At 43.2% G+C, this 54,475-nt stretch overlaps 2 protein-coding genes across 2 annotated transcripts; both read right to left on the reverse strand.

Annotated features, from left to right (window-relative positions):
• Nucleotides 1-11,952: 11,952 nt before the first annotated feature.
• On the reverse strand, nt 11,953-13,071 carry LOC115414901 (5-hydroxytryptamine receptor 1E-like). The gene has a single exon (XM_030128262.1). It carries the CDS (start codon nt 13,069-13,071, stop codon nt 11,953-11,955), a length of 1,119 nt encoding a protein of 372 aa, XP_029984122.1.
• A 13,459-nt stretch (nt 13,072-26,530) lies between these two features.
• LOC115415538 (TRIO and F-actin-binding protein-like) lies at nt 26,531-51,172 on the reverse strand. The gene is made up of 5 exons (XM_030129130.1): nt 51,152-51,172; nt 50,716-51,033; nt 29,614-29,866; nt 27,186-28,968; nt 26,531-26,642 (listed from the first exon to the last, which is right to left on the reverse strand). Exons 1-5 carry the CDS (start codon nt 51,170-51,172, stop codon nt 26,531-26,533), a joined length of 2,487 nt encoding a protein of 828 aa, XP_029984990.1.
• Nucleotides 51,173-54,475: the final 3,303 nt, after the last annotated feature.

Genomic DNA, 54,475 nt, shown 5'->3' on the forward strand with positions numbered 1-54,475 from the left:
TCTAGGATGTAGGAGGAGGGCACCCAGGAACACTCTTCAGGGCCATATCCTTCCCAGTCCACCAAATATTGGAATCCTCTCCCCCGACGACGGGCCGCTAGGAGCCGGCGAACAGTGTAGGCTGGATCCCCATCAATGAGCCGGGGTGGTGGTCGTGGCTGGGTGGGAGGGACTAACCGGCTGTCTTTAGCCGGCTCAACTTGACTGACGTGGAAGGTCGGGTGGATTCTCATAGTCCTAGGTAGCTTCAGGCGAACAGAGACAGGATTAATAATTTTTGAAATAGGAAACAGGCCCACGAACCTGGGTGCCAGCTTACGGCTCTCCACCCTCAAAGGGAGATGCCGGGTCGACAGCCACACACGCTGGTCACGCTGGTAGACTGGAGCTGGAGTCCTGTGCCGGTCCACAGCAGCCTTGTAGATTCCTGAGGCCCTTAACAGAGCTTGTCTGGCGCAAATCCAGGTCCTCTTGCACCTCCTTATCAGAGCCAGAGCTGAGGGGACGCTGGTGTCCTTCTCCAGGGCCGGAAACAGAGGAGGCTGATATCCAAAAACTACATGGAATGGAGACAGACCAGAGGAAGCACAGGGTAACGAATTATGGGGGTATTCCACCCAAATCAGCTGGCGGCACCATGATGCAGGATTGTGAGAGGCCAGAACTCTCAAACCGGCCTCCAGCACCTGATTAAGCCGCTCAGTCTGACCATTAGACTGGGGGTGGTAGCCCGAGGACAGACTGACTGAAGCCCCGATGAGGGAGCAAAAAGCACGGCAAAAATGTGCGATAAACTGAGAGCCTCTATCGGACACCACATCCTTAGGGAACCCATAAAGTCGACAGACATGGTACAAAACCGCCTCTGCCGTTTCTTTGGCAGAGGGGAGCTTTGGTAAGGGCACAAAATGAACCATCTTAGAGAACCGGTCAATAATGGTTAAAACTGTGTTATTACCATCTGACGGGGGCAGCCCCGTCACAAAATCCAGAGAAATATCCGACCAGGGTCTGCTAGGGACAGGCAGCGGACGTAACTGACCAGCTGGGGGTTTATTTGAAGTCTTGCAAGCTGCACAGGTGGGACAGGCCGCCACGTATTCTGCCACTTCCTTCTCCATGGCAGGCCACCAAAAACGCTGCTTAATCATGAACATGGTCCGCTGAACCCCCGGGTGACAAGCCCACCTGGATGTGTGGGCCCAGTGGATGACCTGCGGACGGAGGTTAACTGGGACAAGCAGGCGGTCTGGTGGAACATCAGCTGGAATATCACAGTCTCTTAGCAAGGTTATAATAGTTTTGGATTTTTAATTATAGTTTAGTTTTAATTAGTTTTGACTTTTTTTTCTCTTATTCAGTTAGTTTTAATTAGTTTTTAGAGCAGGTTTGTTAGTTTTTATTAGTTATCGTTTTTTTCTGAATGCTTAGTTTTAGTTTAGTTTAGTTTAGTTTTAGTATTAGTTTTAGTTATTTCATATATTTTATCTTCCTCATCATCCTATTCAAAGAAATTAGTGAGGCACGGATATGGGTTACCCTGGACACTTTATTTGGGGGTCGGGTTAGGGCGGCTCATGGACTGAGCAGAGACACAATGTACCGTACAATGTATAAATTCCCTATAGCAGGTTGAGGGGGGGTGCAATCCCTACACAACGTCACTGACGTGAAACAATGCGAAGATGTGCAAAACATGAGAGGAGATGCACAAAGCAGCCAGCAGTTAAACCAGATAGAAACATATATAACCAGCTAACCAGCAGTTAAAGCAGATAGGAACCTATTATAAACCAGCTAACCAGCAGTTATAGCAGACAGAAACATATATAAACCAGCTAACCAGCAGTTAAAGCAGATAGGAACCTATTATAAACCAGCTAACCAGCAGTTAAACCAGATAGAAACATATATAAACCAGCTAACCAGCAGTTAAAGCAGATAGGAACATATTATAAACCAGCTAACCAGCAGTTAAACCAGATAGAAACATATATAACCAGCTAACCAGCAGTTAAAGCAGACAGAAACATATATAAACCACTTATAAACATATATAACCCAGTTCCTCATCAGTAAACCACACCTTAGCAGATCTCTCATCTCTTAATCATCTCCAGTTCCATTATTAGCTAACTTTGCTTCAGTTCAGTTCAGCTAGCTGTAGCTAGTAACATCAAACGTTTCTTAACATTCTAACAGATTCCATACCTCTGTAATTGGATTAGTTTTCATCCTCCTCTTCTCTCCTCTTCTAAACTGTGCAGTTCAGGGCTTGGAAGGCCTTTTCATGGTGATAAACTCTCCAGTTTTAACCTGGATGCTAGTTCAACACTGACTGTCATTTAGCTCTGCTCTGTCTGTCACTCACGCGCACACACACGGTACGCCAAAAAAAAAAAAAAAAAACCCGACCCATGTATCACTCCAGTAAACCCCACACAGGACTGTGCTGCTGTGTCCCAGCTTTAGTCTGTATGTTCCAGGTAGAGTGGGGACCAGAAGACCACTGGAAACCACCAGTGACCGGACATGACAGACTGTGTAGTGTCGTATGGTGTCACCAGCTCAAACTGCTGGAGCGAAATAAATTAATTTCATATCAATCCGACATTGACAAAGACGAAAACGAAGGGAATTGTATCCATAATTTTTATACGTTTTAGTTAGTTTTGTAAGCTTACGATACAGTTTCAGTTAGTTATCCTTTTTTTCTTTTAATTAGAGTTTTTATTAATTTCAGTTAACGAAAATGTTTTTTCAATTTTAGTTTTCGTCATTTCGTTCGTTTTCGTTAACGATAATAACCTTGTCTCTTAGAGCATCTATGACTGAACTCTCAATTCCCCAGCGGACAGCACCCACCACACATGACTCAGGTAAGATAGTTTCTGGTTCAGAATCAGCCTTATCAGGCATGAAAACCCTCGACAGAGCTTCTGGTTTGCCATTTTTGGAACCGGGTCGATATGAGAGAGATAGAACTTAAAACGTGTGAAAAAAAGAGCCCACCTGGCCTGACAGGAGTTGAGTCTCTTGGCAGAACGCAGATATTCGTGGTTTTTATGGTCAGTCCAGATCAGAAATGGGATCTCCATCCCCTCGAGCCAATGCCGCCATTCCTCCAGGGCCACCTTGATGGCCAACAGTTCTCTGTTGCCGATGTCATAATTCCTCTCGGCCTTAGACAGCCTCCTCGAGAGGAAGGCGCATGGGTGGAGCTTGTTGTCCTTAGGGTTAGGGTTAGAACACTGAGAAATGACCGCTCCAACCCCCAAATCAGAGGCATCCACCTCCACCACAAACTGAAGAGCGGGGTCAGGGACAGACATGATGGGAGCCGACGTGAAGGCCTTCTTAAGGCTTACGAATGCCGCCTCTGCTTCAGGGCTCCATCTGAAAACAGACTTGGAAGAGGTGAGAGCACGCAGAGGGGCAGCCACACTGCTAAAGCCCCGAATGAACTTTCTATAAAGGTTTGCAAAGCCCAGGAATCTTTGGACCTCCTTGCGGGAAGTGGGTGTGGGCCAATCCCTAACGGCACTGACCTTATCCGGGTCCATTTGGACACTCCCCTCGGCGATGATGAAACCCAGGAAGGAAACAGACGGGCGGTGGAACTCACACTTCTCAGCCTTAACATAAAGTTGGTTCTGGAGGAGCCTCTGTAGAACCTGGCGAACGTGCTGGACATGCGACACTTCGTCCAGGGAAAAAATCAAAATGTCATCAAGATAGACAAAGACAAAAACATTGAGCATATCCCGCAGAACATCATTAACAAGAGCTTGGAACACAGCGGGGGCGTTAGTCAGATGGAATGGCATAACCAGATACTCGTAGTGTCCACTGGGGGTGTTAAAGACTGTCTTCCATTCGTCCCCCTCTCTGATTCTAACCAGATGATAAGCATTACGAAGGTCTAGCTTGGTGAATATCTTGGCTCCGTGTAACAATTCAAAAGCAGAGGACATCAGTGGCAACAGGTATCTATTGCGAATAGTAATATCATTAAGGCCTCTGTAGTCAATACAGGGACGGAGGGTCTTATCCTTTTTGTCCACGAAGAAGAATCCGGCCCCAGCCGGTGAAGAAGAGGGCTGGATTAACCCTGCCGCCAGAGATTCATCCATATATTTCTTCATCACAGCAGTCTCCGGACCGGTCAGGGAATACAACCTCCCCTTAGGAGGACAGGTGCCAGGACGAAGGTCGATTGCACAATCATAAGGTCTGTGTGGGGGCAAGGCAGTGGCACGAGATTTATTAAAGACTTGCTTCAGGTCGTCATAGCATTCTGGTACCTTATTAAGAGCTGGAAACTCCGTCTCCTGCTCCTCTGGTGTATTGACAGGTGCCACAGTGACCTGGACGGGTTCAGATGGAGGGTCAGGTTCCCGGACCCCCCCACAGCAGGAAACACACCCCTCTCCCCAGGATTGGACCTCCCCTGTCTTCCAGTTTATACATGGGCTGTGGAGCAGGAGCCAGGGGTGACCTAGTATGAGAGGGTGAGAGTCAGAGTGATAGATATGAAAACTGATTTCTTCTGAGTGACCATCCAAAAACCGGACAGTGACTGGTTGAGTCCGTTGGGTCACTCGACAGATGACATGGTTGTCCAGAGCCCTCGCCTCCAGGGGCCGCTGGACCGGGAGCAGGCTGAGATGGAGCTGTTTAGCTAATCCTTCATCCATTAAGTTAGTGTCTGAGCCGGAGTCTATCAGGACGGGAAGCTGCAGAGACACAGAGTTAGTGCACAGACAGACCAGAGGCTGCAACCGAGAGACGCTGGACACACACAACGTTCTACTCAGCAGTGACTCCTCACCTGCCACCGTTCTTGATTTCAAAGGGCAGTTGATGACTCGGTGCCCCTCCTGACCACAGTCTAGACATAGGCCCGCCACCAGATGGCGTTGATGTTCCTCCGCCAACAGACGTGTCCGACCTTACTGCATCGGCTCCTCCTTTGAGCCTCCACCGGATTCTGGTACTGGGAGAAGGGGCTCAACGTGTGACTTACTCACGACAGCAGAAGAGGACTGGCGGACCCACGACGGTTCAGGCTGCCAAATAGCCATTTGGTCTGAGACCCGGATTGCTGCCGCGACGACGTCATCTAGCGAGTGGAGTTCCTGACGAAGTGCCATTTCACGTCCAATGATGCGGTTCAGTCCGTTCTAGAACGCAGTGATCAGCGCCTGTTCGTTCCATCCAGACTCCACTGCCAAAGAATGAAACTCCCTGACGTACTGCCTGATGGGGCGCTCTCCCTGCCTCAGCCTCATGAGTCTTTGGCCGGCCTGTTGCCCACGGACAGGATGATCATAAATTCTTTTTAACTCAGACATCAGACTTGAGGCTGACTGAACGATGGGGGACCCTTGTTCATAGGCCGCATTGAAATAACTTAGAGGAGGCCCCTCTAACAGACTAGTCACATAAGCCAGCTTAGCAGACTCACTAGAAAAACGGCGTGGCTGAGAATCAAAAATAAGTTGTATCTGGGTACAAAAATTTCTGCACGTATCAGGGTTACCTGAGTACTTAGATGGAGGCGGAATGTTAGGTTCCTCCAGGGTCTCCCAAGTGAACCTGTGGTGGTGGGTTCGACTGGCGGGACCGGAGCAGAAGCCTGGTTACAGGTGAGCTGAAACACCTGTGAGAACAGCTGAGTCATTTTATCCATCAGAGTGCAGAATCTGTTCATGTCCCCCCAGACGTTGCCCCTGGGACCGGACAGCCTCCCGGACCTGGTCTAGGTCTGCTGGGTTCATATTATTGGCCAGTTTGTACTGTAACGGGCTCAGTACAAAGCCTGAACCCAAATGCAAGAACAGCAGACTGACGAAAGGTTGAGAGTGTTTATTAAACACAATCACAGAGAATAGGGCACAACACAGAATAATTAACACGTCTGTGAAGGCGTGGGTCTTTGGACTCGTCGTCCGGGCTGTGAACAGGGTCAGCGGGCGGTCAGCACAGCCGAGCCGAGGTAATCCCGACAGCAACCCGACTAGGGCAGAACAAAGGGATGTCAAAAAACAGACCAGGTCAAACACGGGAAAGCAAAACAGAAGGCAACGGGACATGAGGAGCAGGCTTTACTCATGGTCAGTAATCCAGGCAGAGGTCAAAACACACAGGTAACGTTGGAGGCTGAGGTATCACAGGGGAAAGGCAGAATCAGAGTCGGATGAACGAACCAGGTCACAACAGACGAGCAGGCAGAACAGAAACAGGCAGAATCAGTGGTCGGTAGACAAAACGGGTCACAACGGGCAGACAGGCTGACAGGATCCAAGAAACACTGGTGAATAAGCACGAGTGTAGCAAAGAAACTGGCAAAGACAGAAGGGAAGACACAGGGTTTAAATACACAAGAGGAGGGAAGACAATCAGACACAGGTGGAACACATCAGGGTGGAGTCAGGTAATCAGACACAGGTGGAACACATCAGGGTGGAGTCAGGTAATCAGACACAGGTGGAACACATCAGGGTGGAGTCAGGTAATCAGACACAGGTGGAACACATCAGGGTGGAGTCAGGTAATCAGACACAGGTGGAACACATCAGGGTGGAGTCAGGTAATCAGACACAGGTGGAACACATCAGGGTGGAGTCAGGTAATCAGACACAGGTGGAACACATCAGGGTGGAGTCAGGTAATCAGACACAGGCGGAACACATCAGGGTGGAGTCAGGTATTCAGACACAGGCGGAACACATCAGGGTGGAGTCAGGTAATCAGACACAGGTGGAACACATCAGGGTGGAGTCAGGTAATCAGACACAGGCGGAACACATCAGGGTGGAGTCAGGTAATCAGACACAGGCGGAACACATCAGGGTGGAGTCAGGTAATCAGACACAGGTGGAACAATCAAGGAGGGGAAGTAAAGACACCAGACACGACACATGAGGGAAACTGAACAAAATAAAACAGGAAATGACAGACAACAGAAAAGACAGACGAGACAGACAAAATCCAGACACCATCTGGGAGCCGACACGACAAGGGGGGGTTCATCCACCCCTCCCCCTCCAACGGATCGCACCCTGGATTTACAAACTATACTGTGACAAAAAAAAGTGAATAACCTAAACAAATCTGAAAAACATGAACTGTCCTCACATCATGTTGTTAATGTTTCAAGTGTTTGCTCATGTTTATCCATGTTTTTGTTCTTATTGCTTAATTTGATCATATTTGTTGGCCTTTTTTTGTGTTTTTTTGTTTGTTTTGGTCATGTATCTCAAATTTTTGTTCCTAAGGTCCTGCCGTTCATGTTTCACATGGGCCTTTATGGGTGAAATCACATGTTGGTTTTTAAACTGCTGTGTTTGCACAAGGGTTTGGTGTTTTAGGTCATTATTTTACAGGCGACAATAGTTCGACTGGTGTGTTGCTGCATTAACCACAGCTCGTCCAGAAAGGGTTTTATCCACTGAACAGAAGCTCTGATATATTATTAACACATGCATTTTAATTATTATTTATTATTTAAAGGTGGACCACTGTTGTATTTATTAGAGGATCTGCATAAAATAAATGAGACAACAATGACTCATGGAAAGAAAATGACTGACGTAGTATTTGTAACAGACGGTCAGTGTATGTTTACTGGTGTCGGACCGTGGTCATCAACACTGACCAATGAGTCCAACACAAAACACACTCCAACTAAACACACAAACACACTGAAGTCTGACACATCATTAGCCTCAGAACATAACTGTCCAACTCAGTGTTTTTCAACCTTGGGGTCACGACTAAAGGTGTGTATTGGCAAGAATCTAGTGATACGATACAAATCACAATACTAGGATCACAATACGATATATCATGATACTGTTAAAAAGGCAAATTTTTGTTTCTTTGTTTCTTTAAAATGATTATTTCCTTGAAAAATTGAATTCCAGCACAAATCTGCACAAATACGGAACACATTTGTATTTGATCCCAACAGGATCTAATGTTCTATCAGCAAATGTTCAAACTGTGTTCAAACTGAAATTCTGTTTTACACACATTCCAGTTTCAGATCCTGTTCAAATGTTCAGATTCTATTAGTTCACAACTAACATCAGAACAGGATTTGAGTTCAATCCAACAAAGGAACCAACATTATTTAACAAAAGACTGTGAAAGAATAATAAATAAAATATAAACAAAAAAGAAAAACAAAAAACAAAAATGAACCTCCACCATATCTGCATCTGAATAAATACCTAAAATATCCATACAGTACTTTTTAATATCGATACAGTATATGTGAAATGAAATATCGCGATGTATAGCAGAACCCATATTTTCTAACAGCCCTAGTCACAACCCCACGTGGGGTCACTTGGGACTCAAATAGGGTCACCTGAAATTTCTAGCAATTGATAGAAATTTTTAAAAATATCACTGATAAAAAATATTTTTTAATGATTCAATATATATGTCATTATAATTAAAACACCACACGTATTTCCTAATACAAATCCAGTTCAAATAAAATGTAGGATATAAAATCTGAGAGGGCATATCTGGATTGACCCGATCATGTGACCGCATGTGTTAATACGCTTCACCCTGCCTGGACAGTCAGAAAACCAGACCAAACACAGTATATGTATGTATATTATACATTATATAGACTAAATGTCCTCTAAAATTAACATTTATTTGCAACATAGTATAGAAAACTATTACAGGATCAAAAACAAATTAATTAATTTTGGCAAAAAAAGTCTCTGTTTTGAATGTCTGGGGATGTCAGAAATTTGTGATGTTAAAATGAAGTCATGAACCAAACAAGGTTGGAACCACTGGACTAACTCATACACAAATAGACAAAAGTATTGGGACACGTCTATATTATGGGATAGATATCTTATTGATTATTAATCTTGATGTTTGTGTGTCCGATCCTCCTGGACAGGACATCTGACAGCTGGAGATATGATGTGTCCACAGATTTATGTCCACAGAGTTGAGAAACCTCCATATTTGACTGTAGCTGAATGGTAGATGTTTGTTCCTCAGTCAGATGTGACGACGGTAGATGGATCCATGAGGAGAACAGTAGTCTTTACAGTCAGAGCAGGACAAAGATTACAGACACTTACAGGAAGAACAGAGACAATCAGAGACATGGAAGAGTTAGGACTCACCTGATTCACACTTCACACGCTCAGTTTAGTCCTTAGTCCACATGGGCAGTTGTAGTTCTGGGAGGCAGACACATCCACATTTGTGAGGGAAAACATCATTTTGTGGTCAGAAAGTAATTATTTTTGCATAAATTACTTTTGTGATGACATAGCTTGCTTTGTAGTTGGGCTCATTAAAGGTTTGTCATGTTGATTATGTGTCTGTTTAGGGACCTTTCATTCCGGTTATTTGTGGTACTGCTTTAGCTTCCAGCTGTCAGTCAGGCTAACTCATCACTAATGCGCTCAGGGACAGTTGGAACACACTGACTTGGGGTCGATCGTAACACTTTCTAAAATGTTCCAACCTACTCCAAGCTAAAATTCAATTGTTTTATCAGGATTTCATGACCATGGGAACCCTGACAGTGTTTTTTTTTTTTTTTTTTTTTTTTTTATTTTTAATATGTCTAGGTCCTGGAAGAGAAAGACTGACGGGGGTGGGGGGGGGCTCTGGACCTTCTGAAGTGGGCACTGATGTAAAGGTCCATGGGAAGTCAGTCAGATCTGTTGGCATATGCCATGTCACTATACAGATTCTGCAAAGGGAGGAAGAAGTTAGAAGATCAGGGCTCCAGTGAACTTCCACCAGTAGGTTCAACTCTGCAACAAAGGAGTTCACTGACCAACGACAACAGATTCTGACCGAGTATCTGACAGGTTCTGCTAAGACAGACTATGGACTGAGTCCCACAGAGATAGCACAGAAGAATCAGGCTGAATTTATGGAAGTTAGACTGGTGGTAATATATATATTAAATATATACTGAATAGAAAAATACTTAACATTGTTTATATGAGTAACATCACAGGGGAGAGAACTTGCATGTCAGTTTGCAGTAAAATATGGCTGAAAACCTCCAGAGTCATGGGATGAGACTTGAACTGCTGGTCCAGATCAGTTTTCCAGCTTTAGGAAATGAAATCCAACTCTTCCCATGAGTCAGTCTATATCTGAAGTCATTGTCATGACCCTGATTTTATAATGTTACATTTTACCCCAAAGTATGTTCCAACTGACCCGGACTATGGGGTCAGCTGGAACATTTCACTCCTTGTGTTTGAGATGAAGTCATGCATTTTCTATTTGTGTTGCACAGACATGTCCTAGGTCATTTATTAACAGACACTTGAAGCTCGTTTACATAGAAGTTTGAAGACACTGCGTTAAAAGAGCTCAAAGTTAGAGGCAGAAATGTCCAAAATGTTACAACTGTCCCTGGTCTCCCCTACTCAGTATTGGTGGTATTGGTACTCAAATGTAAGTACTTGTACTTGTACTCGGTATGGAAAAAAGTGGTATCGGTGCGTCCCTAGACATTAGTCATTATTGTTTTGGATCCCAGACCCGTTAGAAAAGAAACACCTGAATTCAACATGTCCGCAGACTTTTGTCCATTTGTGCCTGAGTTAGACAGTTATGAAGATGAGGATGAAGATGTTCAGCCGCTGAACAGCCCAGTTCCAACCAGATGGACGGCAGCAGAAACAGATGAACCCTTTCTCTTTGGTTCTTTGTCTGTTGGTTCAGTTCTATGCGTGCTCCTTTCTCTTCAGTAGCTTTTGAAAAGCCAACTTAAAGTCGTCATTAAAACTGGTGTAAAGCAGGGGGTTGATGAGGGAGTTCATGTAACCCAGCCACGGGAGGAGGTCCAACAGCAGCTGAGGAGCCTGCAGGAGTCCAAGGCCCACCAGGAGCTCCTTCAAAAAGAACGGCAACCAGCAAATAATGAACGCCCCAAGATCAGACCCAGGATCCTGGCGGCTTTTCTCTCCCGTGAAGTGCATATCTGGTTTTTCTGGGTAAATTTTGGGTGGTTTTTGGGTGGTTTTAGGGGGAATTTTGGGTGGTTTTGGGGGTAATTTTTGGGTTGTTTTTGGGTGGTTTTGGGGGTAATTTTTGGGTGGTTTTGGGGGTAATTTTTGGGTGGTTTTTGGGTAATTATTAAGTGGTTTTGGGTGCTTTTGGAGGTAATTTATTTGTGGGTTTTGGGTAATTATTAAGTGGTTTTTGGGTGGTTTTGGAGGTAATTTATTTGTGGGTTTTGGGTAATTATTAAGTGGTTTTTGGGTGGTTTTGGGGGTAATTTTTGGGTAATAATTAAATGTTTTTTGGGTGGTTTTAGGGGTAATTTTTGGGTGGTTTTTGGGTAATTATTAAGTGGTTTTTGGGTGGTTTTGGGGGTAATTTTTGGGTAATAATTAAATGTTTTTTGGGTGGTTTTAGGGGTAATTTTTGGGTGGTTTTTGGGTAATTATTAAGTGGTTTTTGGGTACTTTTGGAGGTGATTTTTTGGTGTCTTTTGGGTAATTATTAAGTGGTTTTTGGGGCAATTTTTGGGTAATTATTAAATGTTTTTTGGGTGGTTTTAGGGGTAATTTTTGGGTGGTTTTGGAGGTAATTTTTTGTGGTTTTTGGGTAATTATTAAGTGGTTTTTAGGTGGTTTTGGAGGTAATTTTTGGGTGTCTTTTGGGTAATTTTAAGTGGTTTTTGGGTGATCTTTAGTTTCACTTTCACTGCAGCCCCCCCCAAACTGGGTCCAGCGTCATTTGTTATTATTTGTACATACTGTATATATTTTCTGTGCAGAGATGGAAATATAAAAGACAGTTAATGCAAACACACCCGTTTGTACTCTTATTCCCTCACCCAATGAGAATTGATAAGAGAATCGGATCGATAACCAAAATCGATAATGGAATCGGAATTGTTAGATTTTTATCAATTCCCATCCCTATTCAGTTCTATGCGTGCTCCTTTCTCTTCAGTAGCTTTTTAAAAGCCAACTTAAAGTCGTCATTAAAACTGGTGTAAAGCAGGGGGTTGATGAGGGAGTTAATGTAACCCAGCCACGTGAGGAGGTCCGACAGCAGCTGAGGAGCCTGCAGGAGTCCAAGGCCCACCAGGAGCTCCTTCAAAAAGAACGGCAACCAGCAAATAATGAACGCCCCCAAGATCAGACCCAGGATCCTGGCGGCTTTTCTCTCCCGTGAAGTGCATATCTGTTTTTTCGCATCCTGCCCGTCCACGTCTGCATCAAAGGTCGGGATGCAGACGCTGGCGCCGAGCGTGGGATCGGAGTTGGACAAATCGGACACGCAGAATGTGTGGGAGACTCGGCAGTGGTCTACGGAGGTCTGACTGCCCAGGCTGCGACTGCTCAGGTGTCGAGACGAACCCCGTTTCTGGTACAGGGTCTTGGCGGCGCTGTAGATCTTATAGTAGAGGATAAGAATGACGACCATGGGGACGTAAAAGGCCCCCAGAGTGGAGTAGATGGTGTAGCCCAGGTGGTCGTGTTCGATGATGCACTGCTGCAGGCTCCGTCTTCCGGACCTCCGCCTCCAGAATAACGGTGGGATCGATATGAAAACGGAGATGACCCACACTACCCCCACCATGGCGGCGGCACGGCGGCCCGACCTCTTGCGTGCGTACTCGATGGCCTTCGTGATGGCCCAGTAGCGGTCCAAAGCGATGACGCAGAGGTGCAGGATGGAGCAGGTGCAGCAGGTCATGTCTACGCTCAGCCACACCTCACACACCACCTGACCCAGCGCCCACGTCTCCATGGTGATGTAGAGGATGCTGATGGGCATCACCAGCACCGCCACCAGGAAGTCGGTGACCGCCAGAGAACAGATGAGGTAGTTGGCAGGTAGGTGGAGCTTCTTGGTGGTGCAGATGGCGACTATGACGCCGCTATTGATGAGCGCGGTGAGGAGGGTGAGGAGGCCCAGGACCACCGCCACCACAGCCGTCACGTCGGTGAAGGGCGCCATCTGCAGGGTACTGGGACGGGGACCGGTGCAGTTGGTGGTGATGTTGGGTCCTGTGGTACTGTCGCCTGGGTAACGATCCATCGCTGTCTCTGGCCCCTCCCCCCTGGAATCACACCCCAGGGAGATAGTGGCTCAAGGGTCAAAGGTCATTCTGCAACAGATAAAATACACAAGAGCACATGAGGAAGGAAGATCTAGGGATCCTCTGTGGATCACCTGAGAGTTACTTATTTGTGAATGGTGACCCTTTTTTTTCTGTTTTTGTAAAGTGTCAAATATAGACACTGATCTCATGAAAGGGTGTTGTATGTCACACCGGTTCTTATGGCATGTGATGTGATATACATACGCATTTTTGTGTGTTATTCAACGCCATTTGATCACGTGTCAACTTACGCCAAGATCCTACATAACCCTAACCCTCAGTGCGTGGTATTTGACGTAGGGCTGCACAATACTGGAAAAAACTGATGATTTTTTTTGCTTAATTCAAGATTTTTTGGCTTGAATTAAGTAAAAAAAACTCTTGAATTAAGCAAGAAAAAAAAAAATCTGCCAACAGAACAAGTGAAAACTAGAAAAGCACTCGAAAACCTCGCAGACCTCTGCCACGGCAGATCAGTCCGTGCCCCCACCCCACCCCCCCACCCCCATCAGCACCAAAATGTAATCAGTCGTTCCTTGTGCCAGTATCAACATTTCCTGAAAATGTCATGAAAATCCGTCCATAACTTTTTGAGTTATCTTGCTAACAAACAGACAAACAAACCTTGGCGAAGGTGAAAATCAGTTCTTCTATCTCACTGAAAAGTTCCTCTTTAGGTGATTCTGTCTGATTTTAAGTGTGATGAGATATTTGGACTAGAAATGCGACAAATACACTTGGTCAGATTTAGATTTCTTACAGTGTACAGTCAAATGTAAAATAACTTTAACATTAATCCTGTCTGTGTTTCTCTGTATCAGACCCATGTTCATGTTCATGGTGTTAGTGCATCGGTATGAGGATCAGTTTGACCTAAAGTCTGTCCACAGTTCCAGATGTCACTGACTGAAGCCGTCAGCTCAAACCACTGACACGGTGGACTGAGGTGTTCCCTGAATCACAGATAGGTGGGCCAGACCAGTGGCATTCTGGGAAAACAGGAGGAGAACAACACACTGGACAGAAGCTATGACCTGAGACCAACCCTGGACCAGGTCCGTCTGACATCATCTGGCACCAGGTCCGTCTGACATCATCTGGCACCAGGTCCGTCTGACATCATCTGGCACCAGGACCACATCCAGCACCACAGAGGCTTCAGGAGCTGAGAACGACCTGTCTAAAACAGCACTAACGATGACCAAGGGCTGAGTGGGCTCATACAGATGCACATTTAAGGCAGAAGAAAGGGCTTTGTCATTTTGAATCTGAGCTCCGTGTGCCTTCATTACAGTCCAGTCTGTTGGCTGAAATGTGGAAAAAAGCCTGAACTCTAGAAACTCAGAAGCAAAACAAGTGGACTTCACTTTGTCTTCTGTACTTTGTAGCAGAATTTGTGTCAGCAGATCATTAGCAAAGTGTAAACATCACCTCCTCCACCATCTTCCTTCACAGATCGTCACATGTTAAAGGTAAATAAGTTAATAAAACAGTTTTTCTAATTGGTATATTCTTCCTAACTACACTTTTTCTGTTTTAAAAACCTTTAAAAAGGTGGTGGTTTGGGTGTTTTTGGGTGGATTTTATATTTGGGTGGGGGTTTTTTTTGTGTGTGTTTTTGAATAGATTTAGAGAGGGGGTTTTTGGGTGATTCTTGGGTGTTTTTTGGGTGGATTTGGGGTGTATATGGGGTGTTCCTGGGTGGATTTGGGGTGTTTTGGGGTGTTTTGGGGTGGATTTGGGGTGTTTATGGGGTGTTCCTGGGTGGATTTGGGGTGTATATGGGGTGTTCCTGGGTGGATTTGGGGTGTTTTGGGGTGTTTTGGGGTGGATTTGGGGTGTTTATGGGGTGTTCCTGGGTGGATTTGGGGTGTTTATGGGGTGTTCCTGGGTGGATTTGGGGTGTTTATGGGGTGTTCCTGGGTGGATTTGGGGTGTTTATGGGGTGTTCCTGGGTGGATTTGGGGTGTTTATGGGGTGGATTTGGGGTGTTTATGGGGTGTTCCTGGGTGGATTTGGGGTGTTTATGGGGTGTTCCTGGGTGGATTTGGGGTGTTTTGGGGTGGATTTGGGGTGTTTATGGGGTGTTCCTGGGTGGATTTGGGGTGTTTATGGGGTGTTCCTGGGTGGATTTGGGGTGTTTTGGGGTGGATTTGGGGTGTTTATGGGGTGTTCCTGGGTGGATTTGGGGTGTTTATGGGGTGTTCCTGGGTGGATTTGGGGTGTTTATGGGGTGTTCCTGGGTGGATTTGGGGTGCTTTTTGGGTAGTTTTTGGGTGTTTTTTTTTTTGCAATTTTCTGTGCTGTCTCCATACGACACTTTTTGCTCCGTCACTTGTGTTCACTTGTGGTTTCCAGTCGTCTTCTGGTCCCCACTCTACCTGGAAACATGGAGACTAAAGCAGCAGAGTCCTGTCTGGGATTGATTTGAATACGACGACAGAGAAGAAGAGAAAAGAGACCACTGAACTACAACTAAACTACAACTGAACTACAACTAAGCATTTAGAAAAAAACTAAAACTAATAAAAACTATCAAACCTGCTCTAAAAATGAATTAAAACGAACTGAATTAGAGAAAAAAAAGTCAAAACTAAATAAATCTAAACTAGAATGAAAAATCCAAAACTATTAGAACCTTGGTCCAGTGTCCTGTCCATCTGTCCATCTGTCCAGCAGAGCTCTGACTGTAAGGACAGGTGCACCCCCCCCTCCAGGACAGACTGAGGCTCATCCCATGTGACAGCCCCCGCTCCATAAACCACACATCCACAGACCTGTAACCGTGTTAGTGGACAGTGTGAAAAGGTCTGTGGTGAGAAGCACCGTGCATGTAGGATGTGAAAAGAACATGTGACACGTCCACGTTTACGGCCTGAGGACGACGTGTTCACACAGAAGACACCGGGTGGAGGGAGGGGTCGAAACACTGTGAAGGTCAAAGTGTCACATTAAAGCCGTGTTTGGAAGCGGACGGACAAAGCTCTGAGGGCCGGCGATGCCTTCAAGGACAGTACGACAACCCCACAGGCTGTTTTCCACTTACTGCACATACATGTGGAAGTGAACAAAAGCCAACACCGACAGCCGTCGAAACACCACTGGAAGACTTTGGATTAAACTGTGCATTTAATAAGACACGTTTAATGTTCAGAACATTTGACAAAAAGTCATAAAATACTTTTAAAACCATCCGTAAATAATAAACTGTGTCCACTGTTTGTGTAGTGAAGGTTTAGTTTAGTTTAGTTTAGTTTAGTTTAGTTTAGTTTAGTTTTATTTAGGTTAGTTTAGTTTAGTTTAGTTTTATTTAGGTTAGTTTAGTTTAGTTTAGTTTAATTTAGTTTTATTTAGTTTAGTTTAGTTTTATTTAGGTTAGTTTAGTTTAGTTTTATTTAGTTTAGTTTAGTTTAGTTTTATTTAGTTTAGTTTAGTTTTATTTAGTTTAGTTTAGTTTTATTTAGATTAGTTTAGTTTAGTTTTATTTAGGTTAGTTTAGTTTAGTTTTATTTAGTTTAGTTTAGTTTAGTTTTATTTAGTTTAGTTTAGTTTAGTTTAGTTTTATTTAGGTTAGTTTAGTTTTATTTAGCTTAGTTTAGTTTTATTTAGGTTAGTTTAGTTTAGTTTTATTTAGTTTAGTTTAGTTTTATTTAGGTTAGTTTAGTTTAGTTTTATTTAGTTTAGTTTAGTTTAGTTTAGTTTTATTTAGTTTAGTTTAGTTTTATTTAGGTTAGTTTAGTTTTATTTAGGTTAGTTTAGTTTAGTTTTATTTAGTTTAGTTTTATTTAGTTTAGTTTGGTTTTATTTAGGTTAGTTTAGTTTAGTTTTATTTAGTTTAGTTTACTTTAGTTTTATTTAGGTTAGTTTAGTTTAGTTTTATTTAGTTTAGTTTAGTTTCATTTAGTTTAGTTTAGTTTAGTTTTATTTAGGTTAGTTTAGTTTAGTTTTATTTAGTTTAGTTTAGTTTTATTTAGTTTAGTTTTATTTACGTTAGTTTAGTTTTATTTAATTTAGTTTTATTTAGTTTAGTTTAGTTTTATTTAGTTTAGTTTACTTTAGTTTTATTTAGGTTAGTTTAGTTTAGTTTTATTTAGTTTAGTTTAGTTTCATTTAGTTTAGTTTAGTTTAGTTTTATTTAGGTTAGTTTAGTTTAGTTTTATTTAGTTTAGTTTAGTTTTATTTAATTTAGTTTTATTTAGGTTAGTTTAGTTTAGTTTAGTTTCATTTAGTTTTATTTAGTTTAGTTTTATTTAGGTTAGTTTAGTTTTATTTAGTTTAGTTTAGTTTAGTTTTATTTAGTTTAGTTTTATTTAGTTTAGTTTAGTTTAGTTTTATTTAGGTTAGTTTAGTTTAGTTTTATTTAGTTTAGTTTTATTTAGGTTAGTTTAGTTTAGTTTTATTTAGGTTAGTTTAGTTTAGTTTTATTTAGTTTAGTTTTATTTAGGTTAGTTTTGTTTAGTTTTATTTAGGTTAGTTTAGTTTAGTTTTATTTAGTTTAGTTTTATTTAGGTTAGTTTAGTTTAGTTTTATTTAGGTTAGTTTAGTTTAGTTTTATTTAGTTTAGTTTTATTTAGGTTAGTTTAGTTTAGTTTTATTTAGGTTAGTTTAGTTTAGTTTTATTTAGTTTAGTTTTATTTAGGTTAGTTTTGTTTAGTTTTATTTAGGTTAGTTTAGTTTAGTTTTATTTAGTTAGTTGCAGCACCAAACAGTTTTAGAAGGTATTAATCACTTATTGTCAGTTCACTAATATAGGCTGTAGACAAGTCATTAATGATTACATCACCACAATAGCTTCAGGTTTAGTTAGCGAGCACTAGCACACTACCTAGACTAGTTATGGTCAGAGACTAGTCAGATCTAGTCTTCAACCAGCTCCAGTTATAGTCTATCAAACAGGTGTTGGGTGGATTAGTTCAGTCAACAGTTGGTAACGTTAGTCTGGTGGTCTGATAAACGGAGATAGATGAAAACTTTATAATTATGACGATAGTGTCTAATAACTAGCTAAAGGGCTAAAGTAATCACAACATGTAGGTTATTTTAAGCTAGGTTTACATCCTGTTCCCGGTGGCCACAGCAGACCCATTTGGCCCAAACGTACTGCGCTGTGAGACTTTGGCCATTTTTTTTCTCATATTCCAGTTTTGTTCTGTAATCGGTCCTACGTTGGGTCCAAACAGGGCCACCATGGACCCCAGAACAGAATGTAAACCTAGCTTTAAAAGCCTGGGCCGGCATCCGAAGCCTCAGCAATGCTGCTCTGCGTTCTCCTCAGTTACACAGCGTGCACACGCCTCGATACTAACGTGATCAAGACCCGACGGATCCACTGACGAATTCTTTGCCAAGTCTTTAAGAATAGATTTGGATCGATTTAGTCGATTCGATGTTGCAACACTATGTGTAAAAGTTCCAATGTACTTGAATGTGTACAAATGGAATATCTATCTATCTATCTATCTATTGTTCTATCTATCTATCTATCTATCTATCTATTGTTCTATCTATCTATCTATCTATCTATCTATCTATCTATCTATCTATCTATCGTTCTATCTATCATTCTATCGTTCTATCTATCTATCTGATCCAGACCACTTTCATATGTGGTCCTAAATCTGATCCAGATCTGATATTTTCCAATGTGACTTCAGTCTGAATGTCCAGGTCGCATTTATCTGACCTGGACGTCACTGAAATGCGACAAACGTCGGAGCGGAGGAAAACCATATTTCCTTCTGTAAACACAGTGTGTGTCTGCGTGGTCTGGTATTCCATCAGGACCTCTTTAGTGCATGTGGGTCACTTCAGGACCTCTTTAGTGCATGTGGGTCACTTCAGGACCTCTTTAGTCCATGTGGGTCACTTCAGGGTCACATTCAGTTCAGACTCTAAACTGATAGAAGTCGCATTTAATGTGAATATGAACTGACACAGGAAAAAAAACAGACTTCACCCAAAAATCCAAACTGTTCATGTAGACCTGCTGTGTGTTTTCGGCCATATTATGGTTTCTGTAACTTTACGCTCCTAACACTGCAAAAATACGACTTATGCTAATATGCTACGAGGCTAATGATGCGGCAAATGAAAAGAATAGATGAGAAAAGCCAGTGTGTTCAGATCAGTCCCATAAATAGACTGTGGATGATGAGGTGTTGTGGAGATGACAGGATGAGAGTGGACGGACACAGTGAGATGATGGTTAGAAGGTTCATGTTCAGTTCACATCCAGTGAACTGTTCTGACAGGCAGGTGCTGTATGTGTGGCACTCCCACTTCGTAGAAGAGTACAAGCTGAAGGCAGCGTGGATCAGAGGAGGACAAACAGAAATGTGCCAGATCCAAACAGACAGGTGAGAAATCACACAGGATGGAGAGTCCCCAGAGGATAGACCCTGATGTTCAAAGAGCGGAGAAACAAACGCCAATAATCTATACAGTAAAGAAATAAATGAGCCTGTCACAACTGCACAGAAACAGAAACACGCTCCTGTAAGGGTGTCTTATGGGTCCATCTACTGATCTACTGGACCAGGTTTGGAACACTTCTAATTAACCCTTTCATGCATGAATTATGAGAACCTTAATGAGTCCAAACACAGTCACGTCCCATCAGAGCGAATTTTAATTGATTTCCATTCCAACATTTATTTCACTATACAGTAGCTCCTTGTATTGGATGATCCCTTATGGTCCAACTAAAGCAAAAATGAATTCAAAAGTAAAAACGTGGGTGAAATTTTCTCTAAAATGTCCCGTCAGAGAGATTTTGAATACCATGTTTTGACCCTAATCAAGTTTTTTTTTTTTTTTTTTTTTCCTGAGTGTTTTTATTCTTCTTTAGGCCTGAAAAAAACAATGTGGTTGAAGAATTTTTTATGACCCTGTTTTTCATGGAGTTGCAAAAATGTCCACTCAGCTGGACAGCATGTGTTTAATTTTTGAAGCAAAGAAACATGTATATACTGTGTGAAAACTGTGAAATAAATGTTTTTAATGCAGTTAATCTGATGTTTTGTCACATTTAAACATACTGTAATATGAGTTATTACTCACTTTATGGAGATAATATCCAAAAAAAAACCAAAACCCTGCAGTCTAATAGCAATAACAAGCAACTGATTTCCATTCAGACATGTCAGTGCAGATCAGGTTTATCTAGAACAGTTCAGTTACAGTAACAGTCTGAATGTCAGTGGATTATTATGGGATGGTGCATAAGCGTCCACTGTGTCGGCTGATATGGAACTAAAACAACAAAACCCATGAATATAGAAGAGAACAGCTGGAGAAGAACTGACCACAGGAGTGACCACTGGAGTGACCACAGGAGTGACCACTGTGCATGAAGGGTTAAGGATGACTCATGACTCACATCCAGTTCTCTGATTTAGGTTTAGCGTCAGTTAGCATTAGCATTAGCATTAGGTTAACCAGACTTCTGACTAAACGGCTGATGTACCGCTGATCCTGTTCCAGCAGGGAACCGACTAAACAGTGAATATTTGTGTCATATTCAGAGCGTTGGTTTGTTCAGATCCACTGTGACCGCTGTGCTCCTTTAGTTTCCTTTAATCCTGCAAATGTTTCTTCTTCTTTTCTGGTATTTCTTTAGGCTTGTGTCTTCCATTTGGCTCTGACAGCTTTTACTCAAACCTCGCTGGTTTCGTGTCGACGATTCAAAGTCCGTCAGAATTTCCTCCTCCACATAAACGCTCCAAAGAGCCTGGACCTCGTCGTCCGTCCGCTTGTCGTAGCTTCTCCTTTGGTCCATTTTCCGAATTATCGCAATACAAAGCTTGTGGAAATTAAATGAATGAATTAAATAGTGGATGGTGAATGGAAACGCTGCTAGTGTAGTCCACCAATCAGTGTTCTGCAGCACACAGCCCCGCCCCTAAGAGTTCCTGGTAATCTGGAAAGTACTACCTCCGACCAGGAACTGCTTCAGGGTCAGTTCAGGGCCGAGGGAAAGTATTTACCCAGGTCATTTTCAGTGGAAACGCACTGGGGCTTTTGAAAGTTCAGGGTAATGCTCAAAGTTCCTGCAAAAGTTCCTGCAGTGGAAAAGGGCCTGTTAGGTGTGTATGTGTGTGTGTGTGTGTGTGTGTGTGTGTGTGTGTGTGTGTGTGTGTGTGGGCTTTGTATTTGTTCAGCAGTAATGGACTCTATGCACAGCTCCTCTACTTCCTGACCTTCATGTGGCTCCTTTAGTTCCTGTCTTTCATTATTGGACACACTGATTAACCCAGGTGTGTCTGCTGCTTCATGTTGTGACTGCTGATTAATCAGACACACCTGGATTAATCAGTGTGTCCAATAATGAAAGACAGGAAATAAAGGAGCCACAGGAAGGTCAGGAAGTAGTGGAGCTGTGCATAGAGCTCATTGTGTTTATTCTCTTTTCCACAAAAAAAACATCTTGTTCTGACAAGAACCCTTTCATGTTATAGACACCTTCAGAGTCTACAGCAGGGTTCTAAACTCCTGTTCTTTCAGGTTCCACATTCAGTCTGATCTGATCTGCAGTGGACCCAACCAGTCAAATAAGAACAGAAGAACCCAGAAATAATGACAACTGACAATTTGTCTTTTTTTTAGTGCAAAAAAACATTAAATTATGAAAATACTTACTTTTATAAATTATCCAAACAAAAAAGATGTGAATAACCTGAAAAAACTGAAATTTCTTCAGTAAAATCAGTGTAATTTTCTCAGTCTTCTTCCTCCACTTCTCATTAGTCCATGTGCATTCTGGATCAGATCTCCAAAGACACTAAACACTGAGGAACAGGAAGGAAAGAGTTCAAACTGGACTGAATTTAATACAGACATTTCAGGTTGGGCACATTTTAGTGGTACAAGAGAGTTTGGAAATGGAAAGCTTTTCAGAATTTAATGGGTTTTTTTTGCACTAAAACAAAGAAAAAAGTTGTCATTATTTACAGACATAACGTAATATTATTTTTTCCATCAAACCCAGTAGTAAATCTGCAGTCCTTCTGTTGTGTGGGTTCTTCTGCTGTTCTTATTGGACTGTAGATCAGATTGGTCTGGATGTGGAACCACAAGTAAAATGAGTGCAAATTCATCCCAGGGGCCGGATTGGAACCCTAACCCTGACCCTAACCCTGACCCTAACTGTCCTTGATAATGCAGACCGGATGGACAGAACAGGTAGATGACAGATAGGATGGTTGTACAGACAGTTCTATGTTCTTCTATATTATCAGCGGACCCCAGGGGGACATTTCCTGTTCCGCGTGTATTCGGTGTCTCTTCTGGACCTGGGCGTCTGTCGTCTGCCCTTTAAACCTGTGATCTATGACACCTGTGCTTAACGTCTAAAAATAACCAGGTTTAATAGACGTGGACGTACTGCAGATGTGTTCAAATTCACAGAAGCCTGTAATGTTATTTCATCCTCCTAATAGTCTTAATTTTATTCATGTCCTCTTTATGGAAACACAGTAAACACTATAATAAATATCACAGACACAATAATATGGTTGAAGTAATATGGGTTACATAGCAGTATTTCAGTCTGTTCTATTCTATTCTATTCTATTCTATTCTATTCTATTCTATTCTATTCTATTCTATTATCTACACGACAGTTTGTCCCACTGTCGGCCCACACAAGTTCAGAATGACATGAGTCCATAGCAAGGTTATTATCATTAACGAAAACTAACAAAATGACGAAAACTAGAATTGTAAAAACAGTTTTGTTAACTGAAATAAATAAAAACTATAATTAAAAGAAAAAAATGACAACTAACTGAAACTGTACTGTGTGTTTACTAAACTAACTAAAACGGATAAAAATTCTGGATCAAATTCCCTTGGTTTTGGTCTTTGTCAATGTCAGATTGATGTTCAATGGATTTCTTTGTCTCTCTCAGTTTTCTGTGCTGTCTCCATACGACACTTTTTGCTCCGTCACTTGTGTTCACTTGTGGTTTCCAGTCGTCTTCTGGTCCCCACTCTACCTGGAAACATGGAGACTAAAGCAGCAGAGTCCTGTCTGGGATTGATTTGAATAGGAGCACAGAGAAGAAGAGAAAAGAGATGAAAAAACTGAAACTAAACTACAACTAAGCATTTAGAAAAAAATGAAAACTAATAAAAACTATCAAACCTGCTCTAAAAACGAATTAAAACAAACTGAATTAGAGAAAAAAAAGTCAAAACTAAATAAACTAAACTAGAACGAAAAATCCAAAACTATTAGAACCTTGGTCCATAGTTCAATGGTTCCAACCTTTTTTTTTTTTTTTTTTTTTACTCCTGACTCCATTTAACGTCACTAATTTCTGGGGACCCCTGACCTTCAAAATGGAGACTTTTTTTTTTTTTTTTTGCTAAAATTAATTTGTTTTTCTCCTGTAATAGTTTTCTATCTTCCGTTTCAAATACAGGTTAATTTCAGAGGACATTTAGTCTATATAATTGTACAGGACTAAACATAAGGACCAGGGCAGAGGTGGTAAAATTAGGAAAAATGATAATTTAATAAAGTTAGAAAAAGTTAACACAAGCTCCAAAAAATGTCAGTTAACAAAATGAACAAAGATGGGCCCAACTGAGGTCAACTAAACCAAACTGCAACAGAACAAAAACTACGGTGGCCCAGAGGTGCAACAGCCCAAAAAAATTATCCACTATAAGAAAAAAAAGAGAACAGCTACACTACAAGAACAACAGCAGCTGTAAGTTTGAATTCACTAGTAGAAGGCTCATCTTCCTGACAGCCCCTGAAGGCAGCATTAGTGTGTGAACATTTGGAACCAGTCCACTCTGCTGTTCCTGGAGGAACTGGGAAAGGACAAACGGTGTCATCTTAGACCATGTGTTCATGTTTGGTACAGGTCTGTACGGCTGAACCCGTCCACACTTTTATTCAGCCTTCAGATTCAGTCCAGCTTCAAGAAAAACTCAACACTTTGAAAAACATTCAGGGATCTTGTGACTCGACTGTTGAAGGAAAACGGAAAAAAAATCATCAAAAAAAGAACTGAAAAAGGATCCAACTGTCCAGGACCGACTCACTGACATGTTCCACAGTCACATTCAGTGACCCGTCAGTCCTGGTGGTCCGCCTTTATCCTGGTCTGTCCTCAGTCCTGGTGGTCCACCTTTGTCCTGGTCTGTCCTCAGTCCTGGTGGTCCACCTTTATCCTGGTCTGTCCTCAGTCCTGGTGGTCCGCCTTTGTCCTGGTCTGTCCTCAGTCCTGGTGGTCCACCTTTGTCCTGGTCTGTCCTCAGTCCTGGTGGTCCACCTTTATCCTGGTCTGTCCTCAGTCCTGGTGGTCCGCCTTTGTCCTGGTCTGTCCTCAGTCCTGGTGGTCCGCCTTTGTCCTGGTCTGTCCTCAGTCCTGGTGGTCCGCCTTTGTCCTGGTCTGTCCTCAGTCCTGGTGGTCCACCTTTATCCTGGTCTGTCCTCAGTCCTGGTGGTCCACCTTTATCCTGGTCTGTCCTCAGTCCTGGTGGTCCACCTTTGTCCTGGTCTGTCCTCAGTCCTGGTGGTCCACCTTTATCCTGGTCTGTCCTCAGTCCTGGTGGTCCACCTTTATCCTGGTCTGTCCTCAGTCTTGGTAGTCCGCCTTTGTCCTGGTCTGTCCTCAGTCCTGGTGGTCCACTTTTGTCCTGGTCTGTCCTCAGTCCTGGTGGTCCGCCTTTGTCCTGGTCTGTCCTCAGTCCTGGTGGTCCGCCTTTGTCCTGGTCTGTCCTCAGTCCTGGTGGTCCGCCTTTATCCTGGTCTGTCCTCAGTCCTGGTGGTCCGCCTTTGTCCTGGTCTGTCCTCAGTCCTGGTGGTCCACCTTTGTCCTGGTCTGTCCTCAGTCCTGGTGGTCCACCTTTATCCTGGTCTGTCCTCAGTCCTGGTGGTCCACCTTTATCCTGGTCTGTCCTCAGTCCTGGTGGTCCGCCTTTGTCCTGGTCTGTCCTCAGTCCTGGTGGTCCACTTTTGTCCTGGTCTGTCCTCAGTCCTGGTGGTCCGCCTTTGTCCTGGTCTGTCCTCAGTCCTGGTGGTCCGCCTTTGTCCTGGTCTGTCCTCAGTCCTGGTGGTCCACCTTTGTCCTGGTTCTGTCCCTCAGGTCCAGTCAGTGTCCTGGTTCTGTCCTCTGTAGACTGGTACCCTGTCCCCCTGTGGACACAGTACTGTGGACAGAACCAGCACACATGGGCCTATCCGGGTCCAGGACCAGGACAGGGATCTTTTGTATTTTCTAATAGTTTTGCGTCCATACTCATTTCCACAAACAATTCACAATCAACTGTTCACCTCATACTCCAACCAACGTTCAAAGTTCAAATAAAAAGTGACAGTTCTAGTACACACTGATGTCAGATGAATTTAGAACGATAGAACGATAGATAGAACGATAGATAGAACGATAGATAGATAGATAGATAGATAGATAGATAGATAGATAGATAGAAGGATAGATAGAACGATAGAACGATAGATAGATAGATAGATAGAACGATAGAACGATAGAACGATAGATAGATAGATAGATAGATAGATAGAACGATAGAACGATAGAACGATAGATAGATAGATAGATAGATAGATAGATAGATAGATAGATAGATAGATAGATAGATAGATAGATAGAATGATAGATACTTTATTGATCCAGAGGTACATTCCAGTGTTCCTCAGTTTCCATGCAGCATAAGAAGACCAAACCCACCCAGAGCAGAACCCACCGGTGGGTCAGTACCACTCACACATTCAGGTTCGTATATTTACTGTAAACGACACCTGCTAAAGAACCAGCTGGAAAAGTGCTTCCTGTACTAAACTGTAAATACAGACTGTGATTGTTCGTCCACACTTCAGGGCAGTGTTGTAAAGTGTAGCAGATATCTGAGTGTTCTACAGTGGTTGGAAAAAGTGGGTGTGGTCCAACTACATAAGGTGTTTGGACATTTTAAAGTCTCACTGGGTCAGTCCTAATGTGGTCATGACTGAGACCCAGACCCCCTGACCACTCAGTGATCAGCTGTCCAGTCTGATGTCCGGGGGGATGACCGTTCCTGGGTGTGTTAGTGGAGCAGGTCAGAGCCGGCGGACACCTGGGGCTGGACACACTGTCCTGTGCAGAGGATGTCCAGAATGGACAGAACCTGACCGGTCAAACATCAGCAGCACTTTCCTGCAGATGCTGAAGGACCCCAGTCTCCTCAGGAAGTACAGGCCACTTGGTCCTGTCCTGCAGATGTTGTCTGTGTTATGTGACCGGTCCAGTTTATTGTCCAGCTGCAGTCCCAGGTACTTGGAGGTCCAGTCCACCTCCATGTCCGTGACCCCGATGGAAAAGGGCTGGAGATGGGGTCTGTCTCTCCTGAAATCCACCACCATCTCCTTGGTCTTGGAGGTGTTCAGCTGCAGGTGTTTTTTTGCTGCACCATCCCACAGAGTCCTCCACCAGGCCCCTGTGCTCCCCCTCCTGTCCGCCCAGTGTCATCCCAGTACTTCTGCATGGGACTCGTACTGGAAGTCAGATAGAGTGTGAACAGAACAGGGCACAGTACAGCGCCCTGTGGCGCCCCCATGCTGCTGACCAGTGTCTGATGTGCAGCCTCCCAGTCTGATGAACTGGGGTCTCTGTCAGACTGAATCATAATAATCATGAACCCACCATTATTTCTGTGATAATAATCGAAACACCAAAACCTCTCATCATTACATCTGTATTTACTGTCACAGACGAGAGAAGCAACCAGGAAACAAACATCTGTGTTATAAGAACCTAGTGGTCTGTGTGTGTGTGTGTGTGTGTGTGTGTGTCCGTACACAGCTGACTGCTACAGTTTGTCATACTTCTGTATTCTTCCTCAGTGAACAAACTAGTGAAAACGTTCAGCTGATCGGACCAATACTTTGTCAGATATTAGTCATTTTACTCCATTACACTTACAATCACATTTCTATGTCCAGAACACTTTGGCGGTGACTGGTGGACAAACGAGGTACAACATGAACGAATACGCAACAGAAGAAAAACCAGCACATCTAGAACCTGTGGATCCACACCAGCAACGCATGAAGAAGCTGCAGTCGGACAAACGGAGTCCCAGTAAAGGATGAGTGAGCAGCAGAGGAGCAGAGGTAGGAGGGTTATCAGAGGTACGAGGGTTATCAGAGGTACGAGGGTTAGCAGAGGTACGAGGGTTATCAGAGGTACGAGGGTTAGCAGAGGTACGAGGGTTATCAGAGGTACGAGGGTTAGCAGAGGTAGGAGGGTTAGCAGAGGTAGGAGGGTTATCAGAGGTACGAGGGTTATCAGAGGTAGGAGGGTTAGCAGAGGTAGGAGGGTTAGCAGAGGTACGAGGGTTATCAGAGGTACGAGGGTTAGCAGAGGTAGGAGGGTTAGCAGAGGTAGGAGGGTTATCAGAGGTACGAGGGTTATCAGAGGTACGAGGGTTATCAGAGGTAGGAGGGTTAGCAGAGGTACGAGGGTTAGCAGAGGTACGAGGGTTACCAGAGGTAGGAGGGTTATCAGAGGTACGAGGGTTAGCAGAGGTAGGAGGGTTAGCAGAGGTAGGAGGGTTAGCAGAGGTACGAGGGTTAGCAGAGGTACGAGGGTTAGCAGAGGTAGGAGGGTTAGCAGAGGTACGAGGGTTAGCAGAGGTACGAGGGTTAGCAGAGGTAGGAGGGTTATCAGAGGTACGAGGGTTATCAGAGGAACGAGGGTTAGCAGAGGTACGAGGGTTAGCAGAGGTACGAGGGTTATCAGAGGTACGAGGGTTAGCAGAGGTACGAGGGTTATCAGAGGTACGAGGGTTAGCAGAGGTAGGAGGGTTAGCAGAGGTAGGAGGGTTATCAGAGGTACGAGGGTTATCAGAGGTAGGAGGGTTATCAGAGGTAGGAGGGTTATCAGAGGTACGAGGGTTATCAGAGGTACGAGGGTTAGCAGAGGTAGGAGGGTTAGCAGAGGTACGAGGGTTATCAGAGGTACGAGGGTTAGCAGAGGTACGAGGGTTAGCAGAGGTAGGAGGGTTATCAGAGGTACGAGGGTTATCAGAGGTACGAGGGTTAGCAGAGGTAGGAGGGTTAGCAGAGGTAGGAGGGTTATCAGAGGTACGAGGGTTATCAGAGGTACGAGGGTTATCAGAGGTAGGAGGGTTAGCAGAGGTAGGAGGGTTAGCAGAGGTAGGAGGGTTATCAGAGGTACGAGGGTTAGCAGAGGTACGAGGGTTAGCAGAGGTAGGAGGGTTAGCAGAGGTAGGAGGGTTATCAGAGGTACGAGGGTTAGCAGAGGTACGAGGGTTAGCAGAGGTAGGAGGGTTAGCAGAGGTACGAGGGTTAGCAGAGGTACGAGGGTTAGCAGAGGTACGAGGGTTAGCAGAGGTAGGAGGGTTAGCAGAGGTAGGAGGGTTAGCAGAGGTAGGAGGGTTATCAGAGGTACGAGGGTTAGCAGAGGTAGGAGGGTTAGCAGAGGTAGGAGGGTTAGCAGAGGTACGAGGGTTAGCAGAGGTACGAGGGTTAGCAGAGGTAGGAGGGTTAGCAGAGGTACGAGGGTTATCAGAGGTACGAGGGTTATCAGAGGTACGAGGGTTATCAGAGGTACGAGGGTTATCAGAGGTACGAGGGTTATCAGAGGTACGAGGGTTATCAGAGGTACGAGGGTTAGCAGAGGTAGGAGGGTTAGCAGAGGTAGGAGGGTTAGCAGAGGTACGAGGGTTAGCAGAGGTACGAGGGTTAGCAGAGGTAGGAGGGTTAGCAGAGGTAGGAGGGTTAGCAGAGGTAGGAGGGTTAGCAGAGGTACGAGGGTTATCAGAGGTACGAGGGTTATCAGAGGTAGGAGGGTTATCATCTGTACAAACAGTGAAGGTGTTCTTTCTTCTTTTTTTTTTTTTCTTTTTTTTTTTTTTTAAGTTTTTTTCAGTGCAGGTGTTTTGTTTGTTTGTTTGTTTTCAGTGCAGGTGTTTGTTTGTTTGTTTGTTTTCAGTGCAGGTGTTTGTTTGTTTTCAGTGCAGGTGTTTGTTTGTTTGTTTGTTTGTTTGTTTGTTTTCAGTGCAGGTGTTTGTTTGTTTGTTTGTTTGTTTGTTTGTTTGTTTGTTTGTTTTCAGTGCAGGTGTTTGTTTGTTTGTTTGTTTTCAGTGCAGGTGTTTGTTTGTTTTCAGTGCAGGTGTTTGTTTGTTTGTTTGTTTGTTTGTTTGTTTTCAGTGCAGGTGTTTGTTTGTTTGTTTGTTTGTTTGTTTGTTTGTTTGTTTGTTTTCAGTGCAGGTGTTTGTTTGTTTGTTTGTTTTCAGTGCAGGTGTTTGTTTGTTTGTTTGTTTTCAGTGCAGGTGTGTTGGTCTGTTTGCTGTGTGTTGTTGATGGAAGCAGTAAAACACAACAGGTTTTTATGAATGACACTGAACGGCACACGCACGCACGCACACACGCACGCACACACCTGTAGCCAGTCCACCCATCCTTCACACCCACGCGCCCCACTGGTGCTGCCTTCACTGACCTGTGCTCACCGGTCCTCCTGGTTCGTTCCTGCCGGTGCACAGTGTCCCCTCCCCGGGCTGTGGTGTGTCCGTGCCCCTGCTGCATGTGTGTCCTTCACTGCACCGACAGGAAAACCACTCCACAACACCGGCGTCCGCGTGAGTGGACGGTGCGCGTGTCCAGGACAGAAGCAGAGGACCACCCACGGTGACAGTGACTGCTGCTGTGGACGGACCCACCGGGGCTGGCGTCACTGATGAGGCGTTCAAGGACTGTCGGAAACGGTAGCGAAGTGGAGGGAAGATGGAAGAATAACATTAGCTAATTAATGTCCATAATTACTGTGTTTAATTAATGTCCTGTCTGATGCACGTGCACTTTTGAACTTCGGTGATAACAGCTGAAACAGAAGGATCAGTTTTATCTGTGAATATATGTCAGTTTTATCTGTGAATATATGTCAGTTTTATCTGTGAATATATGTCAGTTTTATCTTAGTCATAAGTTTCCACCACAGCTGTTCAGTGTCAGACTGCAGTGAAGCTCCTCTTCTCCTAAAATGACTCCCATTAAATGCTCAAATCTGTTCAGTTGTTTTCATTTCATTGACTCCAAATGTGTTGGAACACGTTCATCTCTCAGACCAGTTGGTTCAGAATCAGTCTGATCCCAGATCAGTGGACTGGATGTTGTTCACTTCTCCTCCATTCCCGTGTCTGTGTTTGTTCATTCCATCTCTGCTCAGTGCATTTGTCCGTAGACGCTCAGCGTCCATGCACTTCAATGGGACTGAGTGGAACTGCTTTAAAACCACTACAGACTGGACCAGCACTGGACACCCTGTTGTCCCACCCCCGGACGCTCAGCGTCTTTGGGGTTGAATGGAGCTGTGGGCGGAGCTCGGCCGGGCCGCACACCCAGCTTCCGCGTGCTGATTGGAGGATGGGTCCAAAGGCTGAATGTGGTTTGATTGACAGCTGTTTTCAGATCTGCTCCTTCACTGACACAGTTCAGTTTAATACCGTCACACATTCTGCTGGGAAATCACAGAAACCAAATGAACTGTTCATTTACTGACCTGGGGCCTGTTTCACAAAACTAGGATTCCATCATCCAGGATGACTGACTAAGTTGCGTTCAATGAATCCAAAACACAAGTGTCCAGATGTGATCAGTTTGACTCAGACTAAACCAGGATGAACAGACCCAGGTTCATCAGCAGGTGGAACTCATCCTGGAGAAGTGTGAGCACTCAGCTTCTTCAACAGACCCCGACATCGATCACAGATTCACAGATTCACCATGGCAACCAGAGCAGCAGACTTTACCCCATTAGACACAAAACTCCTCATTTTGTCGAACGAGGAAGTAAAGGAGCGAATGAAAAAGAAAGACAACAGCAGCACAGTTAGAAAACCAAGCGGAGACAGAAGTAAAGGAGTGCAGAACACCTGAATGAGGAAGGAGAACACACACACACACTGACTGTTCCACTGAAACCATCACAACTACAGCCACAGAGTGAAGCAACATCTGTGAGAACAGCTGTGGAATTAGAAGAACAACTGACTGGAGATGGAGATGGACCTGCATCAGACTGAAGAACTGAGGAACACATGGACTCACTGACTTCAGTCCATTTACCTTCGGGACAAATCAGCTTCTGTGATCAGGATTCAGGACTTCATGAAACTGTTCATGAACCCATAAAAAAACAAACATCCACCACCAACAAAACCATCTACTGATCTGAACTGTTCCATCCTGTTCATCCATGTCAATAACTGGTGTCAAATACAGTTCTGCATTTTTTCATGGTCATCAGATATGACCATATTTGGATGTTCAGAGGCGCCGTAGTTACCATGGAAACACCGTCATCTTCTCCAACATTGCTTGTCCAGTCAAACCCATGCAGTTGGATCAGTTCCAGTGGACGGACACACTGGGTTTATGTTCAGTTCAGGACAGACTGGACTGAAACAGACACTGTTTATTCAGTTGGATCTGTTTCTGATGAAGAACCATCAACTGGAATCTGAGCTGTAATGAACATCTGCAGGAGCAGTGAGTTAAATATAGGAGAAGATCTGATTTATACTGATCACATACAAACTACAGAAGATAATATTAGAACAAATGCAGATAAATCAGTTAAAGGTCAGATACAGAGAACATTCATCTGTGAACTGACACTGCAGGAGGTCTGGACCTGGATGGGTTCATGAACACTGTTCAGGGTTTGGGTTCAGATTCTTCATCTGATCATTTCAGATGGTCCATGATGACTGTCTCATCAGTGCTGTGTCTCTGTGGTCTGGTTCTGGTTCTGGTTCGGTCCATGACTCCTGAGTCTATCAGACCTCTGGAATCTGTCGCTGATCACAAGGTGAACCACAACCTGTGTTCAGGTTCAGAACCAGAACCAGAACCAGAACCAGAACCACTGTTTCCATCAGATCTGTGTCCAGAATGGAACTGCAGTTATGAGGGACAGGGGGTCTACCTGGGGGACAGGAGGTCTACCTGGGGACAGGGGGTCTACCTGGGGGACAGGGGGTCTACCTGGGGGACAGGGGGTCTACCTGGGGACAGGGGGTCTGCCTGGGGGACAGGGGGTCTACCTGGGGGACAGGAGGTCTGCCTGGGGGACAGGGGGTCTACCTGGGGACAGGGGGTCTACCTGGGGGACAGGGAGTCTACCTGGGGGACAGGAGGTCTGCCTGGGGGACAGGGGGTCTACCTGGGGGACAGGGGGTCTACTTGGGGGACAGGGGGTCTACCTACCATCCTTTTCTCCTGACCCCATACACAGACCCCCTGAACCACATCAGACCTACAGTCATGCCCATACCAGGACCAGGACCAGGACCCAAATGACCTTTGACCTCCTGAAGGAACACTTTCACTGTCTTCACCACTGAAGGCTCCGCCCTTTGAGGTCATGTGACATCACTGTGGCCTGGACTGTCCTCCACAGTGTGACCGGAGGGAGGGAGGGAGGGAGGGAGGGAGCCCCCCCCCCTCAAAAAAGTGCATCACACAGACTGGGACAATCCTGCCATCTTCCCTGATGACCGCAGTGGTCAGCTGGTCAGCTGGTCAGCTGGCCAGGGACCAATATGTGTTCAATTATTTTAGTTCAGGTGCATGATTTAAGGTAAATGTGTCCTGCAGGGGCAGAGGAATGTGTGTTTTGTTTTGTTTTTTTGTCATTCAATTTAAATTGATTTGGCCTGTTTTGATGTTTGTGTTACATACTGTGTGTGTACTGTGTGTATACTGTGTGTATACTGTGTATATACTGTGTGTATACTGTGTATATACTGTGTGTATACTGTGTATATACTGTATGTATACTGTGTATATACTGTGTGTACTGTGTTACAGGAGGCTACTGCATCCATTCATTTGTCTGTTCATTTGTTACGTATGGATTTGTCTTGCATTTCTTTCAGTGTTCAGACGTGTATTTCTTTCAGTGTGCAGACATGTATTTCTTTCAGTGTACAGACGTGTATTTCTTTCAGTGTACAGACGTGTATTTCTTTCAGTGTGCAGACATGTATTTCTTTCAGTGTACAGACGTGTATTTCTTTCAGTGTACAGACGTGTATTTCTTTCAGTGTACAGACATGTATTTCTTTCAGTGTGCAGACATGTATTTCTTTCAGTGTACAGACGTGTATTTCTTTCAGTGTACAGACATGTATTTCTTTCAGTGTACAGACATGTATTTCTTTCAGTGTACAGACATGTGGGCTGTGTTCTACCTTTAAATGTGTATTTCTTCTTCTGTTCTCTCATATGTTCTGGTTCTGTTCTTTCTCTCTTGTACAGTCTCTGTGTGACTTCAGTTTTAAAGGAGCTGATGGTTTTACATGCTTTGATTGATCCTTATTCATTAAAGGAACATCATGTTACTCTGTGTGTATTTATATTTATATGACATATATAGTCTGTGGGAAACTGTCAGTTATCTAAGTATAAATAATACACAGACTGAAAGGGTCAATGTAATCAGATTCCTTGGAATAACTATACAGAAGAAGTGCAGTTGTTGTATGTGTTAGTTCATGGAGGTGTGGCTGAAAACTGACAGAACTAATACAAATCCAATCAGTATTATTCAGAAAAGGCCAATAGCACTGATCAGTCCAGTGTCCAATAGGAACACACACATCAGTTTAGGATCAAACTAAAAGTTTTAAAGTTCGGTAACTTAGTCGACTTTAAAACAAAACAATTCATGTTGAAAATTTAAAAAATCAGTTGCCTGTTCATATTCAGAGCTTGATTAAAATATGGGAAATTATTTATAATTTCAGAGGAAGTCATGTGTTCAATAAACCTTCTGTTAGAACACATATGAACACATATGAACACATATGATCACATATGAACACATTTAGTCTGTGTTTAGGAAATGTTTGGAACCAGTTCAGTCCTGAGTTCACAGACTGTCCAACACTATTTATGTTTAAAACTAGGTTTAAATGTCATGAAAATATAAGAATAATGTGAATGTTCATTTTTCCACTCAAACTATTGAATTGTTTAATTTTTGGTTGTTTCTATTGTTTCTAAGCTAAAGGCATTGGGATCTATTGTATTTCATTTGTTTGCTGATATGAATGGGGGGTCAGCAGAATGATGTTGGCCTTCAGCCTATTCCTTTACAGACTGGAGTTTTTAAACATTGGATCTGCAGAAATGTCTAATGTTTGAAATGTCTGAATAAACACAACTGAACTGAACTGATTGAAATCATCTAAAAATGATCATTTATGTGAAATTATTGATATTAATAATCACAAATGTTTCTATACTGACAGTGGGTCTAGTTCCTGTGGTTCCACTGTTTCATGGGCAGTGGAAGAACCACTGGTTCCATTTGTGGAAACTGTTACTGAGATAAGGATGAGATTAACTAAACCTGAACTTAGCTTGGTCTGGACCAGGCTAGCTCCACAGGCTAAATCTCCATGGTAACTTATATCAAACATATCCTGCTTTCCCCTATCCTGCTTTTGTGAAACCAGATCATGGATAAGTTGAGCCAGGATAGCCCACATATCCCGGCTTAATCCCTTATCCTAGTTTTGTGAAACAGGCCCCTGGAAAGAAAACACAACCATTGTTTCAATTTAACATAATTTAGCCTAACCTAACCTAGCCTAACCTAACTTAACCTAACCTAGCCTAACCTAAGCTAACCTAACCTAGCCTAACCTAACCTAGCCTAACTTAACCTAACCTAGCCTAACCTAACCTAACCTAACCTAAGCTAACCTAGCCTAACCTAAACTAAACTAACCTAACCCAGCCTAACTTAACCTAACCTAGCCTAACCTAACCTAGCCTAACTTAACCTAACCTAGCCTAACCTAGCCTAACTTAACCTAACCTAACCTAGCCTAACTTAACCTAACCTAGCCTAACCTAACCTAGCCTAACTTAACCTAACCCAGCCTAACTTAACCTAACCTAGCCTAACTTAACCTAACCTAGCCTAACCTAACCTAGCCTAACTTAACCTAACCTAAGCTAACCTAACCTAGCCTAACCTAACCTCACCTAGCCTAACTTAACCTAACCTCACCTCACCTAGCCTAACTTAACCTAACCTAGCCTAACCTAACCTAACCTAGCCTAACTTAACCTAACCTAGCCTAACCTAACCTAACCTAAGCTAACCTAACCTAGCCTAACTTAACCTAACCTAGCCTAACTTAACCTAACCTAGCCTAACCTAACCTAGCCTAACTTAACCTAACCTAGCCTAACCTAACCTAGCCTAACCTAACCTAACCTAACCTAACCTAACCTAACCTAGCCTAACCTAAGCTAACCTAGCCTAACCCACTTGTATGTTTGAACATGCTGACTCTTTGTGCGGACATGCTTTCAGACTCGGCCTCTGGTGGTCTTTTCCAGGTTTTACAGCTTTGACACTGGTGTAATTTTTAACTCCAGGGGCTGTTCCATGGTTTGAACTGACACCACAGATTGTCCTGTAGGTCTGTGGACATTACACATTTAAAAGAGGAGCAGACATCAGCAGCTGTCAGAACACATCTGCAGTACACAGGCTGAAAAGCATGGGGGACAGGTCCCATCCCTGGGGTACACCTGGAGTCAAGTGCAAATGGAAAGACAGCGTACCACTGACCCTGAATAAACTAACACTGGTCTGTCAACAAGTCCACTGTCCAACAGCACAATGAACGACCACAGGACTTTATCTGTCACTGTGTCCATGGGTAAAGAATACTGTTATACATACTGTTATATATACTGTTACTAGTATTAATACTGTTCATATATATACATACTGTTATATATACTGTTACTAGTATTAATACTGTTCATATATATACATACTGTTATATATACTGTTACTAGTATTAATACTGTTCATATATATACATACTGTTATATATACTGTTACTAGTATTAATACTGTTCATATATATACATACTGTTATATATACTGTTACTAGTATTAATACTGTTCATATATATACATACTGTTATATATACTGTTACTAGTATTAATACTGTTCATATATATACATACTGTTATATATACTGTTACTAGTATTAATACTGTTCATATATATACATACTGTTATATATACTGTTACTAGTATTAATACTGTTCATACATATACATACTGTTATATATACTGTTACTAGTATTAATACTGTTCATATATATACATACTGTTATATATACTGTTACTAGTATTAATACTGTTCATATATATACATACTGTTATATATACTGTTACTAGTATTAATACTGTTCATACATATACATACTGTTATATATACTGTTACTAGTATTAATACTGTTCATATATATACATACTGTTACATATACTGTTACTAGTATTAATACTGTTCATACATATACATACTGTTATATATACTGTTACTAGTATTAATACTGTTCATATATATATATATATACATACTGTTATATATACTGTTACTAGTATTAATACTGTTCATACATATACATACTGTTATATATACTGTTACTAGTATTAATACTGTTCATATATATACACACTGTTATATATACTGTTACTAGTATTAATACTGTTCATACATATACATACTGTTATATATACTGTTACTAGTATTAATACTGTTCATATATATACACACTGTTATATATACTGTTACTAGTATTAATACTGTTCATATATATACATACTGTTATATATACTGTTACTAGTATTAATACTGTTCATATATATATACATACTGTTATATATACTGTTACTAGTATTAATACTGTTCATACATATACATACTGTTATATATACTGTTACTAGTATTAATACTGTTCATATATATACACACTGTTATATATACTGTTACTAGTATTAATACTGTTCATATATATACATACTGTTATATATACTGTTTATACTACTACTGTTCATATAAATAAATAAATAAATAAATAAATAAATACTGTTACTAATAATATTGTTCAAAAAGAAAAAAAAAAGAAAAAATGTATATTTATATACACACACAAACTGTTAATATTAATACTGTTCATATATATACATAAGGGCCGTTTGGGTGTGTAAGGGTTAAAGGTGGATGTTTAAGGGTTAAAGGTGGATGTTTAAGGGTTAAAGGTGGACGTTTAAGGGTTAAAGGTGGACGTTTAAGGGTTAAAGGTGGATGTTTAAGGGTTAAAGGTGGATGTTTAAGGGTTAAAGGTGGACGTTTAAGGGTTAAAGGTGGATGTTTAAGGGTTAAAGGTGGATGTTTAAGGGTTAAAGGTGGATGTTTAAGGGTTAAAGGTGGACGTTTAAGGGTTAAAGGTGGATGTTTAAGGGTTAAAGGTGGACGTTTAAGGGTTAAAGGTGGACGTTTAAGGGTTAAAGGTGGATGTTTGGGTGTGTAAGGGTTCATCTGCGTCTGCTGTCTGGGTTTTCTTTGACAGATCACTATGAAAGCTTGTGTTTGACTGGATCACATCTATTTTTAGATCAGTCCATGCTTCACTATGGAAGTGTTTGTCGTCTGTCTGTCAAACATGTCAGGAAAAGTGGAGCACAGCGTCCTACAGACCCACCTGAACTGAAGGGTTCACCTGCACTGGTGTCCAGTGGAGGACAGAATTAGAATGTGAGGACACAAAAACAACTCCCCTGCATTTTTAAGGTGAAAATGGAATACAGAGAATATACCAACATGAAAATGATGTAAGAGAAACAGCAAGAAGACCCAAACATCCACCTTTAACCCTTAAACATCCACCTTTAACCCTTAAAGACCCAAACATCCACCTTTAACCCTTAAACATCCACCTTTAACCCTTAAAGACCCAAACGTCCACCTTTAACCCTTAAACATCCACCTTTAACCCTTAAAGACCCAAACATCCACCTTTAACCCTTAAAGACCCAAACGTCCACCTTTAACCCTTAAACATCCACCTTTAACCCTTAAAGACCCAAACGTCCACCTTTAACCCTTAAACATCCACCTTTAACCCTTAAATGTCCACCTTTAACCCTTAAACATCCACCTTTAACCCTTAAAGACCCAAACATCCACCTTTAACCCTTAAACATCCACCTTTAACCCTTAAAGACCCAAACGTCCACCTTTAACCCTTAAACATCCACCTTTAACCCTTAAACGTCCACCTTTAACCCTTAAAGACCCAAACATCCACCTTTAACCCTTAAACATCCACCTTTAACCCTTAAACATCCACCTTTAACCCTTAAAGACCCAAACGTCCACCTTTAACCCTTAAACATCCACCTTTAACTCTTAAACATCCACCGTTAACCCTTAAAGACCCAAACATCCACCTTTAACCCTTAAACGTCCACCTTTAACCCTTAAAGACCCAAACATCCACCTTTAACCCTTAAACATCCACCTTTAACCCTTAAACGTCCACCTTTAACCCTTAAAGACCCAAACATCCACCTTTAACCCTTAAACGTCCATCTTTAACCCTTAAAGACCCAAACATCCACCTTTAACCCTTAAACGTCCACCTTTAACCCTTAAAGACCCAAACATCCACCTTTAACCCTTAAACATCCACCTTTAACCCTTAAACATCCACCTTTAACCCTTAAACGTCCACCTTTAAGCCTTAAAGACCCAAACGTCCACCTTTAACCCTTAAATGTCTATCTTTAACCCTTAAACATCCACCTTTAACCCTTAAAGACCCAAACGTCCACCTTTAACCCTTAAACGTCCACCTTTAACCCTTAAACTGTACACCTTTAACCCTTAAACGTCCACCATTAACCCTTAAACTGTACACCTTTAACCCTTAAACGTCCACCTTTAACCTTTAAACGTCCACCTTTAACCCTTAAACGTCCACCTTTAACCCTTAAACGTCCACCTTTAACCTTTAAACGTCCACCTTTAACCCTTAAACGTCCACCTTTAACCCTTAAACGTCCACCTTTAACCCTTAAAAACCCAAACATCATATTGTTCAGGTACACAGACATATTGTCTTCATTGTTGACATTCAAATCCTGTTCATTCCTTATGGTTCTCATGGCAGTGGACCTCATCTCTGGTGGTTATGAGCTTTTGTCTGACAGTGTTTCCTTGTATCTCCAGTCTGACTGGAGCCGGTGGTTTGAGTCCCCAGGAGGTCCCATGGATTAACACCCTCCCTCAACAGTACCTTCGTATTATTGTCATTATTATCGTGTTACTATTGACTCTTGGATCTGTCCTGGTGTCCGTTTGCACTTCCTGTTTATCGGAGCTGTTTGTCTTCTGGAGCAGAGCAGGTTCATCCCACTGTGGAGCTGAGAAAAACAGGGAGTGGACCAGGAGGAACAACATGGTGTGGAGACCCACGGTGTTCAGAACTGGACAGAGAAGGTCCAGGTCAGCACTGTCCAGTCTGACCATCAGCAGGTGTGTGTCCAGTAGGTGTGTGTCCAGTAGGTGTGTGTCCAGCAGGTGTGTGTCCAGTAGGTGTGTGTCCAGCAGGTGTGTGTCCAGTAGGTGTGTGTCCAGTAGGTGTGTGTCCAGCAGGTGTGTGTCCAGTAGGTGTGTCCAGTAGGTGTGTATCCAGTAGGTGTGTGTCCAGTAGGTGTGTGTCCAGCAGGTGTGTGTCCAGTAGGTGTGTGTCCATCAGGTGTGTGTCCAGTAGGTGTGTGTCCAGTAGGTGTGTGTCCAGCAGGTGTGTGTCCAGTAGGTGTGTGTCCAGTAGGTGTGTGTCCAGCAGGTGTGTGTCCAGTAGGTGTGTCCAGCAGGTGTGTGTCCAGTAGGTGTGTGTCCAGTTGGTGTGTGTCCAGTTGGTGTGTGTCCAGCAGGTGTGTGTCCAGTAGGTGTGTCCAGCAGGTGTGTGTCCAGTAGGTGTGTGTCCAGTAGGTGTGTGTCCAGTAGGTGTGTCCAGCAGGTGTGTGTCCAGTAGGTGTGTGTCCAGTAGGTGTGTGTCCAGTAAGTGTGTGTCCAGTAGGTGTGTGTCCAGTAGGTGTGTGTCCAGTTGGTGTGTGTCCAGTAGGTGTGTGTCCAGCAGGTGTGTGTCCAGCAGGTGTGTGTCCAGCAGGTGTGTGTCCAGTAGGTGTGTGTCCAGCAGGTGTGTGTCCAGTAGGTGTGTGTCCAGTAGGTGTGTGTCCAGTGTGTGTGTCCAGTGTGTGTGTCCAGTAGGTGTGTGTCCAGTAGGTGTGTGTCCAGCAGGTGTGTGTCCAGTAGGTGTGTGTCCAGTAGGTGTGTGTCCAGTGTGTGTGTCCAGCAGGTGTGTGTCCAGTAGGTGTGTGTCCAGCAGGTGTGTGTCCAGTAGGTGTGTGTCCAGTGTGTGTGTCCAGTAGGTGTGTGTCCAGTGTGTGTGTCCAGTTGGTGTGTGTCCAGTAGGTGTGTCCAGTGTGTGTGTCCAGTAGGTGTGTGTCCAGTGTGTGTGTCCAGTAGGTGTGTGTCCAGTAGGTGTGTGTCCAGTGTGTGTGTCCAGTTGGTGTGTGTCCAGTAGGTGTGTGTCCAGTGTGTGTGTCCAGTAGGTGTGTGTCCAGTGTGTGTGTCCAGTTGGTGTGTGTCCAGTAGGTGTGTGTCCAGTAGGTGTGTGTCCAGTGTGTGTGTCCAGTTGGTGTGTGTCCAGTAGGTGTGTGTCCAGTGTGTGTGTCCAGTTGGTGTGTGTGTCCAGTAGGTGTGTGTCCAGTGTGTGTGTCCAGTAGGTGTGTGTCCAGTGTGTGTGTCCAGTAGGTGTGTGTCCAGTAGGTGTGTGTCCAGTGTGTGTGTCCAGTAGGTGTGTGTCCAGTAGGTGTGTGTCCAGTGTGTGTGTCCAGTTGGTGTGTGTCCAGTAGGTGTGTGTCCAGTGTGTGTGTGTCCAGTAGGTGTGTGTCCAGTAGGTGTGTGTCCAGTGTGTGTGTCCAGTTGGTGTGTGTCCAGTAGGTGTGTGTCCAGTGTGTGTGTCCAGTAGGTGTGTGTCCAGCAGGTGTGTGTCCAGTAGGTGTGTGTCCAGTGTGTGTGTCCAGTAGGTGTGTGTCCAGCAGGTGTGTGTCCAGTAGGTGTGTGTCCAGTGTGTGTGTCCAGTAGGTGTGTGTCCAGTTGGTGTGTGTCCAGTGTGTGTGTCCAGTAGGTGTGTGTCCAGTGTGTGTGTCCAGTAGGTGTGTGTCCAGTGTGTGTGTCCAGTAGGTGTGTCCAGTGTGTGTCCTGTTTGAAGGCAGACCCCCCCCCCCCCCCCATCAGAATGTCATCACCTGTTCTTTGTGTCATCATCAACGTTTCCTGAAATTTTCATCCAAATCTGTCGCACTGATCTGCCTGAGCAGAGGTCTGCACTGAGGGCTTCTATTCTATTCTATTCTATTCTATTCTATTCAGTTCTATTCTATTCTGTTCAGTTCTATAGATGAGTGTCAGTGTTTCCTAACAACAGTGATGTGCACAGCTCAGAGGCACAAACAGCAGCAGCTCCCCGCTGGCTCACCTCCACCTCATGAAGGTGTCGGCTCTAAAACTGTCCATGAACGGCCTCTGTCCAGAAGCCCCTCCCATCGTCTCTTTCGCGGCCGCATAATTGGACTTAACTGCATCAGGAAGACCGTCCCATAGTAGAGCAGCAGACTGTCACAGACGGGGGGGCAGCAGAGGTTGGACTAGACAGTTTTATTGTCCTTCATTTTGACCGACAGGGTCGTAAAAATTCTGTCATAACATATTATCCATCATTTCAAATTTTTATTTTTTAATGATAATGAGACATATTCAGTATTTAATGTTCAGAAACATGTCCGTGGTGCAGCAGCTGGAGTTGCTGCTGGTGATAAACTAACCTGATGTCACTGCTCACATAACTGTCCTCCAGTTTGAACTGGTGTGTTCTCTGCACACATTCTAAACTGTCATGTGTTTGTTCACGTCCCATGAACTGAAGGTTAGAGTTCAGGTTCTGTCAGCCACAGATCTGGACACAAACTGACGCGCCATAACACAGTAAAGGTAGAACATGCGTACCTAGAACACACCAAACACCATCAGAACTGCAGTATTCCTTTCTTGTCCTTCATCCTTCACCATCAGTCCTTCTTTTTTCTCTGTTCATCAGTTCCCTCACATTTACTGGGCTGTAACAGAACTGAGGACACTGGGCTGTCTGCACAGTCTGTGCTAACAAAGTAGCATCCAATTTAGGCTAAAGTTAGCGAAACAACGATTACCCTCAAAATGACGGACGGCCTTCAGAATTTTCTGTCATTTAAAAAAAAAAAAATCCGTCAATGACGGAATATTTTCGGTTAAGGTGACCTCTGTGTGGTAGATCTCTGGTCCTTCCAGATCTGAAGTGTTACTGCACACACCTGCATTCTGAAGGTCTGACAACCCTCTGCACAGCAAGACGACGGCATTCTTCACACTGACAGTGTTTGGTACGAACTCAGAGTTTTGTGCCTCCAGGGTGTGAGCAGCACACGGCCTACAGCACCATGAACCTGACCTGTTCTGTGAGTCTGTGATGGAGTTCGTCTGGTGTTTGGGATCATCAGGACTCAGCCTGTGGTTTATCTGTTCCACGTGTGTGTGTTATGATCTGCACACACACACACACACACACACACACACACACACACACACACAGTTGGAGGATGTGTTGACATGTTCTGTCTGTTAGTTTCTGCTTTAACACTGGAGTGTGTGTTGTCCTTAAAGTCTTTTCTTCTATAAACTCTATTCAGTGAAGACAGAAAGTGTTCAGACCACCTTAAATGTTCCCCTCTTTGTTCAGACCTCCTTAAATGTTCCCCTCTTTGTTCAGACCACCTTAAATGTTCCCCTCTTTGTTCAGACCTCCTTAAATGTTCCCCTCTTTGTTCAGACCTCCTTAAATGTTCCCCTCTTTGTTCAGACCTCCTTAAATGTTCCCCTCTTTGTTCAGACCTCCTTAAATGTTCCCCCTCTTTGTTCAGACCTCCTTAAATGTTCCCCTCTTTGTTCTATGGCAGTCATTTGATCCGATCCCTTCAGTTCATTTCTGTCTCATTCATCTTCACACTTTCAGACAAACCCAAACCTAATTCCAGACGTTTACACAGATTTACTCAAACAAACATAAACATCTCATGTCCTCGTTTTCACATTCAGCCTTTGGAGCTGGAACACATGAACCAGGCCCCTGTTCCTACAGACTCTTAGCGCAGACGTGCTCCTCATGGACAAATTCTACGAAAACTCTTAGAATCCTGATGTTTTCTTAGAATTTCCCCTAAAAGTGAAGAGTTGATCCAAGTAAAAATAAAAGCTGCTCCTACAGAATCCTAACCCTTAAGAGGTCAGATCTGTTCAGAGCAGGAAGAGCACTTTTAAGGGGAAGAGGACATTTAAGGGGAAGAGGACATTTAAGGGGAAGAGGACATTTAAGGGGAAGAGGACATTTAAGGGGAGGAGGACATTTAAGGGGAGGAGGACATTTAAGGGGAAGAGGACATTTAAGGGGAGGAGGACATTTAAGGGGAGGAGGAGTTCCTTAAGCAGAGGACCAAATGGAAGAGGCAGGAGGATACTCTGCAAACACCGGAGGACAGTGAATTCATTAAACGCTACAGATTGCACTGTAAAAAAAAAAAAAACATTAAAAAAACTGTATTATTCCAGCAGCTGGGGTGTTGAAAAAATACTGTTAAATAACAGAAAATAACCATCTCATAAAAAATAGAGTAATTTTCCATAATTAAAATATTTTTTTTGCCCTAACTTTACATGAGATTTTGCACATTTTTTTTTTTTACTTTTTAATGTTTGATAAAGAATATTTACATGTATTAAAACAATCCAATTCCCTATAAATATATATATAAATAATTTTCAGTGAGACTCAGTTGTCCAATCCACTGATAAAAACTGTATTTGGACAGTTTATCAGTGCTTATACATGTTATACATTCACAAATATACATTTATTCAACATTTTTGTTGTGAAACCTCCTGTAATTACACAAGATATTTGTCAATGAACAAACAAGTCTGGTTAAACTGACAGAACAAATACTTCTGTTATGGTTAATTGTCAGTAATTTTAACTGGTTTTATTTTTTTTACAGTATTAAACTTTAAATGAACTGTTTAATCTCATGAATAGAAAATAAATATTTGTGAAATTACGATACATTTGCAAATGTAATTTAACTGTATTTTTCTGTGGAGAAAAAAAAATTATTTTACAAAAAATGGAAATTTTCTGGTTCTTCACAGTTACAGTTTTTCCTGTTATTTTCCATTTGACATGTAAAATCAGGCTGTTTTTGTCATTTCATTGATATTTTCCTGTATCTTAAAAATACAGAAAAAAATCTGTAAAATAAACAGTGAAAATTCTGTTAAATTACAGATTTTTTTTACAGTGTGCCAGTTAATATGAGCAAATAAACAGAACTCTCAGTGTGAATCCTGTGCCAGTGGGCCTGAGTGTTTTCACACATTTTGTCGATAATTTTAAAGTACACTTTATTATTCATTGAACAGATATTTTCTTTTATGTGAAATATTATTTATAATTCCACAGTCTTCATAAGATTGGATTCTATGTTTCAGTTTATGGATTTGAGGGTCCATCCTTTGCCCATTATCACTAAAAGTATATATATATTTTTCTAGCTTTTAGGATTCAACCAATCACAGCTTTTGAAATGATGACTCATACCTGTCAGCGGGTTGACCACACCTCCTCACTAACAGGACTTCCTGTCCATTCCTGCTCAGAGTTCTGACTGTTCTGGAATCAGTGCTGAGCTCAGACTCCTGCTGGGAATGTTTAGGTTCAGTTCGGAGCTCTGACCCAGGTTTACACCCCTGGGTCTGTGGATCCTGTCCCGTTGTGTCAGGTTGATGGTGTCTGGTACAAATGAAAGTGTTCTGGGTCAGATTCAGGACCGCATGTGACAGTGGTCTGGGTCAGATTCAGGACCACATATGAAAGTGTTCTGGGTCAGATTCAGGACCGCATGTGACAGTGGTCTGGGTCAGATTCAGGACCGCATGTGACAGTGGTCTGGGTCAGATTCAGGACCGCATGTGACAGTGGTCTGGGTCAGATTCAGGACCGCATGTGACAGTGGTCTGGGTCAGATTCAGGACCGCATGTGACAGTGTTCTGGGTCAGATTCAGGACCGCATGTGACAGTGTTCTGGGTCAGATTCAGGACCGCATGTGACAGTGGTCTGGGTCAGATTCAGGACCGCATGTGACAGTGGTCTGGGTCAGATTCAGGACCGCATGTGACAGTGGTCTGGGTCAGATTCAGGACCGCATATGAAAGTGTTCTGGGTCAGATTCAGGACCGCATATGACAGTGGTCTGGGTCAGATTCAGGACCGCATATGACAGTGGTCTGGGTCAGATTCAGGACCGCATGTGACAGTGGTCTGGGTCAGATTTAGGACCGCATATGAAAGTGTTCTGGGTCAGATTCAGGACCACATGTGACAGTGGTCTGGGTCAGATTCAGGACCACATATGAAAGTGTTCTGGGTCAGATTCAGGACCACATGTGACAGTGGTCTGGGTCAGATTTAGGACCACATATGAAAGTGTTCTGGGTCAGATTCAGGACCGCATATGAAAGTGTTCTGGGTCAGATTCAGGACCACATGTGACAGTGGTCTGGGTCAGATTCAGGACCACATGTGACAGTGGTCTGGGTCAGATTTAGGACCACATATGAAAATGTTCTGGGTCAGATTCAGGACCACATGTGACAGTGGTCTGGGTCAGATTCAGGACCGCATGTGACAGTGGTCTGGGTCAGATTCAGGACCACATATGAAAGTGTTCTGGGTCAGATTTAGGACCGCATATGAAAGTGTTCTGGGTCAGATTCAGGACCACATGTGACAGTGGTCTGGGTCAGATTCAGGACCACATATGAAAATGTTCTGGGTCAGATTCAGGACCGCATATGAAAGTGTTCTGGGTCAGATTCAGGACCACATGTGACAGTGGTCTGGGTCAGATTTAGGACCACATATGAAAGTGTTCTGGGTCAGATTTAGGACCGCATATGAAAGTGTTCTGGGTCAGATTCAGGACCACATGTGACAGTGGTCTGGGTCAGATTCAGGACCACATATGAAAGTGTTCTGGGTCAGATTCAGGACCGCATATGAAAGTGTTCTGGGTCAGATTCAGGACCACATGTGACAGTGCTCTGGGTCAGATTCAGGACCGCATGTGACAGTGGTCTGGGTCAGATTCAGGACCGCATGTGACAGTGGTCTGGGTCAGATTCAGGACCACATATGAAAGTGTTCTGGGTCAGATTCAGGACCGCATATGACAGTGTTCTGGGTCAGATTCAGGACCACATGTGACAGTGGTCTGGGTCAGATTCAGGACCACATATGAAAGTGTTCTGGGTCAGATTCAGGACCACATGTGACAGTGGTCTGGGTCAGATTTAGGACCACATATGAAAGTGTTCTGGGTCAGATTCAGGACCACATGTGACCGTGGTCTGGGTCAGATTCAGGACCACATATGAAAGTGTTCTGGGTCAGATTCAGGACCACATGTGACCGTGGTCTGGGTCAGATTCAGGACCACATGTGACAGTGGTCTGGGTCAGATTCAGGACCACATGTGACAGTGGTCTGGGTCAGATTCAGGACCACATATGAAAGTGTTCTGGGTCAGATTCAGGACCGCATGTGACAGTGGTCTGGGTCAGATTCAGGACCGCATGTGACAGTGGTCTGGGTCAGATTCAGGACCGCATGTGACAGTGGTCTGGGTCAGATTCAGGACCGCATGTGACAGTGTTCTGGGTCAGATTCAGGACCGCATGTGACAGTGGTCTGGGTCAGATTCAGGACCGCATGTGACAGTGGTCTGGGTCAGATTCAGGACCGCATGTGACAGTGGTCTGGGTCAGATTCAGGACCGCATGTGACAGTGTTCTGGGTCAGATTCAGGACCGCATGTGACAGTGGTCTGGGTCAGATTCAGGACCGCATGTGACAGTGGTCTGGGTCAGATTCAGGACCGCATGTGACAGTGGTCTGGGTCAGATTCAGGACCACATATGAAAGTGTTCTGGGTCAGATTCAGGACCGCATATGACAGTGGTCTGGGTCAGATTCAGGACCGCATATGACAGTGGTCTGGGTCAGATTCAGGACCGCATGTGACAGTGTTCTGGGTCAGATTTAGGACCGCATATGAAAGTGTTCTGGGTCAGATTCAGGACCGCATGTGACAGTGGTCTGGGTCAGATTCAGGACCACATATGAAAGTGTTCTGGGTCAGATTCAGGACCACATGTGACAGTGGTCTGGGTCAGATTCAGGACCACATATGAAAGTGTTCTGGGTCAGATTCAGGACCGCATATGAAAGTGTTCTGGGTCAGATTCAGGACCACATGTGACAGTGGTCTGGGTCAGATTCAGGACCACATGTGACAGTGGTCTGGGTCAGATTTAGGACCACATATGAAAATGTTCTGGGTCAGATTCAGGACCACATGTGACAGTGGTCTGGGTCAGATTCAGGACCGCATGTGACAGTGGTCTGGGTCAGATTCAGGACCACATATGAAAGTGTTCTGGGTCAGATTTAGGACCGCATATGAAAGTGTTCTGGGTCAGATTCAGGACCACATGTGACAGTGGTCTGGGTCAGATTCAGGACCACATATGAAAATGTTCTGGGTCAGATTCAGGACCGCATATGAAAGTGTTCTGGGTCAGATTCAGGACCACATGTGACAGTGGTCTGGGTCAGATTTAGGACCACATATGAAAGTGTTCTGGGTCAGATTTAGGACCGCATATGAAAGTGTTCTGGGTCAGATTCAGGACCACATGTGACAGTGGTCTGGGTCAGATTCAGGACCACATATGAAAGTGTTCTGGGTCAGATTCAGGACCGCATATGAAAGTGTTCTGGGTCAGATTCAGGACCACATGTGACAGTGCTCTGGGTCAGATTCAGGACCGCATGTGACAGTGGTCTGGGTCAGATTCAGGACCGCATGTGACAGTGGTCTGGGTCAGATTCAGGACCACATATGAAAGTGTTCTGGGTCAGATTCAGGACCGCATATGACAGTGGTCTGGGTCAGATTCAGGACCGCATGTGACAGTGTTCTGGGTCAGATTTAGGACCGCATATGAAAGTGTTCTGGGTCAGATTCAGGACCACATGTGACAGTGGTCTGGGTCAGATTCAGGACCACATATGAAAGTGTTCTGGGTCAGATTCAGGACCACATGTGACAGTGGTCTGGGTCAGATTTAGGACCACATATGAAAGTGTTCTGGGTCAGATTCAGGACCGCATATGAAAGTGTTCTGGGTCAGATTCAGGACCACATGTGACAGTGGTCTGGGTCAGATTCAGGACCACATGTGACAGTGGTCTGGGTCAGATTTAGGACCACATATGAAAGTGTTCTGGGTCAGATTTAGGACCGCATATGAAAGTGTTCTGGGTCAGATTCAGGACCACATGTGACAGTGGTCTGGGTCAGATTCAGGACCACATATGAAAGTGTTCTGGGTCAGATTCAGGACCGCATATGACAGTGGTCTGGGTCAGATTCAGGACCACATATGAAAGTGCTCTGGGTCAGATTCAGGACCACATGTGACAGTGTTCTGGGTCAGATTCAGGACCACATGTGACAGTGGTCTGGGTCAGATTTAGGACCACATATGAAAGTGTTCTGGGTCAGATTCAGGACCGCATATGACAGTGGTCTGGGTCAGATTCAGGACCGCATGTGACAGTGTTCTGGGTCAGATTTAGGACCGCATATGAAAGTGTTCTGGGTCAGATTCAGGACCACATGTGACAGTGGTCTGGGTCAGATTCAGGACCACATATGAAAGTGTTCTGGGTCAGATTCAGGACCACATGTGACAGTGTTCTGGGTCAGATTCAGGACCACATGTGACAGTGGTCTGGGTCAGATTTAGGACCACATATGAAAGTGTTCTGGGTCAGATTCAGGACCACATGTGACAGTGTTCTGGGTCAGATTCAGGACCACATATGACCGTGGTCTGGGTCAGATTCAGGACCACATGTGACAGTGGTCTGGGTCAGATTCAGGACCACATATGAAAGTGTTCTGGGTCAGATTCAGGACCACATGTGACAGTGTTCTGGGTCAGATTCAGGACCACATGTGACAGTGGTCTGGGTCAGATTCAGGACCACATATGAAAGTGTTCTGGGTCAGATTCAGGACCACATGTGACAGTGGTCTGGGTCAGATTCAGGACCACATATGAAAGTGTTCTGGGTCAGATTCAGGACCGCATATGACAGTGGTCTGGGTCAGATTCAGGACCGCATGTGACAGTGGTCTGGGTCAGATTCAGGACCGCATATGACAGTGGTCTGGGTCAGATTCAGGACCACATGTGACAGTGGTCTGGGTCAGATTCAGGACCGCATATGACAGTGGTCTGGGTCAGATTCAGGACCGCATGTGACAGTGTTCTGGGTCAGATTTAGGACCGCATATGAAAGTGTTCTGGGTCAGATTCAGGACCACATGTGACAGTGGTCTGGGTCAGATTCAGGACCACATATGAAAGTGTTCTGGGTCAGATTCAGGACCACATGTGACAGTGGTCTGGGTCAGATTTAGGACCACATATGAAAGTGTTCTGGGTCAGATTCAGGACCGCATATGAAAGTGTTCTGGGTCAGATTCAGGACCACATGTGACAGTGTTCTGGGTCAGATTTAGGACCACATATGAAAGTGTTCTGGGTCAGATTCAGGACCACATATGAAAGTGTTCTGGGTCAGATTCAGGACCACATGTGACAGTGTTCTGGGTCAGATTCAGGACCACATGTGACAGTGTTCTGGGTCAGATTCAGGACCACATGTGACAGTGGTCTGGGTCAGATTCAGGACCACATGTGACAGTGTTCTGGGTCAGATTCAGGACCACATATGACCGTGGTCTGGGTCAGATTCAGGACCACATGTGACAGTGTTCTGGGTCAGATTCAGGACCACATGTGACAGTGTTCTGGGTCAGATTCAGGACCACATATGAAAGTGTTCTGGGTCAGATTCAGGACCACATGTGACAGTGTTCTGGGTCAGATTGGTGCTGTTCAGACTGTGTGCACCAGATCAGATCCAGGTCACACATGGACACTTGAATCAGATCCAGTTCTCATTCACCTTCAGCGTGAACGTGGCCTCAGACTGAAGCAGAAGAACCAGCATGTGATGGAAAACCAACAGGAGTCCCAGCGGTCGTCAAAGCGTTGAGCGGGCTTTGAAAACCCGCCCCCTCATGCAGTTCTGTTGTGTCGGTGATGGCGGTCCAAACAGGCCGGTTCCCTGGATGGAACCGGGGTTCTAAAGGTCCTCAACAGACCTGGTTTAAGGGGTCAGGGGTCATCAGGTGCGGACCCTACTGCAGCAGTGAGAGAAAATGAACCAATGATAGGAGGACAAAACCAACAGTGGGAGGAGCCCCGGTTCAGAGGCCATCAAAGGTCCAGAACAAACGCACAGAACAGCAGAAGGATGAGAAGGAATCTGTTTATGAAGAGTCTGGAGAGTCTGGAGACAGAAACACAAGCAAAACACCGAAAAACAAAGAAACACACGAGAGGACGACTGTACAGGAGCCCACTGGGAGAAAGGACAGGAGGGGAGGGGCTGAGGGGAGGGGCGGGGCTGATATGAAGGGGAGGGGCTGATGGAGGGCACGGCTCTGATGGGAGGGGAGGGGCTGATATGAAGGGGAGGGGCTGATGGAGGGCACGGCTCTGATGGGAGGGGAGGGGCTGATATGAAGGGGAGGGGCTGATGGAGGGCACGGCTCTGATGGGAGGGGCTGATATGAAGGGGAGGGGCTAATGGGAGGGGAGGGGCTGCAGGAGGGGCTGATGGGGGGGCTCTGACGGGAGGGCAGAAGCTGATGGGGGGGGGGGGGGGCTGACAGGAGGGGCTGATGGGAAGGGGGCGGGGGCTGACGTTAGTGCTGGGGGGCAACAAGAGGGGCGGGGCTCTGATGGGAGGGGCCGTCTTGCATTAAACCTGTGTCCTGAAGCCACTGCTGTGGTCACATGACTGGACTTGGCTGCCATTTTTACATGAGACTTCCACATAAAAAAAACATTTGAACCATCAACAAAAACACATAAAACAGTCAGAGCTGGACTGAATTTCCTTTATCGAACAGATCTGATATGATCTGGTTTTATCTGACACCACATGTCAGTGCTGCTCAATAATAATAATAATAATAATAATAATAATAATAATAATAATAATAATAATGATAGTGAGGTGTGGTGTGATTGGCTGAAGCCTGTTTTCTAACTGTGGTTAAAGGGTTCCAGTTCAGACCAGTCGTGTCCATGCGTACAGTACTAACAGCAGGAACAGTCTGTAGTGATGCAGAGTCTGTGAACCCAGAACCAGCGTTAACTTAATGATGGAGTTCATTCCAAAATCTGAGGATGTGTCAGTATTACAGATTCAAAACACATTCAGCCCAGTTTAATCTGCAGTGGGCCGAACCACTACAATAATAGCATGATAGCCAATAAATAATGACAACTGCAAATTGATTTAGCACAAAAAAATAACATTCACTTAGGCCAAAATTTACATTTATAAACTATCCAAACAAAAAGGACATGAATAACCTGAAAAAAATGAAATTTGTTAAGAAATATAAGTACAATTTTATCAACATTCTGCTTCGACTTATCATTTATATATGCATTACAGATCAGATCTACAAAGGCACAAAACATTTAATAAAAAGGCAGAATATTGTTAAAATTGTACTTAATTTTCTTTAGACATTTCAGGTTGTTAATTTTTGTTCAGGTTATTCACATTTCATTGTTAAAGGAGAGTTTATAAATGTAAATATTTTCATAATTTAATGTTTTTTGCACTAAATCAAAGAGGAGAAATTGGTGTTGTCATTATTTATTGGTTAATATATTATTTTTGAGTTTGATGGCCTAACCTGCACTTTGCAAATTCATCCTACAGGGCCGGATTGGACCCTTGGGCAGGATTTGGCCCCCGGGCCGCATGTTTGACACCTGTGCCCTAAAGGACTGAAAATAAAAAAAAAGATTAGGTTTTTTTTTTTTTTTATCATAATGTGTATTGTAATTTTCTTTTTTTCAATACCAGTTAATGTTTTTGTACAAATACCATTTGCTGGTTCTGAAGCCTGTCCCAGTCCTGGTGCTGGTTGAGGAAACGCTTGAACAAAAACCAACCGGTGAAAACGGACTTAATGAAAGCTTTGAAGCCACTTCAGTTTCTCCTGTCACTGTCAGACGCTCAGACTCCGTCCGGTTCAGACCATCTCATCCCTACGCCGGTTCTGAAGACATGAAAGGGTCTGAACCACTGGGATGGGAGTCTTTCATTCAGTCTTCACCAGAACCTGAGCAGTACTCGGTGTAACAGCTCCACCTGCTGGACATCAGCTGTCACTAAACACCCCAGCGACAGACTGAGCTGAATACGCAAAAAATACAATAAAATAAAAACCATCGCATTTTTCAGTTCAGCGCAGTGACACTCAGCCCGTAGTTTGACTCAGATGTTTATGTGTGCGTTTAGACGGAGACACTTAAATGTTGTGTATTTGAAACTTCAAAGGTTAATGTTCGACTATTATGGTATGGATAAAACATTTCATTCTCCTCATATTCATATCTGTTTAACTCATCCACTGTGTCCGACAGTCTGTGTTTCCGTCGAATCCAGGTGTTTGTGTTCTAACAGGCTCTGGGATCCAAAACAATAAGGACTACTGTCAGAATAGAGTTGGATATTATGGGATAGATATCCTACTGATTATTAATATGGATGTTTGTGTGTCTGCTGCTCCTGAACAGGACATCTGACAGCTGGAGACATGATGTGTCCACAGATTTATGTCCACAGAGTTCAGAAACATCAGTATTTCACTGTAGTTTAATGGTAGATTTTTCTTCCTCAGTCAGATGTAAAGAAAGTAGATGGTTAGCAAAAGAAAATCTGAAAAATGAAGAAAATAATCGACAAAATGAAAAAAAAAGGACAAAATAATCAACAAAACGAGTAAAAAAAGACTAAAAATAATCAACATAATGAACAAAAATGGACAAAATAATCAACAAATCAATGAAAATATAGTTGTTAATCCACTATATGAACATCAGTCTGTGGACTCTGCGTCTTATTTTGTTGTTATCGTGTATTATTTTTGTCTTTTTTTTACTGATTTTGTTCATTTTATTGATAACTTTGGTTGTTTTTCTTCATTTTCTTACTTATTTTATTAATTTTTGGTCATTTTTTTGCTTTTTTTCCCCTTCATGTTACTTTTTTTTTTTTTAATCTTTCATTTTATTTAGTATTTAATATCTATAATCAAAAAAACAAGTGTGGGGTTTTTTTTTTCTGTCTTTAATTTCATTCAGTTGGTGTCTTATTTTGTTCTTGTCCCTTATTATTTTTGACTTTTTTATTTGATTTTGTCAATTTTATTGATTACTTTGGCTGTTTTTCTTCATTTTCTTGCTTATTTTATTAATTTCGGTCATTTTTTTTGCTTTTCTTTCTTCGTGTTACTTATTATTTTGTACATCTTTTTCCATTTTATTTTGTATTTAATATAATCAAAAAATCAAGTGTGGGTTTTGTTTTTTTTCCTTCAATTTCATTCAGTTTGCATCTTATTTTGTTTTTGTCGCTTATTATTTTTGTTTTTCAAAAAAAAAAAAATCATTTCTTTGGCTGTTTTTGTTCATTTTCTTGCTTATTTTATTAATTTCGGTCATTTTTTTGCTTTTTTTTTTTTCTTGTCATGTTACTTATTATTTTGTACATCTTTTTCATTTTATTTACCATTTTATATAATCAAAAAACAAGTGTGGGTTTTGTTTTTTTTTTCTTCAATTTCATTCAATTTGGATCTTTGTTGTCGCGTATTATTTTTGTCTTTTAATTTATTTTGTTAATTTTTTGGATTTCTTTGGATGTTTTTCTTCATTTTCTTGCTTATTCTATTAATTTTGGTCATTTTTTGCTTTTTTTTTTTTTCGTCATGGTACTTATTATTTTGTACATCTTTTTCATTTTATTTAGCATTTAATATATATAATCAAAAAACCAAGTGTGGGTGTTGTTTTTTTTCTTGAATTTCATTCAGTTTGCATTTTATTTTGTTCTTGTTGCTTATTATTATGTTTATTATTTTATTTATTATCTAACACTGTTTTATTAAATAATGGTTATTTGAAGCATCCTAAAAGCACTTTTTACTTTCTAAGAGAGGCAGCTGTTCGTTCCTTTGTTGGATTGAACTCAAATCCTGTTCTGATGTTAGTTGTGAACTAATAGAATCTGAACATTTGAACAGGATCTGAAAC

This window comes from Sphaeramia orbicularis, chromosome 24, assembly GCF_902148855.1.
Source record: "Sphaeramia orbicularis chromosome 24, fSphaOr1.1, whole genome shotgun sequence".
In the NCBI taxonomy this organism is placed as follows: domain Eukaryota; kingdom Metazoa; phylum Chordata; class Actinopteri; order Kurtiformes; family Apogonidae; genus Sphaeramia; species Sphaeramia orbicularis.

Bases quoted from the DNA above. Each gene is read 5' to 3' on its own strand.
- LOC115414901 (XM_030128262.1), bottom strand. From the start codon at position 13,071: ATGGATCGTTACCCAGGCGACAGTACCACAGGACCCAACATCACCACC.
- LOC115415538 (XM_030129130.1), bottom strand. From the start codon at position 51,172: ATGGCAGCCAAGTCCAGTCAT. The intron at 28,969-29,613 runs GTCAGTGAAGGC...CTGTTTGTACAG, and splicing joins AGGAGGACCGGTGAGCACAG to ATGATAACCCTCCTACCTCT. The intron at 26,643-27,185 runs GTGTGGATCCAC...TCTGACTTCCAG, and splicing joins AGCTTCTTCATGCGTTGCTG to TACGAGTCCCATGCAGAAGT.